Source organism: Centrocercus urophasianus, unplaced genomic scaffold, assembly GCF_019232065.1.
Source record: "Centrocercus urophasianus isolate 14NV4802_14NV808 unplaced genomic scaffold, USGS_Curo_1.0 seq_19, whole genome shotgun sequence".
Classification (NCBI taxonomy): Eukaryota; Metazoa; Chordata; class Aves; order Galliformes; family Phasianidae; genus Centrocercus; species Centrocercus urophasianus.
The window spans coordinates 12342592-12414680 of NW_024884744.1; the positions used below are offsets into that span (position 1 = coordinate 12342592).

Below are 72089 nucleotides of genomic sequence, written 5' to 3' on the forward strand. Positions count from 1 at the left end.
TGGACCAGGCTTCTGAAATCTCAAAAGAAAAGAGAGCTTTAGGGTAACTCTTGGAAAACACATAGTGACCTGCCCTCCCCTACTGGCTGAACACATGGGATGCTCTTCAGTCTGTTTAATACCACAGACTTATTTCAGAGGAACATTTTTTACATTACGATGGTTTGTTGACAGAGACATAAATGCTCACATAGACTCCCAGTTTCAGGCAATTTCATAAGTGCATTTTTCCACCAGTTCCTATTCATCCCACAGTAAATGTTTAAAACTTCTTTGCTTTAAGCCCGTTCTCTTGAATGTCAGCTCCTTTTCAATTATATTTTTTTCTGCATCCCTAAACTTTAACAAATGCAAGCCTTTAAATTACTCATTATGATTAACCGTCCATTTCAACACCACTCATTTGAAGTCCTGCAAAGCATTTTACTGCTTACGGGATCATGGAACTGAAGTTTTTACAAGATCAACCCTGGTCAGCAGGGTTTACAAGATGCACTCTGCAGGGCTTAATTTACAGCTTTTGGTGCCTACATAAATCATGTACAAATTAGTGCAATGAAAGCAAAAAATGGGGATCAGACCTGGCCTTAGGCCAGATGCCTAAGACCTCCCTCAGTGCAGAAAGTCTGGCTTAAGGCCCGGTCAGCAGGATACTTTTCTCTTATGGTGCACACTGACTTCAGTAGTGCAGGATGGGGCCTTGAGGCTGGAGCAAGCATGTCATAAATACCGGAGAATGGACCGCAGACAAAAATCGTAGCATGGGTTTTCATGGGCACTCATGTCTTGCTGCTCAGTCTCAGTGCAGGAATGTAACTCTCCTTGTAATTTCAAAGCCACTCATTCGATCTTTTGAGTAATTATGGGTCGACAGCTGATTATACCCTGGCAATGTTTGCTAGCACTATTAATCTTTTGCTCATTTGGGCTGTTCATGGCTATAATCATGAATGAGCAAAAGCAACAAAGTGATTTCGGATTGGATGGCTTGGAAGAGACATGATGAATATAGCTCGAGTGATTCACGCCGTGCTCAGCAGTGCAAGGTGCTGGACATCCCCTGAAATGAGCGGCTCTGAGCAGTGTGGGGCCTCTCGGCCACCGGCTGGATTGCGCCCATAATAACAAGACTGGGGTGGCAGCTCTGTTCTTATTGGAGCTGAGGATAAATTAAAGAGAGGCAACCAAAGAGAAACTGTTTTCAGAAAGCTAGAGTAGAATTTCAGTAACATTTAGCCTGATTCTTTGAAAATAAAATGGCTATGGAAGATTTCTTATTAGGGTTGAACTACTGAAGAGGCCCTCGTTAAGGAATCACATGCACATACTGGGTCAGGCAATGTGATGCATGTTTAAATGCTATATTATTGCCAGATGGGCCTTTAAGCTCATATTGATGTATTTATTAAAGAAACCAAAAGCACCCATGTATTTCTGTTCATTTCATTCTAGCTTAGCTCTAGTATTTCATAGGCTTGTGGTTGAGTGAAAACAGATGTAATCATTTCAGTGAGATATACCTACAGAACATGTAGGTATATCTATAACTGAAAAGAGATTTTTCAAATTTTACTTTGGAATATTGTTTTTTAGTATTATTTTATAATGAATCCCTGCTATTTTCAGATAATATTTAATTCATGTAAAATACTGATCAGTTGAATTTATCATTCAAAATGGTTAATCATTTATTTGGGAAAATAGGTATAAATTACTAATCTAAACGCAGGGAGAAACAGTCAGGTTATCAAGTATTTATGACATGAAACTAATAACCTCACTTGCATTATGTTTCTTTTTCATTCTTGGAAAAAACATTCATTGCTGCCAGTGAAGGAATTGCTGACAATTCCTTCTGTCCCATGGTTTTTCACAGACTAATCTTGTATTTTTTTTCTTTTTTTCCCTTTTATTACTGCCTAATGATCAACAGTAACATTGTAATATTAGGGAAGGAAGCTCAGTGCTGCCTCATTTCAGCATCTGTTAAGATATGCTAGTGGAGCTCTTGAATAAAGGAGCTTTGGACTCTTAGATGTGCAGAGTTAGATGAGTTCAAGGACAGCAAAACCCAGCAGGAGCACATTCTGTGGTTTTATGTTTTTCTTAGAATATAATAAAAAGTAGCTGGAAGATACGAAAAAGGTCTCTTAGAAGGAGATGTAAGTAATCTCTGGTTTGCCTGGCTTGTTTTACATGTTAGGTTTTACAGCTTGTCTGCAAAAGTCGTTGTGGAAGATGAACCTTGTCTGAGTGCAGGAGGGCTGAAGAAGTGCTTTGGAGAGAAAGGCCTTGCAGTCACTTCATCAGGGAAAGGTGATGTTTCTATCTGAAATGCTGGAGATGGGGAAAGCTCATCTTCCCTTTCTTCTCTTCTTTGGCTCAGTTTGCAGCACATGACAACTTCTTTCATTTCATGGGATGGATGTAATGAACAAAGGGTGAATATTAAAAGAGAGCTGCCCTTCCTTTGTAAATACTGCTAAGGCTTTGCCACCTTGATCGCTGATTTACTATGCCTTTCACTTTTCCTACTCGTTAACTGCACTACCCAGGTGACTGCTGATTGAACACATCTGAAGCAACAAAGCTCTGACTGCTGCTGATTTACATGGGCAGAGTAAGGTCCTTCCTCCCTTGCTGCAATTTCATCTTTATGAAGCATAACTACAACTTTTGTAGTTCAGAAAGCAGCTTCCTGCGATGGAGCCTGCTTCCATCTGGCTGCAATGATAGGCTTGCAGTGCAGTGAACTATGTTTCCATTCCACGTTGCAATAGTTATCCATATGTTGAAACATAACGTTGGTGGTTTAGGCAAGATGGAAGTTGCCAGCTGTATGATGATTTCATGCAGTTAGAAACAGATGGGAGAAGGAGATGGGGATAGAAAGGAGTATCTGGACATCTGAGGAAAGGGGCACTGAAGGAATGGGTATTGCAAACAACTCAGGGAGCTGTTGTCTCCTTCAGAGATCCCCAAGAATTCTGCTCAAATATCTGCCATCTGAATCCTAAATGTTATTGCTGATCCTGTGAAAATGCACCACAATGAAAAAAAAAAAAAAAGAAAAAAAAAATAGTTTGGCAACTGGCTGTAAGTTTACAGAAAATCACTTTTCATGGTAAGTTTCTGTAGGGAGCACTGCTTGCGGCTGCTCACTCCCTTTTCTGGTTTTGCTTCTTGTTTCTGGAGTTTTAGGGTAAGAAAATCCTTTGGGCTCCCATGCTCAGAGCCACGCAGCTAACAGTAATGAGTTCTCTCCCCTCCTCCATGTCTGCTTCACTGAATCTATTTATTTCCTGTGGAGAAATTGCCTTGTTTCACTGAAAAAGGAAGGTTTTATTCTTTATGAAGTTTTGATAAGGTCAAAAGTCAAAGGTGCAGATGGTGACAGTGTAAGATTATGTCTTGGAATACTTGTAGAAATTGTTTCTGCAGTTAACCTCTGTAGCACAACGTGCATACTTGCATGGTACAGAACACACTGCCTACATTATTCTTCAAAACTCTTGATTTGAGGACAAGTTCCTACTTAGTTCAGAGATTTGGGAATGCTGTAACAGCACTAACCTCCAGCTGCCAACTCAGGCCTTGAAGTTAGCATTTCTGGACAAAAGCAGTCCGTCTGACCCTGTGTCTGCAGAGGCAGGGCCAGAGAGAGCTCCTGGGCATTCTGCAGCCAGCTGCGCTCAGCTCTGGCATTTCACAAGCATTTTCCTTTCCATCGGGCAGAGCAAAGCCTCTGGGGATAGGAGATGGCTTCACCACATCTATTGCCTTGCATGCATTGCTTTCAGCTCTGTGTTCTCCTGAGGAAAAAGCTTGAATTTTCTAAGAAAATTCTAAAATAAAATTAGTTTAGAAGAGACCAAGGAAAATAACAAGAAAATGTAGAAGTCTTTAGTCAACTTCTGGGCATGAACTTGCTATGTACATGTATTTTTTTCTATTGCAGTTTTCTCCACCCATTTTTGTCATACATTAGAAATATATCCTTGCCAGCTTCCTCCTTTCCTTTAATTGTTGCATATTACATCCTTCTTTCATTAACAGTTTTCATTCTTTTCTACTGCTGCCTACGTGAACATTTGGTAACAAAATGCTTCCTGGGATTTCTCTAATAACTCCTCCTTTTTTGCAAACCATTGGTGTTCATGTCAGGGTGTAGTTCCAGGATCTGTGTACTGCTGTCTACTGAAGATGTGTTGCTGCCAGGGTTGGGCTGCAGGGAGCAGTTCCCTGGAGCACTGCGTGGACATGACGCTCAGCTGATGGCTTTATCCTTGATCCTGAGGGCTGAACTTTCCTGCTTCCTGTCCGTGGGAGCCATGACCTCAGTTCAATGCTATTCTGAAATGATGCCCAACAGTCTTTCTTTTTCCACTCTGGCTTTATTGAAGAAATCTGTCCTTTCTTTCATGGTGGATGATATTCTACATATCTACTGTGATTTAATTCCTTCCAAATGACTTCTTATTTGCCAGCCTTGTAATTACATGTTCTTTACATCTCTAAGTACAAGTGTTACTGTTACCAGACCTGAGATGAGGTTTGATCTGTTAGGACCTCTTTCTAAAAGTTTCTTACGTGTATTCTACCTTAAGACTATAGCTGTAACTATTTTCTTTCCATCTTCCCCCGGTTTCTTGTCTAACATTTGAACTTGATTCTTGAAATGAGCAAAGAACTGCTCGCAGAGTGCTCAGGTCATGGCATTACTCGCAGCCAGCGCAGCACTCATGCTGTGCAGCAGTGCTGATCTTTGGAGGGCAAGCAGCCATGCAGGGATGTGAACTGAGCAGTGCTCACTGTCTGTACTCAGGTGATGTTTGTTCTCTTTTGAGTCTCTATGAGCCTGATGGAGGTGGCAGGAGAAAGTCGGCCATGAGTAATTGTCCAAGAAGTAAAGGGGCTTTTGTTTTTAATCCTGTAATTATCAACTGCAGCTTCACTGACAGGTTCCTTCATTTTCAGCATTTCCCTGTTTTCCCCTGCCTGGGCTTTCTCTGTCCTCAGAGCTGCTGGGACCCAGGGGTGAACTTCTCCTGTGCTCTCTGCCATGTACTGCCTGATGCAGTTCTCCCAATTAGCCATACAGGCATCTGGGCACGTAACGCTGGGCCTGATTTCTGCTTGAGGTTCCAAACCAAAGGATGCCACAGTCAAGTTTTCCCTTCTTTCACCTTTATTTTTCACTCTGTGGATCCAAAAATCACATCTGGTAGGCCCATAGAAGCATTTAAGATAAAAAATGAGGTGTGTACTTGATTGCTATATAGGTGGATCTTAAATACACAAGTCCTTCTTTCAGCACGAATTTTCAGCTTGGATGATGCCCTCCAGTAATGTTTCCAAGGCGTAAACCCTTACTGATCTCAATAGGCCACCATCTGCTTTTAGGATTATATGTGACTTATTAGCACTTAAGTTATTATTATTTTGAATACATCTTGCATTGCAACAGGAAGAAAAACACGGGAATTATGTATCTCAGGGCATCTTCTTCATTCCCACCGTGTTCCTGGGTGAAAATGACGGTACCAATGAAAAATTAATTTTGTCGGTTTTGTTTGGCGTTTGGATGTGGAAATGCGGACGCTCCTGCGCTGGGGTGTTCGCAGCGATGCCGTTTTCGAGCAGAGCGGGCGCGCAGCGCTGTTACCGCTGCCCCGGGTGGCTTCTGCCGCTGTAACGCCTTCGGACGCCCTCCATCCCCGCGCAACGCCGGGCCGGGGCGCGCCCTTCCCGCTCAGCGCTGCGCTCCCGCGGCGCCCGAGGGCGGAGCTTGGCGGCCCCGCCCCTCCCGCGGCGGTGTGCGCCCGGGCGCGGAGGCCACGAGCGGCTCCTCTTGCGCCGCCGGGCGCCCTCGCCGCCCGGGTCCTCCCACCGCCGTATAAAGCCTGGGGCGGGCGGCAGCGCCCTTTGCTCTGCCCGCCGCGGAGGAGGAGCGGCATCCCGGGCGCGGCACCGGTTGCTCCTGGCGGCGCTTTTCTCCTTTCTCCCACCTCCGCCCTCGGGGCTGGCAGCACGGGGAGCGGCGGCGGTGCGGAGGGGGAAGATGGCGTGGAGCGGCGCCCGGCTCCCGCGGCTCCTCCTGCTGCTGGCCTTAGCGCTGCCAGCGGCGGCGGAGCGGCGCTCCGGGCCCGGCCCCGGCCCCACAGGTGAGGTGCGGGGCGGTGGGAGGTGCGGAGCGCGGCGGGGATGCGCTGCCGGCATGCGCCGCCGGCTCCATTGTGCTTCCCGGCTCGGGTGCGTCTGCCGGGAGGGAACCCCGCTGGTCCGCGGTGCGCGCGTGGGGACTGCCGCTTCTCCCCGGTTATTTCTGTGTTTCTTCTGTAAGTCCGCCGCTCCGCGTTTTTCCTTGCTGCTCGCGGCCCCGGGGAAGGGGTGCGGCCCCCGGTGCTCCCCAGGTTGTCGCCCGGAGGAGCTGAAAGCATTTTAAATCGCCGGAGTGAGTCATGCGGCGGTAGACGCAGGATTCAGCTTCGGAAAAAAGTAAAAATAGATTCCTCAGTGGGAAGGGAGCGCCTCTGACTTTCTCCTTTCCCCCTCCCCCTCCCTCCCCCTCCCCTCTTTCTCTTCCCTGCTCCCGTGACAAAGTGTTGATGGGCAGGGAGGTTTTCCACGGCAGGGAAAAGCACGGTGTCATTCGCTCCTTGTCTGAACTTCGTCAGCTCGGGGTGAAGTTTCCCACTTCGTGAGAAAAGTGAGCTGGAGGCTGCCGTGCTTTTTGCTGGTCCTCGGAGGCCGCCAGATTTCTGTTCCTTGTTTTCTGTAGTCACGTCTGTGAGAAGGTAGAAAGCAATTGTATCTTTATTATGTAGAATACAAGAATGCACGCAGGAAATTCCCTCAGAGAGGTGTCCAAACATATGTGTCAAGCTATATGCCAAAACTGATTTCTTATCCAGTACTGCTTTAGCATCTGTATTTCTGATTTCTGTTCTGGAAATAGAAAGGTATTCCATCCTGCTGAACTATTACCACATGAAATCAAAGTAGTTTTATTTCCTGGCTTGTTTACTCAAGTGTGTAATAAAGTTATTTTTATTACCTAGCTTGATTCTTGCTTTGGTGCACTGAAGGCAGCTCATTTTTCTGAGAGACAAGTTTATTCCAGGAACTTCTGAGTTTGAAAGTTGCTGCTTTAGCTCATAACCAGTGTAAGATAAGTCGGCATTGATGAACACCAGGCTGCTTGCTGTGCTGGTCTCTCCCAGCTTTCTCCTTTTGCTGCTTTTGGACTCTCTGCAGAGTTCCCTGCGGGCTGTGTATGGCTGTTGCTCGCTCTCCAGGCAGTGTGAGCATCGCTGTCCCATGGCTTTGGGGCTGTGTCCTCCTGGAGTGTGTTTTGGGCAAAACACAGAGCTCCTGTGTCTGTGGCAGAGGGGCTGTGAGGATGCTCCTGTGGCAGTTGGTTACTGCAATCAACTGCGTTTTTTCCCCTCTAAAGTATCTATGCTAATAATGTATTTTTTTTAATGCAACTTGATCTAGGTGTGACATCTTGTGCTGATATCAAGTAACGACTGGCCCAGTAATGACTCTTGATTTTAAACCCTGTTGGTGGTCAAAGGCTTGAGAAGTAGAGAGTGCATAGTTCAGTGGTAGATGAAGCACTGTGCTTTATAGCAAACCAGAAATGGACTGGTGTATCTAGATAAATGATAGAAGTGATTCTGTACAAATTGCAACACTGGAAAGCCCTGTTCTATTTTGTATAAGTGATCAAACAAGAAAATCCTATTCTTCTTAATTTAAACAACAGTAGTCTGTATTGGACTGTAGCAAACTGCTGAGTGCAGGCTGCTCTTCGGGTAGCTTCTGGACCGTAGTGCTGTCTGCCGTGTTACTTGATTTTGTACCGGTTTTAACCCTTCGATGTTATCCTCCAGTCTGTGCTGTATTGCTTGGCTAGGGATAGAGCATAGTGTGCCCTTCCTTGTAGAAATCCATACATGTACGTGGGCTCAGTCTTCTGTGGAATAAAGATGCAAAAGTTTTGGTGTTAGAACAACAGCATTAATGTATTCCTGCTGCGCTGCAGTTACTGAGTACCTGTTGCTTATCATGTAACACACTGCAGGAAAAGATATTTGTCGTTATTTTGGGTGTGCCCATGAGAATGTTTTTTCAATCAGTTCTCTGCACAGGAAACTACCCTGCCTTCTCAGAGTCCATTCCTCAGTGGCTGTGGACTTGGCCGCTTGGCTGTGTGGCCACGTAGCCACCATGTGTTGTAAGAGCATTGAGCAGGCCTGCTGTGTTGCTGCTATCCTAGTACACCCAAAACATGAAGAGTGGGCAGGAGTTAGGGCTTGTCACAGGGAGCGGAGGTAGCTTCCAGAGCCGACGTGGCCAGGATGTGTCCTGGAGCTGCAGCAGTACCCGTGGCCAAGCTGCCGGCTGTGCTCCGCCTTAGTGAGCCTTCCCTGCTGGCCGCAAGCGCTGCAAGCAGTGATGGGTATTGGATGTGGCTGCGAGGGCCTGCTTGGAGGGACAGTAGGTGCTTTGTGAATGCTATTGACATTTTTAGGCTCCTCCAAAATGAATGTGGTGATGACAGTGACTGTAAGCCTTTCACTGAGGCAGCGCAGTAAAGGAGCGAGGGATTTTGATCATGTAACCAAGTACGCCATGTACCTGGTGTACTTTCTGAAAGAAATGGAAGGCTCAGCCTGTTTCCCCTTAGAAATGGTGCGATGAAGAACTCAGACCGCTCTCTTGAAGTTGAGAGGCTGTACAATGCAGAGGGAAAAATATAGGAGCTTTTTGGCTAGGTTTTTTCTTTCCTCAAACAGTGAAGGTAAGTCACAGTAGTGGATGTGACATTGCTTTTGTCTGTGATGGGCAGTGTGTTTGTCTAAGGTCATAGGAAATTTGACCAGAAAACAGCTGTTACCTGCTTTGGCAGGGGGGTTGGTCTCGATGATCTCTAGAGGTCCCTTCCAACCCCTACAATTCTGTGATTCTGTGACAGTTCTTATCTCTAATTGATACTCTCAATTGCTGTCTGAGTCAGGATGATTTTGCATGGAACATATTCCTGTTAAGGAACTAACGTTATTTCTGAAAGGTTTCTTTGCACTGACTGCATATTCTGGAGAGTCATGGTTTATGTCCAGATTCCTGACTTTTATATTTTTTCCCCCATCATTACTGCTTACTTAAGGAGAATTGACTCCCTCTTCACAGGGAAACATTTTGTTTTGTCTGTTGAATTACCATTATTACATTGCATGATCAAAAGGAACATCGATCCATTTGTGTAAAGCCACTAATCTGTTTAAAATTGAAATTAGTTGACACTCTGCTCTAGAGAATTCCCTTGGCACAGATGGTAGGTAGGATCACAATACAACACATTTTTGTTTTCATTTGTAACATCTGTTTTTATAGTTCTTGAGGGACCAGTTGCAAGGAGAGCAACTTTGAAAGTGAAGAATCTTTGTTCCTTCTTAATTTCTACGCAGTGTAGTTCCCTTCAGCAGAAAGCACAACATGACAGGAATGTGTCTGTATGTGTAGGAATGTTGTAGCTCTATAGGATAAGTGACAGTCGTAGAGGAATACGTGCTTGCAAGCACAGTCTGACATTGCTGTGGTGTTCAGGCTTCTGGTTCTGTAACAGAACTACTTCTGGAGTATTTCATTAGGATTAATTCACTTCTCAAAGTAAAGTTTATATTGTGCATGAATAGACTAAATATGTAAAATCTCTGGTTCACCCCCAAATTATTTCAAGCAGCTGGAATTCCTATTAAAATTTGCATTAGCTGGGGAAGAATAAGCAGCCCATTAAAGAAACAGAATATCTTTTTTTTTCTTGATGATCATAAGAGTAACATCTTGTTCATATTCTCAGTGTCTGAGTATGTGCATGTATTTTAATTAGTATTTTGATGAAATGTTTGCAGATGTGACTGCAGACACTTAGGTATCTGCTGATCATTAGCTATTATTGGCAAATTATGCAGTTATCATATTCAATCATTTCAGTCTGTTTCTACCAAATATGGTGTAAAGATGCTGTGGATTACTTCGTAATTCCTTTGAAATGCATAGATGTGTTTGTAATGGAGAACAAATTAATTACATATCTGTTTCCTTAATAATTCAAAGTTAAATAGTAGGATCTTGTTTTAGTTTAAAACATCCAAGTTTATTGGACAACTCTGAAGAAAGCCAATCTTGTAGTGGTTGTCCCACCAGCTCTTATAGGCTGCCCTTTGAAAAGTATTCTAAGGGTTCTTCCTGGTACAAGTTGCAATTCTGTCGGTCCACTGTTATTTTCTATATCCCAGTGTCTTTTTCCAGGAAAATCAAATGTCTTTTTGATGGTAGTATTAATTCTTAAAGTATAACTGCAAGTTACCCGATTCTTGTATTAAAAATCCATGCTAACTAGAGAACTGAAGGTTGAAAAACAAAACAAAACAAAACAAAAAAAACCAAATCAACAAACTTTATTTGGACTATCTTCATAAGCAGCTTACCAATTACGTTTTATATCACTGTGAAACAGCTATACACACATCATTAGCATGAGATTACAACCAGGTCCATTAACCTAATAACTGAAGTTGCTAGCCCAGATGTTCCTTGTTAAAAGCACTCCAAAATATACGTCATAACTTGCACGTCTTTAGGTTTTGTGTCAGAAACAGGATGGGTCTTTGGTGCTGCTCCACAGGCTGAAGGGCAGGCTTGCTTGGATCAGGCGCTGCCCTTCTTGCCTAGTGTGGAGTAGCAGTCTGCCCTTGATGCAGAAAAGGGCTCTTGGACAGGTGTGGTTTTTCTCCTCCTGAAGTTTGTTGGACTGCATTTCTGTCCAGTTACTGGAACAGTCAAAGCTGGGCTGTGGAGATCTGGGGCTATGTGTTGCACAACCAGTGCCTGGAAGCAGGGTGGTATGCAGAGTTGTGGGGTGGTGGCCCCTGCTGACAATGTGGGGACAGTTATGTCTCCTTCAGACAGCTCCAGTTTTGCTTCTCCTTTGTTAAACAAAGATTTCTTGAAGGAGATATCTTTATTACAAATCTTAATTGCCAAGTTTCACTGAAGGCTTGATTAGCTGTCTGAAAGCAGGATTTAATGATGCCTGGTGCAGTCTGTGACTGCCTGTTTAAACAGCTGGATATGCTGAATAACAGCTTAAACAGCAGCATGCTCTTCTCTAGACACTCATTTATGAGGGACAGCAAGGGCAAGGCTACTAAAAAGCAGAAGCTGATAAACTTTCTTGCTTGGACAGCTGGGGTTAGCTGTCCTGGTCCCAGCCTACAGCCCTGTGGCAGTGTATGGTTGCGAGCATGCATGGCCGGGCTACTGTCATGGCCCCATCCCCACTGCTTAGGAGACCTCTGAAGCTGAGCTGCCATCTGTGTGCTAATGAACAGCTGTAACTGGACCCTCTCCCACTCACCAGGATCTGGGCAGCTCTCCCTGGAGAGTTTGCTTCATGCATTACAGTGATGTTCTGTGTAAACGTTCATGTCTGGGGACTAAGGAGTACCTCTTATCTGCGCTTTACTATGAAGTAACCAATTCAGTAAACAGAGTCTCACCCAAGTCTACTGCAGATAGTGGGGGAGAAAAAAACTTATGAATGCTGCCGCTAGTGCCTCGTTTTGCTCAGGAAATCTTGCATTGGAAGGAGCACAAGCCTGAGCACAGCCAGCGCTGCAGTGATTGATGAGTGCACACACAGGCCCTAATGAGCCTGTGTTGACTGTCTGTGGTACTGCGAAATTAAAAATAAATATTAAAAAAAAAAAAAAAAAAAAAAAAAAAAGACCTCAGCCAACCAACTTGCAAACAGTTTCTAAAAATGGGAATGGATTAATATTGTGAGTAACTGCTGGCCTTTATCTGGAAGTGTGTACGTGTGTAAAAGAGGTGGTCTATGAGTGGTATTTCACTATTATTAGAACTAGCTATATTCAACAATTGATCGTTTCCATGTAGATGTTTGAAACACTATTAGAGGTGAGATCAGAACTGCTTGGTATAAGACAAGCAGCAAGCTGCAGCACAGCAAGTTTCTTGATGGAGTCGGGATGTCAGAGGAGTAAAATGGCTGTTCACATCCTTTAGGGACTGCAAAAGAAAGGGACAGAATTTAATTATATGAAGAATCTTTAGTATTTGTGTACCATCCTTCAGACTCTGAAATGCACTGTTCAGCACTCTTTGCCTCTTTATAAATGGTTTTGAATTATGGATGATATTTAACAATAATTGGACTCCTGAATGTTAAATCTTTCCTGAAGTTGTATTGAAAATCAATCTGCATTCATTTAGTAGAGGGGAAAGGACTGGTAAAATTTAATACCCTCAGGGGCTTTGTGTTAGCCAAGAACTAATCGAGTATATTTTCTGTATTACAAGAAAATTCAGAGTAAGTTCTGTTTATTTTAATGCATTTCTGCAGGTTCTTTTGAAAACAAGGAAAGAAGTAGAAGATTTAAATGCGACAATGATTGTTGCTGAGGAAGTTGCAACAGTACCAGCTGCTCGAAAGTAAACTGAGAAATTACACCTTCTATATTTCTTTCCTGGGAGAACTGCTGAAAACTTCCTGCCCTTTCTAGTTCTGTTCTGTGGCCAGGAATGGTGTTGGACTTCTGTTACTGATATCTGTTGCTCTGTGATTTTTAGGAACATTTACAAATAACCCTATGACACAAGTTCTACAGTGACTATGCTTGTACCATTATAAAGGCAGAATTATATCTGCTTTAATTTAGTCAATCTGGTTTAAAGTGTAGTTACAAGTCTGACAGCTAGCAAAGTCGAATCTGGCACTGTTTTGCAACTGACATAAATATTTGTTCTGCACTTTGTGTTTTGTAGTAAGATATGGAAGTGCAGAAATGCAGTGATTAACAAGAGGTTTTTAAAAAAGGAAAACAGAACTAACTTTCAGAGAAGTCTGTGCAGAAAGATCTGCTTCTTCTAAATCTGGCACTCAAGTTTAATTTGAAGCATTGACTCTTAGAAATCCCTTTCACATACAGGCATATGTGTGTAGCATGCAGCCTGTGTTTGGCAACCCATGACTGTACTTGCTATCTATTAATTCTAATCTCATCCTTTGTTATAAATTTTTTCACTTTCCTGTTGTTTTTGAGGTTTTTCAGACATATTACCTCTCATCCACAGCAACCTAGCCACGCTATTAAATATTGGAGGATACAGACTTACAAGGCACTTGTGGCTGTAGCTAATGAGACTTTGATATGAGCCTTGTACCTTTGAGTAGCTGTAAGCTGTGGGATGAGTGGTGGCATGCAGGAAAGTGTTCTGTGTGGAACAGAAGTCAACTCTATAATATGTAGATCAGATTTTAAAAACTAACAAAACAAAAACCAAAAGCAACAACAGAACTTCCAAATATGAAATAGTGTTCTCTCTGTACCAATCATCTCTTTCCCTCCTGGAGTGTGATTCAATAGCTCTTTCTCAAGAGGAAAGACTGTGCTTGCTAACTCAGTATGTTTGTTCAGCATCCTAAGGGAAAATAAACAGTTGTCATATGGCTCTATCTTTCGCCTCCTTATGCCAGCAGCTTTTTTTGTCCAGAAACTGTTCTGTTGGCCTACTGCTTTCTTTGACCATAAGTACATCCTATAAACTGACTCTGAGTAGATGTGAAAAACACGAACTTTAAACATATGCATTGTATACTTAAGATCTTGTTTGTTTACTGCTGGATTACGTTAAGCAAGTATATGTATGTAGGTATAACTTATAATCATAGTTATATTGCACATAATGGGTTTCTGCTGTTTCCATTTGTCATCTTTTTAAAGTGTGTGGGTTTTTAAATGTTTGTTTGTTTTAAGACTCCAAGTCTAGGCTCTGACTCTGGAGGAAAAAATAAGAACATTCTTTTCAAGAAGTCAAATACTGTCTTACTGTGCGATAAGTGGAAGCTCATCTTGTTCTAGAAATCTGAACTGTGGAAGTACTCTTCGGTATTCAGATTTTAGATGACTTAACAGTTCTTTGAGCTTTCAGTGTATTGTGTGAGCGATGTATAAACATCAAAAGGGCATGGCTGTTGGCACCACCAGTGACCTCCTATCTACAGAGCTTCAACACGTCTCAGAAGCATACGGAATAATTAGTTTTAGCGAAGTCATCAAAACTGCGTGGGAAGAGAATTGGTTATTTTGACTGTATTGAAACAGCAATGGTGACAGTTTTGCATAGGCCAAGGATCCATTTTAGTTTTTACTTTTCTATTATGGGCTTAAAGAAAATGTAGCACAAGCTTTAAAAGCTCTTTCAGAGCTCATGAATTGATAACTCACTGTTGTATATTGTTTAGCTTTTTTGGCTGCAAAACCAGAAAATAACTTATAAATGATATTTTTAAAAAGACTAAATTAGCCAGTTGTTTGGATTCCCACGTTTTTATCTTGTTTAGAATACATTGTAGAGTATTTTACTTTTTCTAGTGTATCTTCCAAAAATATAGCACATCTGTCAGAGGTATCACAAGAGGTTAGTTGTACAGTTATAGTCTGCTACTAAATACCATTTAATTCTTCCGAAATTTAATGTTTTATCATGAGGTATGGCAAAAATTTACATCTAGAATTCCAGTTGTGGATCATACTTTCACTACGTGTTGGTTGACCTGCACTATGATTCCTTTTTTCAAACTCAGGCTTGTGGTACCATGCTTATCAGGCCAATGATATTAAAGTGACATATCTCCCAAGCAGGGCTAGTAACATGCTGGGACGTATCCATTAGGAGCTGGGAACATCAAGCTCCTGTGCTACGTGCGTGGCTGGGGACGGCAATTTGCAATTCCATTTTCAGTTGACATAAAGACTTTACATGTGAATTTCCCAGTGGAATGTATAGAGTTGCCATCAGATATTCAACTCAAGAATTTGATCACCTCTCTTTACCAGAATTCTATACCATAGAATAATATCATTACTTTTTGGCAGCATGCGCATTTTCGAACGAATGTTTTCAAAGATGAAGTGCAGAAAGAGTAAAACTTCATCAAAAAAATCTTTGACAAACATCTTGAGAACTGCAACCTCTGCCATCAAATTGAACTGATGCATTGGTTTCCCAAAAACAAGGTCAAATATTCTAATGGTTTTATGTTTTTGTTGCTCTTTTAAAAATATTTTGATTAAAAAAAAACAAACAAACAAAAAAACAACAACAACAAAAAAACGTATTTTGTTTTTTTTACATGCCTTAAGTATATTATATTATATATTATTTTGTATGCAGCCCAAGACAATTCCTTTTCACTCTATGTGGCCCAGACAAGCCAAAAGGTTGGACACCCATGGAGTAGGTTGTCTGCCTTGGGAAAAACAGGCAGATAGGAAACTAATCTAAAACTAAACAAACTTTCCCCCCCCCCCCCCCCCACAGCTAATCTGTGGAAAGAGTACATAATCGAAGTTTAGTCAGAAGTTTGAAGTTGCTAGCTAAGGCCGTTTAGTGTCACTCTTGATAGCTAATTCTCAGTTGAGCATAATTTTTAACATTCCTTGTTGCTATGCATTTGAACTGTGACAGAGGAGGAATCCAGACTGAAAATGCTTTTTCAGCTGTGCATTTTAGTGCATCTCTCCAGTGATGGAGAAGCATGCTCCAACGTAGAGTAAAGGCAAGCTAAATCCAGTCTGATTTTTATGGAAAACTGACTTCTTTTTGTCTCCCACGTCTATGGAGGTGTGGAAGACATAACAGACACAACCACAATAGCTTTATTATTGTGCTTGAATGCATTCACATGCCTTCTGCCTTCCCAATAAATGCTCAGTCTATGCCTTAAATTTAGGTCACGCAGATAACTGCCAAGGCTACCTGTGATAGGATCGTAATAGTTCAGCTTTTCTTTGACTTTGTATGTATGCATATAGTTTATTTACTTATAAATCCTATTAGGTTTTCAGTTCCCAAGCCTTTTCCGTAGCCTATAGCAATTTGTTCATTTGTTTGCTGGAAGCCTTTAGAGGATTATTTTGCAATAGGGCTGTGTTTTATAGGCACTAGGACACAGATAAAAAATCAGTCATCGTTTACTATTATAAGCCACTAGTTTTCCAGATAGGCAAAGGTTTTGATGGCATAATGCAGTATTATGCACATATGTCCTTTGATCTTACTGCATGTTCCTATTCCAGAGAAGTCTACGGCAGTTGAGTCCAAGAGCAGAATGTCAGCTCCCATATGGCTGCAAGCAATATCCTCATTTTTGGCTGCTTTAAAGCTACTGTACTAGTGCCCGCAACCCCTGGTAGAAATTATGTAGTAATCTCTGTCAGTGTTCATTCATGATAAATAAGAACCATGTGGGTGTACAAGGAGCAACTGCAGCGCTTTGCGTGTTCCTCTGCCAAGGTATGAGCAGAGAGGTCACTGCAACTGAGTGCAGTCCTGCTGCGGCAGCACTGGCTGAGACCTCCACACAAATCAGTGAAAGCAAAGGCACTGGTTTACTCTTATTTCTGGAAATACGTATTTATGAGGCAGATTCCCGATGGTGGCAGCCCAAAAGATTGAGTGAGGGAGTGAAGTGTTTTGATAAATAGTCATTGAGTTTGCTAATATGTTGCATGAGCTCTTTATGCAGCGTTGTCTTTCACAACTTGAGTACTCAACCGTTTCCTAATTTGCACATAAAAATGAGTTCTGCCTGACACTGGATATACTTCCCGTGGCCAAACATGTGCTCTCAGGCTTGTTTTCAAAACAGAACAGCTGCTTTGTGAACACAACTATCTGAAAGCTGTCTGGAATAATTGCACTGTAATAACATCGGCACCCTCATATCTGGCATGAAGCTCTTCCGAATTTTTTTTTTCCCATGCCTTCCTGTTGAACCTCTGTGTAGGGTTTACGTTTCCTTTTCACACAGACTGATTTCACTTGTGGCAGAGAGTGCCAGGCAGCAATCCTCTGTGTCTGCTATGGTGGCTGCGGGCTGCATGCTGCCGCGCAGCCCAGGCCTGAGAATGGGCAGGGTGCTGGCTGCCTGCTGCGTTCGTGGTTTCATCTGTGTTTGTATTTGGGGGATGCTGTTACTTCTGGAAAACACTACCGAATGTGCCTTCATCCCTGCTGCTAGAGGGATAGTCAATCTGAAGGAACTGGGTAGCTCAAGTGTGGATGTTAGACCACACCGCAGAGCTCCCTGTGGGTAGGCTGCTGTGTGGAGGACAGGGTTTGCTCCCAAACAACATTAAGGCGAGAACTGTACTGCTTCAGCCAGAAGTCATCATGGTGTTTGAGTGAAGCATTTTTTGTCTCTCTCACTGGAAAACAAATACCTGGTCACAGCCATAACTCAGGGTCTGAGAAATTGGAGGCAGCTTTGTACTGCAGCACACATGCTGCCAACACAGGTCAGGTGCTGCTCCTGCCACCAGAATGCTTGCTGTGGCATGGGCTGTGATGGCATCTAAAGCAGGTGTAGCCAAGCATGTGATTAAAGTGGCTTGGATGTAATCAATCCCCCCAGAATCTGTGTTTTACTTGCACATTTGCCTTATTGTGAGTTCTTGAAAGTTGCTTTGCGTATGTTATTGGATGAAAACCGTTAGAACGCTGATCCCATTCATTGCACCTAAATGGGAATGAGGAATAGACTCAAAAATGAATGATGTTAAAGGGTTAAAAAGGAGTAATGGTCAGAAGCATCCTCTTTGCTCACTTCTGCAGAAAGAAACATGCATCTTTTCTGCCAGCAAAACTGATGCAAGTTATCACTTTTAAATCAAGTCAGAGGAGCCTGCAGGAATTTCATTAACATTTTTGCAATATCAAAAAGGAGCTACTTTCCTCATTTGGTTAGTAATCCTCTATATAATGTGCCAAGGTAACTGTCATTTAATGTACTTTTCTTAAGGCATGCTATTAACAGGATAAAATCATACACTGTTTGCTCTTTTATTTAAAGCAGATGCATGCTCACACGTGCACACACAACCAACCAAGCAAGAAAGCAAAATAAACAAAACTCCAAAGACTAAATATTCTGTGAAGAGCCTGTCTAGAATCTGAGATTCCAAATTCTGCATTCTTCTCCATTTAAAAACTGTTTAAATACCAGATGCACACAAAATCCAGTGACACTGAAATAACACCTTTTAAAACTCTTCATCTGTAACTTTAAAAAACTGACCATTGGCAAGTATACTGAAAGCATTTCCAAAGTAAATAGTACCTTTATAAAAATAGCTTCCTGTCTGTTCTGTGACTATTTGCAAAACTGACTTAGGCAGCTTATTTAGACTTACTGGGTATGAGCACAATACAGGTTCCTTTTGTTTTTTGCATGAATTTTGCAGTGAGTCTTGAAATGCATGAACAAGGTATAGGTAGAATTACTGTGAGTTTCATTAAAAAAAAGAGTAACAGTATCCCATAAAGAATAGTAGATTGTTTTACCAAAATGTATTTGTACATTTGTTTAAGACAGTCTTAGTTACACTTAGTGACTGTGAGGGAGAAAATAAGATCAATCCGATGCAGCCCACATTTTATCACTTACACCATGTTCTCAAGTAGTGATGTTGAAATCCTTGCTTTGAGCATTCCTCAGGAAGCTGTAGGTGTGAAAAATGTCTATCCCAAACCAAACTTTGCAGTTACAGTCAGTGCTTGACTGTTCTCCTAGGAAACTGTCAGCAACGGATTCACTTGGCTTGGTGGTGCAGTCTAGTATCATCAGATTTTCCTTAATCTGTTCCATAGAAAAAAATCCTACCCTCTGTCTCCAGCTGTTTTAGCCATAATCTAAGATGGCATGTTCTTCATCCATTCTGTGGTGACTTCTGTAGAATTACTTTAAATTGCATAACCTTTAGAAGAACATATCATACCATTATCGCTGAACTTACGTCCATCTGTGAGTCAGTGTGTCTGTGAGTGCACTGCACTGGAATTCTCTGGGATGGCTCTGCTCTTTTTAGGTGTGCACATGGGATTTTCTTCTGACTCTTGACCACAAAAGGCTGCTAGCACTCAAGCTGAAAAAATGTGGAGTAATATACCTTTTAAAACTGTCTTTCCATAATGTTTGGATGTCCATACCAAGTTGATTGAAGAGTTTCAAATACTCTCAGTTTCTTTGATGCACGGTGCAGGAGCATCAGTGTGGTGTGGCAGAGTCAATAATTAACTTGGGCAGCACCAAGTAACAGCTGTAGAAGGCCTGTTCAAAACAAACAAGTTAGTGTTTTCCTTTGAGTAGGTATTGGTATGCGGGGCTGTCACTGTGTAAGGTTTACATCAATTTGCAGGATGACTGGCTAAGAGTGAGGTTGAAAAACAATCTTGTGTTTGAAAATGTAGAGAAACCATGTCTAGGTTATGGAAAACTGAGCGTGGTAAGAAAGCACTGTATATGATTTCCTTGTCCTTGCTATTCTTTATGGTACTCTGATGGCTTCAGCTGAGAATGGACTACCACATCACTGTCTGACCTGGCTGGAGTGCTTGTGGGAGTGAGCTGGTGACTCATACCCAATCTGTCTTATTTCACTGGGGGAGGAAAAGAAGAAATCAGGGGGTCCTGAGACCAGTCTCCATAGATTTCCTGCTGCAGTTGTATTAGACAGATTTCATTAGAATTTCATTAGAGTGATTTTTTTGTTGTTGTTGTTTTTTGTTGTTGTTGTTGCTCTGCAAGTTATGTCTGTGTTAATACAACTATTATTGCTAGCCTGATTGCTCATTGGTACCCTCTAAAGTATATTCATACCTGTCTGTCAAGCGTTATCATCTCTAGCAAGTGCATTTCTTGTATGAAGAAAAAGGGAAGCAGGCTGCTTCCTTGTGTGTCAGTTGTGTGGGGATCAAACAAAAATAAAATAGCAGGCTGTGACAGATTTGAGTACACTCAGGATGAACTCTTCTTTGCCTGTATTCTGTGCAAACTTCAAAGTTAGCACTAGTGGAAAAGACTAAAGGGTTAATAGGAATGTTTTTTGCAGCAGCCATCTCTAGCAAATGTTACTGTGCTGGTCAGGATAAACCCAGAGGATGTTTTATAGAAAAGTGAGGCAAGAACAGGCGCTGTGTCTGGTATAGCGATTAGAGGTGATTCATTTTACTTTATGTATGGATTGATCTCCTGGGCTCTGTTTAGAGGGCAGCCAGTGCTTGAACTGAGACCAAATGGAGGAACTACAATGTGCTCTGGGATCCAGGCAGACCTGATTAAGTACTCAATGTTGGATAGGTGTCTTATACTTTTGATAGCTTTGAATTGTGTACCATGATTATGGAGCATATTGCTAAGAGTACAGAATGTCGTTCAGTAGTATAATCAGGAAAATATCAAGCTGTTTAGTGGGAATTCTTGGCCCTGCTTGAACTGCGTCAAAAGCCCTGGGATATAAAAAGGAAATTGGTTGCATGGTCATTTGCTTGCGTTCAGTAAGAAGGCAAAATTAGCACTAGTATAATTTGCCGACACCAGATTCTGAATAAAACGAAAACCCATGCTCTTTTGTCACTGTCCAAAGACTTAAAAGCAGTCAGTGCAGCCTGCTGGACTCTGGTGTCCACTGTTTGCTGCTGGGTGAAGCTCTCTGCTACCATTCACTCGTGAGACAAGAGGTGACAGGATTAGCTCAGGCAGAGTAGTAATAAACTATTTTTGTTTCAAAGATTCCTTCCTGTCCAGAGGTCATACTAGCTTTGTTTTTATCTCTTGAGCTAGCTGTTTACAGAGCAGATACTTCTCTGCTTCCTCTTCCTGAAGATAATTTTAAATACAGCATCTTTGTCCATAGGATTTCTTGTCTGGTGATGTCTCATGCCTATAACATGACAGTATATTTGCCTGTCTCTTGGAATCAGATGTGGGCAAATTGTGAAGTGACTTGATACAGTGTGCTTTGGTTGTAACTGTGGCCTGAAAACTTAATATGTGTTCCTTCTTTTTCTCTCACAGATAACCTCCTAGTTTTTACTGTAGCAACTAAAGAAACTGATGGCTTTCATCGCTTCATGCAAACTGCAAAGCACTTCAACTACACAGTGAAGGTACAGTATGTTCTCGTGCCAAGTAGTCATACTACACAGCCTTTAAGGTAGGAACAGTGCAGTAATAACTGAATCTGTTGAAACCTTCCCATGGCAGCGAAGGGAGATTAGTAGATACTGTGGTCAGGACCCTCAGTCATTCTGTCATAATTTATCATTTAGTCTGGCCTTGCAGTGCAACTTGTTTGTTTTGAGCAGCTGTACAACTGCTGCTGGAAGCTGTACTGGCAGCACAGGAGGTGGTGAGTGTTCCCATCCTGTTTAACCAAGGTGGGAGTCCTGCTGTGGAGAAGGAGGGAGGGTCACAACTGCAAGCTGCCTTCTGTTTCCCAAGACTCCGTAACTCTATGAGAGTACAAAACATTTCTAATGATTTTCCTAGCCTCTTGTGTCTTGTTCCCTGTCTCCATATGTCATGTACTGAAGTTGGCCTTTACATGACCTTGGGAAAAAAGCAAAAGCCCTAACTGTCTTGTAACTTTCCACACAATTTTTGTCTGCAAAAGAAAAAATCCAGGAATTCAGATTGTATTATGACATTCTTCTGCTTGCTTACTCACCACAGTGTCTGAACTGTAATTAGGAAATGATTTGGTCTCTGAAGTTTGACTTTTGCTGTTGAACTTGAAAACCTGAGAAAACCTTTCCTAAAGTTAATGTTGTTCTAATGCACTTGAGGAGCCCGGGCTCTGCATACAGCTATTAGCTTTGCAGATTTGTCTAAAACAGCATGCAATTCATTTGTTTCAGGTTTTAGGAGTTCCAAAAATCTTTTATCTTTCAAATGCTCAAAACCCACAAAAATGTTAAGGTAAAATTGGCGCTTGGCTACACAGAAATGTTGTTCAGCTGATTTTAGCACCCAGTTGTAAACTGGGGAATCTATCCTTCATTTGAATAAAAGTGTTCTGGGGGTATTTCAGGAATAGTGGAGCTTGGAATTTGTATTAGTAATATCCTGATTCCTCAAGCTTTTTGATACTTCCTGTTCCTAAAATGATGAAATTGTCTTCTAAATATCTCATTCAGAATGTTCTTCTAATATAAGTTTTGAAACAATTATTCATTTTTTCCTTTTTCTGATGGAAATGTGTTTAAATAAACAGTGGTAGCAGGCAATTACTTGATTCTTATTTGGTTAAGAAATTTGTCTCATGTTTTTGCAGTGATGTCATCGTGCTGAATGCTGCTTCAGACATGGAAAACTTATGATGCTGGAAATGCTGGCTTGCTGTGCTTTAATGCATTGCTTCTGCTTTAACATCTGTTTTCAATAAGGGTCTGCTTTCAAAAGCCTCTTGTTTTTTGTTACCAGCAAAAAAAAAAAAAAAAAAAAAAGACTTTTTACTTATTCCAGGTACTTGGAAAAGGTGAAGAGTGGAAAGGTGGTGAGTTGGCGAACTCCATTGGTGGAGGGCAGAAAGTCCGACTGCTGAAAGAAGGCATACAGGGCTATGCTGACCAAGAGGACTTGATTGTAATGTTTGTTGAATGGTGAGCAAACCTGGCTTGTCATTACATTTAAGCTTGGGTGCGCACACAGAAGTATCTGGTGTGATGTGCTGAAAGTTGCATGCTTCTCTGTTTGTTTGAGAATGTTTGCTCCCATTTTTTTCATTCATAAAAATAGTAGATTCTGCTTGGAGCAATCGCTGCTTTTTTAAAAGGATTTACAGATGTAAGAGTTGCTCATAGTTCTGCTGCCTCGAGGGGGTGAAAAAATGTTGTTGGAGCTGACAAGCTTTCAGGCAATCAGGCAATCGTGCATCCATCCCTCCTTCTGCTGCGGTAGTGTGGGATGTGGCTGAGGGCTGGGAGCTGGAGGACTGGCAAAAGCAGCTCCAGAAATAATATGGCCAGAAGAGACCAGAGTGTGATCTCCGTCCATGAAGTAACAGTGACATGGAGGAAGCTGGAAAACAGGCTCTTGAGGAAAGCACTTAGTGAGAGAACTCCTTTTATGTGCTGGAGAGCTGAAGTGAGGCACTGTGCCATACAGACCCCCAGTGCCTGCTGTGTCTGCAGATGGAAGCATGGAGACAGGGCTGCTGTGGGTGCCAGATTACTGGTCACAGCATGGCTATGCCTAAGCATATGAGCCTATATAATGTGCCTAAGCATATGAGCCTAATATAATGAGCCTCCTCATTGGAGGCCAGATAGCCTTCTTTCTGTTGCAGAAAGCAGGGGATACAAGGGGTTTTGAACACATTTACTTTTTTTTTCTTTTTCTCTTCCTGTGTGTGACAAGAGAATGCTGAGAGCAGGTAAGGGTCCAGCTCATGGCAGCCACTAAGGCCTCTCACACCCGTGCTAGGGTCACTGAAGGATCCTACAAGGAGGATGTGGGGCAGGCCTGGAGCTTGTGCATGGTTCACACTCTGTTACCAGCTCATCTTGAAATGTCTGCTACTAAATTTTCCTTCAGTACTTTGAGCAAGCTTTATATGGGAAATGGATTTTTACACTTCTGTAACTTCAAACTGTATGTAACTTTTAGAGCTACATGTTCTTGTTCGTTCCTTTGTTTTCTTTCTAACTTGATTAACAGTTTTCTGTTCAATAAGTAGAAAAGGTAACTTTGTAAAAATCAATATGTACATGCTCGTAGTGTTCTGGTGATCATGTGAGACCTGGAAGACATTTGAGAGTAATGAGGGAAATTGTTCTGATCTGTATGAGGCTCAGATAAATCATCTGTTTACTTAACGCTCACTGCTTATATTGTCTTATCGTTTTCTAACTTATAATCTCAGTACCTCACTGTTTTTCCCTATATGGTAAAATACTTAAATTGATTTGGATATAGCTCAAATTTCTCCAACATAATTTTTTATATCCAGGATGGGCTGTCTGAGAGGGAGATGGATGAGAGAATACAGCAGACCATGTGTGTTCAAGTACAGATGTCATAATCTTTCTTGCCATGAAAACTTGCCATTTTAAGCCTCCCGGGTTCTTGAAGGCTATAATCCCAAATACATGTTGATTTAAAGCTTTTGGGACAGACTCCAAGTAGGAAAAAAAAATATTTTTCTTTCTGATTCTAGCATTATGTTTTAATTATAATGAGTCTTTACATTTCCAGGAATCCTTGTTATTGATTTAAACACTGAGAAATGTAGCATATCTATAGGAAATTCCTTTCTTTTTCAGGTATTTTTCTTTATATGCTCTGTGAAGCATTTGGGATGTTAATCTTGGTGGGGGGTGGAAGGAATCTCCTGGTTTAGTTACTGTAACTAAGTGAATAATTTACAGTGAACTTTTTGTGCAGCTTCTTGCTATTTTTTGAGTGGTGTTTTTATGTGGCTCTCAACTCTGGAAATAGTTTCAACTTTTTTAGTAGTCAGCTTGTGTCTAGGTGCAGATGGAATACAATTGAAATTAGGTTTGTTTTTGTGAGAGCTAGCTGCTGGTTTATTTTGGACTGTTTCAGACTGAACTGGCTAACGGCCAGCACAGACTGGGCTGAAATGGTTGGTGCTGTGACTGTTCACCCAGAACTCCCACAGAAATCTGCTTGTGTTGTAGAACACTGTTGAAGTCTCGATCATTTTTTAAAACATTTGCCAGGAAATGAGGGATAACCATTTTAAGATATGCAGAAAGTGCCATTGAGGTATGATTCTGGCGGAAATGCATTGTAAACAGCTAAGTGTGCAGCCTAACAGTCCACTTCAATAACATGAAATATGGGACCTGCATTACTAGTTGCAAATCCCCCTTGTTTGTACATGGAGCTCTTTAACTTGCAGCTCAAATAGTAACAGGTCTTTATTGTTATAAAGCTGTAGATGCAAAGTTGCACGTTCCATTCTGGAAGATCTGCACCCCATGATCACTTTCCAGCTGTGACAAGGCACCGGGTGCACAGAGGGTGTGACTTGGGGCCAGAAAAGGAGGAGGGCTGGGTGGATTCCAACCCTGAACATCAACCATCTGGGAAATTCAGGAAATGGAACTGGAGTTGTGGAAACTTTATTTACCCCCTTCACCTCCTAGTTAATCAGAAGGATTTACAAAGAATAAATAAACGTATGTGAGCTTTTCCAGCTTGTCAAAATGACCTGCCTCCTTCTGGATATATCTTTACTTATTCTTCTCTGTCCAATTCTAAAGTCCTATTCAAATCTGGAACATAGCTCATCATCATAATAATTGTTAAAGATAGTCCTGGAACCCATTTTGCGATGGTCTCAGTGGGGTAGACCTCAATTGGATCTTTCTTATGATAGGAATTTGGTACTGTGTCTGACATAATAGGGAAACGAGGCAAATGGATAGGTTTGAGCTTGGCTCAAGAAGTTCTCCATTTGTCAGAGACAAGTAGAACTGTGTAAAGCCACAGATGAGGACTAGCAGTGAGGAGCAGGAGGCTGGTGGAGATCCTGTTTGGGGAGGGGTGTAGGTTACTTCTTGATGAAACAGAGCCACAAAAATTGGTGGAAAATGTACATACATGATAGACTCATGCCCTTGCATAATATCCCTTTGTATGTAAAGTTTACAATAATTGCTAATACAATTTAGCTGTTCTAAGTTGAACTCTGTGCTGTGTTCTGTATTATGAACTGGGCTGCACTAAGTAGCATATCCTTTCCCAAGCAGAGCCTGTGGCTAGCACAGCATGTTGCTCAGCTTTGGCTTTTTTTCCAGAATGACTCTCATTGGGAAGCAACGTTCCAGGGGTGTTTGGTTCCTTCCTGCAGCTGCAAATCATTGCAGCAGCAGCACTAACCTGATCAAAGAGGAGAAGCACAGCCTGCCATAAGCTATTAAGTTAAAGCCTCAGACAAATCTCTGTTTTTGTCTGTCTTCAACTCTTCTCCTGTTTCTTGCTTGTTCTTCAGGCCCATTCTGGCTTTGAATCAGACTACACTAGCTGAATGGAAAAGGGAGGAAAGTACTGTTCTGTATATTTTGGGCAGAAGCAGGCAGTTTTTGCAAAACTGGGGAAGCTCCAAAATGTACAATACATTTTTCTTTCTTTTTTTTTTTTTTTTTCTTCATACATTCTTCTGCCAAAGTTACAGAAAAACAAAACAGTGAAGGTTTGCAGAACCCCACTTACTTTATATAGACTACATAACACACTTCCTCTCCAGGGCTCATGCTTTGCTCTGCAGTGGAGATCCACTGCATTTGTAAGCCAGCTGTTGTTCAGTTTTCTTAGTCCAATTGCATGAAATCCCCTTTGAAGAAAGGACGTTTTAAATAATTCGGAACTGTAACAAAGAAGCACCAGAAGGCAGTAAGAGTTGGTTTCTTGGCACTATTGCTGAGTAACACATTGCAATGCAAAAAATTCTGTTTACTGCTCGTGGGATACTGCTGTCCTATCTCCTAGCCTGACTCAAATACTTAGCAAGAACAAAATCGTGATAAAGATGAGACCTTTGGAGCTGGTAGCTGTACCTTTCCTCTGCCCTATTTCAGGACTGCAGATTTTAGGTACCTAGGGCAGATGCGTGAAATAAGAATATCCCCATAAACAAAACAGCTGAGACACTACCATTAAATTCAGATATTTTGTTTCTTCAGCCAGAGATTAGTCTGTTACGCTGCGATCCCAGTATTTCCTCACTTTATGCCATGTGAAATGAACCTTGAAGTGTTTTGTGCATTAATGCTTTTATATGTTGATCTTGAGCATGAACAAAGGAGCCTTATGCTTTAAATTATTTAATCATTTACATTCATTTCGTGGTTTTTCAGAGGATTTGATTTAGATTTTGTTCTACAGCGAGGAACCGCTGGGTTCACAATACTCCATCACTATATGACCTTTGCCAAAGCTTCACCTTTTCTGCTTTTGGCTAATGCTAGCCTCCTCTTATGGATAACTCCTTGGCTCCTTGGTTTGGATATCAGCCTTTCCAACTTTCGGTCTTTGTGATTGAGAATCAGGAGTTAAATCTGATGAACACATAAAAAATAGGCTACTTTTATAAGTAAATATTATGAAGTTTAGGGTCTTCTGAAGTCTTCAGCACATCAAAAAAGTTAAAGCAGAAATTTAATTATTGTGAAGATGTAACACAGTTTAACAATAGTCTGTGTTGAGAAATGATATATTTTGAGAAATAAATGTATGTGCCTAAGGAGATGTCAGACAGAAGTCTGTGCCAATGTGTTTTGGAACAAGATTGTCCCAAGTTTCCCAGTAAGTAATCAGTAAGTTCTCCTTCATCTACAAATACATATGTTTTCCCTTTTAAATATAGAACTCCTTCTTTTAAAGATGCATACTTACATTTTACTCAAAATACATGAAACTTGAAAATCAGTTTCAGGTAGAAAAATTCTGAATGGAGAAGAAATGTGGAAGGCTCAGAAAAAATAAATGGAAATGGAAGGGGAAACTGTTGGTTAAATAGTATTGATTGAGGACTTATTTTCCCAGAAGATTGTAGGATTTTTACATATGATACAGTTTTCAGAAATATGATGTCACTTTTCAGAAAAGAATGGCTGTCTGATTTTAAACATTTGAATAATCAAACCATTTGTTGCTTTGAACACAGAATCATTAAAATCAAACCAAACAGTGAACATCTTTTCTTCATTTTCAGCTATGATGTAATCTTTGCGGGAGGACCTGAAGAACTGCTAAAGAAATTTCAGGAAACAAATCATAAAGTAGTGTTTGCAGCAGATGGACTAATTTGGCCAGATAAAAGGCTAGCTGACAAGTATCCTGTGGTCCGGAGTGGAAAACGATTCCTGAACTCAGGAGGTAAGTGTGATTTGTGAATATGCTAAATCTTGAACTTGAGCGTGATGCTTTCATTATGTTTTATGTCTTTGTATGTGTAGGTATTCCTGAACTCCCGAGGAACTCACTGAAGATTGCATTTGCTGTTTACCACTCTGTCCCTTGAACGTCTGCTCTTTTGTTCTCAGGAATAGATTTCCTTCGAAATCCCATGGTATTTTTGGCAATGCCGCTGAGTAAAGCATGTAAATCAAGTGAAGCCTGGGACATAAATGCCCTGCAATGAAATGCTATGCAGGGACCACCCAGTTACTGGTCTAGGGGTAGAAGCATAAGGTAGTACATGCTGTTTACAGGGAGAGATCATGAGCTGGGCCACAGAATTTCCTGCCTTGTTGGTACCCTGGTTTCTAAGGTGTCTCTGGACCTTGTGCACAAATGCTGGTGATGACTGCCTGTCCCCTCAGCATGGCTTGGATCATTCAATTTAAGGGAAGTGTGGGTTACTCCCATTAATCTCAATGCAGTGTTAATTCTGAAGTCTCCTTTAGATGCCAACTTTGTTAATTGTTTTGCAGGTGATTAATACATGTGTGCATGACTCTGACATTGTTTATCTGCTACAGAGCACAGTACTTCCCTTTGCCTGGATAAACAGTCTAGGCACTCTGCAGATCTGAGTGTCCCCACACTTTTCTCTCTTTGCCTAGGCTATCAGGCTATCATCCCCTTTTTTTCTTTCTTTTTTTTTTTTTGTAATCTGTCTGGGTTTTTTTTGTTTTGGTTTGATTTGGCTTAAGTGTAATGCATTTCAGGTTCAAATTGAATTCCACTTGTAGTTCTGGCAGGATCAGTTTCGGGCTTCTCTGCCAGTAGGAAGTGATTCCTTCAGATATTCAAAAGCTGTCTGGACACAACCCTGGGTAATGTACTCACAGGGACCCTGCTTGATCAGGGAGGTTGGACTAGATTATCTTCAGTGCTCCCTTCCAATCTCAACCATCTGTGATTCAGTGACTGGTGAAAATTGAGCTTTTTTTTCTACAGTGGGCTTCTTTCTTGGGAACAGTGGTAGCCTGGTCTCATGCTTTGGAGTTTGCTGGACCATCTGAAGCATATCTGTTTCCATCTTGAACATGTCTCTTTGCTATTTTTTACCTTAAAATAGTGTTACAATAAAAATAACCTGTAATTGCAAACTCTTTAGAACAGAACTAATGCATATCACAGAAAACTAGATTTTTAAGCCAAACTGTATGAATTTCATACATTGGCACCAAACACTTTGAATGAAGTCCTTGACTGAGGGACAGCATTGGCAGAGAAGTGCTTTTTATGGAAATAACTTGTGTGCTTAATATTGCAGGATTTATTGGTTATGCTCCGTATATAAATCGTATTGTGCAGCAATGGGATCTGCAGGATAATGACGATGACCAGCTGTTTTACACCAAAATCTATGTTGACCCATTGGCGAGGGTAGGTAGTGGCTGGCTTTCTCATCTCTTTCTGCTTGAAATAACATGCTGCTCCTCATAAAACATCAGGAGATAAAAATAAAAGGAATGCTGTCTCCTTCTTTCCTGAATGCCATATTGACAGTGGTGTTTGTTCTCTGGAGGTTCCTACTGTCAGAGTGATGAACAGTCTTTGGAAGGGTCATGACTTGAAATACAGTTTCAGGCTGCCTGCAGATCTAGGCAGGCTGTGCTTCGTTGTTAGAAATAATAGCTCTGAGGTATATGATTAGGCCCATTCATCTCAATGAGGGTCCCATGTAGTCTGCAGTTTGACAGCCAGAGAATGTGGCATTTTTCCAGGATTTCACTGAACTACTTGCTGATCCAGAGTTTTTAGATTTTGGGTTGCTGCCATTTCAGGTCCTGCCTGGAGCTGCATCCGACTCCTCAGTTTTTTATGCAGATATGTTCAGTAAGTCTGCATCATGAATTGTGGGGGGAGACTTCTCCAAGCCCTAGCTTAACAAAGCTCTGTGCTGATTAGGAGCCTTAAAACATAGTAGATCAGAGGCATGGGCTGGGTACTAGAAAAAGTGGGTTAAAAAGAGTAAACAATGTTTTGATGCAAGAAGACTTCTAGAAGCTGATATTTTAGAATTGCGAGATTGACTTTGGTCACTTGGGTGCAGAAGGCAGGTCTAAAGTCTTTGAAATGTATGTATGTTCTTTTAAGTTCTGTCGAGTTATGCCTGTGATGTAGGGCATATTTAGATACAAGTACAGAAATGTTTGAATTGTCTTTATGAAAGTTAAGTCAGATGCTAGATATGCAATTGAAAGGACAGTGCGTAGAGACGCTTGAGCTGACTCTGCACCAAACTCACAAGTAATGTATTTAGCTGTCTGAACTGATTGTCTTCTAGACAAAAAGTGTGTACCTCTGCAGAGTGCACCACTACACAGTACTGCCTATAAAGTTACTGGCTACATACAGAGATGTGGAGATTCTATAGGATTCTATACGCTTCTTAAGTACTGATCCTCTGTACAGTAGTGCTCAGAACTGTAGAATATGCAAGGAAATCTTGGATGATTCGAAACAAAGTACTCATATCTAAATAACAGCTTTTGAATCTATTTTAAAGGATATGTCTTTTGCTCAATGTGTTAAAAACTTTTGAACATGGTACACTAAATGTGAGTGTAGGTGAGTTTAATAATTTAGTACTAGGAATATGTTTCGAGCGAAGGTATTTTCTGTTCTGACGTGATACTCAGATTTGGCACGCTGTTATTTTGAAACAGTGAAATGCAGTGATTTTGATTTAAGAACTGCTAGTGTGCTTTGTTGGTGTTCTGAGAGCTGTCAATATTTCTAAGGTAAGATATAGATTTTCTTTAGCCTACCCTCCTAAATTGCAGTTTCTTTGAAGAGTTATGGTCTTTATTCTACAAATTTAGATGAGGCTTTTGCATATGTAAAACTAATTGCTATACAACTGCACAAGTCAGGAATCTAGGAAAAACTTAACAGTGTAAAACTAAGAATTCCATTTGAGAATTGAGTGTCAGGTAGCTTGGCCTGTTTAATTTGCTGTTGCTTCTTATAGGACTTCAGCAAAAGCTTTGGCTTTTTAGAATACCTCAATATCTTTGCTACTTTTATTTCAGGAAAGCCTGAACATTACTTTGGACCACAAATGTTCTATTTTCCAGACTTTAAATGGAGCTGTTGGTAAGCATATGCTTTGTATGTTGTGTTTCATTAACCATGTTATTAAAACTGTAATTGCAAAGCCATTGATACAGTTCCTTAAACATACGCTCTTCTGTTGTGATGAAATATTTGGGTGGGTAAACCAGATTTCCAGTTCAGCCACAGGCTGAAGTTTGATTTTAAAATAGCAAAAATAATTTTAAGTAAATGGAGTTATCAATATTTCTGAAATTAGGAACCAAATTTCTATCAGCCTTTTACAAACTTAATTACCATCTTCACTCCTGTAATTAAAATTGCATTTTGGTTGTTATGTGTAATAGTTTGTGAAATAATGACTAATTTCCTTTCTTTAATTGTCTTGAATTAAAATTGGAAGCTACATTTCTGCAAGCTTCCTTCCTTACCTTTAACCTGCAATTATGTAACAACTTTGAATTCAGATAATATCTAAAGTAACTGATTTATTTATAAATTCCTTTGTTCAAGAGTAAGTTTTTAAGCAGATTCTGTTCAAATTTTAAAGGCTGCTGTTGGCAAACTCTGAAGTTTAATGTAACATGCAATTCTTGGTATAAAGCATTTAGAATTGAGGGTCTGTTTAAAAACCAAAAAAAGCTTCCATATAAATATCTTTGACAATGATAACAACAGTAGGATGTACAGTACCAGCAAGAACTCAGAGAACTCTGAAATTTTATCTTTTTATAAACCTGTTTTGGCATGATCCTTGTTAATTTGCAGATGAAGTTCATTTGAATTTTGAAGAAGGGAGAGTAAGAGCAAGGAATTCTGTGTATGAAACATTACCGATTACTGTTCTCGGAAATGGTCCAACTAAAGTGAGTGGCATTTTTCTCATGGTTTTGTGCAAAGACAGCAATTTTAGCTCAGGCAAAAACAATGGAATAGTCTGAAATAGTTATGACCACTACTAACTTCTAATTAATATTAATAAAAATTGCATGGGTAAACAAGCCGTTCTAGCAGCTTTCTACATCATTATTTTGTTGTCACAGTAACTTGATAGCACTGCTGAAACAACTCACTCCACTCCCAAATTCATGATAGCAAGAGATATTAGAAGTGAATAACTTGATGTTAATTTGTTCATTACCAGAAAACAATTTTTAAAGCTAGTGAAGAATCATAGAACTGTAGAATCCTTGGAGTAGAAAGGGACCTCAGAAGGCCATTAGGTCCAACTCCTCTGCAATGAACAGGGATACCACAGCTGATCAGGTTGCCCAGGGTCTGATCCAGCCTTGCTTTGAAAGTCTCGAGGGAGGGGAAATCAATCACATCTCTAGGCAAACTGTTCCAGTGCCTCACCACCCTCACTATAATCGACTTTTTCCTTACATCCTACCCAAATTTACCCTCCCTGATCTTGAAGCCATTTCCCCTTATTCTTTTGCCACAGACTGTGCTAAAGAGTCTTACAGAATCACAGAATGGCCCAGGTTGGAAGGGACCTCCAAGGATCATGAATCTTCAACCCCCCTGCCACAGGCAGGGCCACCAACCTCCCCGTTTAATACTAGACCAGGCTGTCCAGGGCCCCTTCCAGCCTGGCCTTGAACACCTCCAGGGATGGGGCATCCATAACCTCTCTGGGCAGCCTGTTCCAGCACCTCACCACTCTCATAGTAAAGAACTTCCAGGAGGACAGGGCAGCCCAGGCAGTCCATCCTGTACACATTTTGTTCAGCGCCAATTCTGAAAGTGCTAAGAAGGTAGATGCTGCTTTAGAAGCCAGCCAGTAGAATGTGTTTTCAGTCATGGCATAGTATGCCGTTATGCATCATGAAAATATGTCTTTTACAATTTCTAAGTGCTTTTCATGTGGTTGGTCTCTGCATTTTGTTTAAAGTGTTGATTTTAAGATTTAGGAGAATTAACTAGAATCATCTTTTGGCATGAAAACATGCACAGCAGCTTTTGAGAGCTGGATCTGTAGTTTGTTTCTTGTAAGTCTTGCATGCATTTAGTTGGTAGTTTGTCTGCTTACAGTTTTTTTTTTGAACATAGAAATTAAAAGGATATCACCTCTGGCTTGTAAATAATAAGAAAGAAATAGGTATTTTTATGTTACTTTCTTTTTAAGATAGAAATACAGTCATTTGCCTAAGCCTGAATTCTGTAAAGAGTAAAAATCACCAGCTGTATGCACATCTCATTAACCTGAATTGTTCATTTGTTACCAGATTTACTTGAATTACTTGGGAAACTATATCCCCAATGCTTGGACACGGGAAACTGGATGCACTATTTGTGATTTAGACATGCTGGATCTGTCAACAGTAACGGTAAGAAAACTTGTGAAACAAGAGCAAAACCATTGTGAAAGCATTTGATAGGTATGTAGTGATTTCTGATTCAAAAAGGCTTTGGTATGCACTCTTATGTTTAATAGGCACCTGAGGATATTTTGTCTCATATATGAAACTATAAGGAAGGAAGTTTAATTTACTGAAAATGCCAATACTTGTGGAAATAATTTCATGCATGCATTTTAATATAGGTTTCCCCAATATTACTGAAACTAACCCCTTCCCCAAAAGCCCTCAGATCCTCTGTTCACTGTATTTCATTTCTTGTCTGTAGAGAAGACATGAATGAGGACAGAGTTTAGAGGGTCATGAGGGTTTAGGATAGCACAAAAGAAGTGATGGTTTGTTTGGCACTGAAAGTAGTGTGACAATTTCTGGACAATAAGAAGCTTGTAGAATGGGATATAGATTTAAGAAGTTATAGCAGGAATTGTAATCACTTTCACATCCTTTTGATATACATATGTATTTACACATACATCTTTAATTTGAAAGTAGAACGTTCTTCTGATGTTCTGCTGAAAGTTTTTGCACTCTCAGCTATATGTTGAAGTTTACCTGAGGAAAAAAGTTAAGTTTTGTCTGAGGGTGTTGCCTAAGGGGTAGTTTAAACTTAAAGCCATTAATGGAGAGTACCTTGCAATGATTGACTGGATAGCTTTTTGTATAGTTTAAGTACATCTACTTGGAATGGATCTTCCTTACTGTAGCTCATTCTTTGGACATCATACCTCACTCACTCTGCCAGCAGAAATAGTGAGACTTTTCCTTGGCCTCTGTGGAAGTGTTTACCTCTGGCATTTCTTAGTACAAGCAGTATTTCATTTTCTGAATGCGCTTTCTGTTCTGGCCTGGCTGGTTGCTACTTAACAAGAAATCTTTAGAATAAAAAGCAATCATATAATCACAGACTGTTTGGGGTTGGAAGGGACCTTAAAGATCATCCAGTTTTAAGCTTCCTGCTGTGGGCAGGTTTGCCACCCACTAGATCAGGCTGCTGAGAGCCCCATCTAACTGGCACTGGGGTTGCTTTATTTGATTTTATGTACTGGTGCGCTCATATCTCCTGAAGACTTTTTCATTGTTGCTCTTTTCACAAGAAAGTCAAGATCAGTTTTCTTGATGCCAAGTTGTTATGAGCTTTGAGTTCCTTCAGATGAATTCCGACATATGTTCTTGTCTTGATGAACTTAGCTGCTGCTGTTCAAACATCTTGGGCTGAGTCTGACATGCAGACCTTGATTTGACATCAGAGGAAGATGCAGTGGCCAGACACTTGGTTTTCAGCCCATCACATGAGTTTAGTAATGTTATTTTCTGAGGACTTCCCACCGTGAAGGGCAGGGTGGTTTATGCAAGGTGGAGGGGATAGAAGCATCACCTTGGGCCCTGCTGGTTGAGCAGTAGCATCCAAGGTGCTCCCTGGGGACAGTTTGAGTAGTAATACAGTTCTAATAGCCTAAATTAAACTGAACAACAAATTTAATGTTCCTTTGGCTAATGCTTAAATCCTGAGGCTTTTTACTAGTGTAGAAAATTTTGCATGTGAGCAGCAAGGATGACTTCACTGCTCCTTGTGTTGCATTGGCAGCTCCTGGACTCTTCTGCAGTATGGCTTCAGAGTGCTGCCCCGTGTTTCTTCGAAAATTATCACACACTTTCTTACTGCTAGTGAAAAAATAAGCTTTAAAATGTGGAACGTATGTCTTTTAGTAAAAGAATGAAAATCTGTTAGAGAAAATGCAATATCACCTAGAGCAGCCTGGGTGCTCCTGAAGTGTTTTTCCCAGGGCATAACTGGGAAGAAGCAAAGTTCAGACTTGATAAATTCACATACTGGGGATTAAACTTGTTCATTCAGACATAGATTCAGATAGTGCAGTCACACCTCCTTATAAGTATGGGGAACGATGCTCTAGATCAATTAATTCTGCTTTATGGAGATACAATGGCAGTGCAATTTGCAGGAATGTCAAACTCTAGTCCTTTAAACCTGCTTTTGTTACACTCGACTTTTAGTGTAGACATTGGAGCCAATCAGTTCATGCTCCTGTATTTTGGAGGATTATTAGTAATTCGTGTTTGTCCCTATAGTCTTTGCAGATCCAAATGTAACCTGCTTCTCTTTCCTCAGGAAAACATAGTGAAATGGCTTTGAATTAGAAAAATATGCAGAATAAATTGTGATAGCAGCACTGTTATGGTTAGCACATTCATTCAGTAAACCCAGTGGCACAGGCTGCTTTCCTCATCACTTGTGATCAGTGATATCAGTATCAGTCCAGCTCCAGTCACAACAGGGTAGTCTCCACGAAATGCTGCGGCTGCTGCTTTCAGGACGTGTGGGTGCGCATACCTTCATCAGCTGTTCTGAAGCTGTTGGGCTGTCTGTGTGACTGTCTGCTGGGTTTGCAGATGAAGTCATAAATAAGAGGCATTCTGGGTAAACACTTGGTGTTGTAATGTTTCCTAGCACACTTGCCAATTTGTTTCTGGACTTCCAGTGCAGACGGTGATACTGTGGAAACTCAACATGCGCTGATTGTTTATCCAGATGCTTTTCAAGCAAGTATGGGCTTGCTCAAGGAAAACTAACTTGCAGTCTTCTATAGGCATATAAGGTTTCTCTCAGAGCCTCTGGCAGGCTTAGATATTTGTATGGATTGTCTACTTTGGAAGGGGAAAGAAGCTCTGTTGAGTCACTGCATTTGTGTAGGTTTAAAGACCTTTGAATGTTGAATTTCTTTGTCTCAAATAATGCAATAATGTATTTTAGGAACACACGAGTTCTGTCTAGTTTATTTTAGCAGCCATGATCTCTGCATCAAACACATGCAAAACAGGAATTTTAAAAGGTGTGAATTGATATGAGATGGTGGCTTCCTTAGGTGTAAGGGGAGATGCTCTGGTTAGAGTTTATGGCAGCTCTTAATAAAATCAATAAGCAGGGAAGTAATGCAGAACTCATTTATGATAGCTATGGGGTATAGTGCATATAAAAGGATGTGCAAGGCTTTTGCAGTCTTTGTCTTAATGACTGAAATATTTTGATAATTCTTTATCATTTAATTACTTTTAAAAAAATAGTTCCCCATACTTTCCTGTAAATCTCTCATGTATATACAAATTATTCAAAAACAAAACAAAACACTACAATTTTTGCTATGCATTTCTTGCATTTAGTTCTGTACTTTTTGCTGTTAAAACATATTTAATAGAGAGAAAATTACAAATCTTTTTACATTAGTTTTGGACTTCGATTTCTCAGTTTCTGTTACTGGAATTCAAAAAGTTTTCCAGTGATACTGGATCCATTATCTTTGCTTTATCAGATAATTCACAAAAACATGCGTAGCAGCACATCAGAGCTAGTTGGCTTAGACCATTTCAAAACTGTGCAGTCAAGTTTATTACAGCATGACATTAGTTGCTTTTTAATAAAACTAGTCTTAGAAACAAGGCAAGTCAAGTTACTGGTTGTGTCAAAATATCATTATTTTTTTTTAGGAATATCCCAGGGTAAAAATTGGTGTTTTCATTGAACAACCCACTCCTTTCCTACCTAAATTTTTAGACAGACTGTTGACTCTGGATTACCCTAAGGAGGCTCTCAGTGTCTTCATTCATAATAATGTAAGTATGTTACTATTCTGAAAAGCTTCATTTCATAGAAGTCATGGTATGAATAAAAATGCAGGTGAAAAGTATGTAGATTTTCTGTATACATATTTCTTAACTGCATAGGAGGAGGTAATGTTTCATAATTTATTTTACAGAAGTGGAAAAAATACAGTAGTGAAATGAAGTTCAGTCAGTGCTTGCTGAAATCTACTGAAACAAACTACTTAGAAATTGAATTTTAAGCTGTATGCTTCTGAGAGAAGTACTGATTGGTGCAATAACAATACTTGTCACTGGATTTGCTTTTCATTTTGTTGTTGATATCCCATTTATGTTTCTTTTGATGCTGTTGCTGGGTGCCAGGGGAAAGACCATTGTGGACAGATAGATCTTGAATGGCAGCATAGATTAGTTGCTTTCTGAAATAGATTTAATGGTTTCTGCTAATTATCTAATGATCTGGTAATACTAATACTTCACTAGTGACATGCATCAGTATTACTATTTGCATAAGTGAGGTGACATGTATGTGCAAGTCTCATGGACAAACAGCGTTGCAAGATGAATGTCAGGAAAAAATTAGAATTTTGGTTTTCTGATTGGGCAGACATCACTGTTAACATAGCACAGCAATCCTGAGTAACAGAGCAGAGCAGAAGCAGAGCTAAGTTTTAAAGTTCTCAATGCCTTTTGGAAAGGAGTTCTTGAAGACATAAATATGATCTGCAGATAGGAATTGTAGACTAGGCTGGGGTTCATTGCTTCAGCCATAAGTTGAAAGATGTTCAGAATGAATTTAAGACTGAACAGCTTTTCAGTTATAGGCAGGAAAAAACCATCACCTTTAGTTACTGTGAAGTTATCTGTTTATAGCAAAGCCTAACAATGAGGATAGTGGTCTGGAAGGATTGTATACTACTGAGATCCCTTACATTAGGGGTAGGGTAATGAGAAATTAAAGAGACAACCACTGGGACTACTTTTCTGAGAGGATGGATGTGCAGCATTTTTAGTTGATTGAAAAAATAAGATTTGGTTTTATCACGTTAGAGCAAGATAATAGACGAGTACCCCTGAACTCTAATCTCAACCTCTTCTGCCACCATCAGTGCTTCTAGAAATGATACCACCAAGCTGTTTTGCCTACTTTGTTAGCCAAGGCTGATGACATTCTAAATTTCCTTATTGCAAGCACTCTTGAGTGTGATTTCATTCCCAGCCACCTTGGTAGCAGCGAATGATTTCTTCCAACTGGCTGCTCTCTTCTTAGGGAGAATAGAGTAGGAGTTGTGGTCTGGAGCTGGGGCACGTGGTGCACAGCTGTTCTTCTCTGGCTGGGCACCACCAGTGGCAACTCTCCTCTCTCTAAAGCCCTTCTGGTGTGACATAAAAATCCCTCTGTGCCAGTGAGGTTGAGGATGGAGTTTGATGTTTGTAAAACAAGTATTGTGATAAAATGCTGCATATACAGTTTGTGAATTGCATCACTGGTTTGGATGTACAGGTTTGATTCATACTGCTGATGTGTTGGCTTTTCTTGCTAAAACTTTGGACTGAACCACTTGATTTTTTTGATGATAGCTGTACTGGATTATCTTCAAATACTGCTTGCCATCTGTTTGCTTAGGATAGAATACAATTTGTTCTTGGACACTGTGTTTATGATTTCACAGCAATTTGTACCTTTCATTCATTATAAACAATGTTAACATGATTACAGGAGGTTTACCATGAAAAGCACATCAAGAAATTCTGGGAAAAAGCCAAGAACATTATCAGAAATATAAAAATTGTTGGACCTGAAGAAAATCTGAGTCAAGCAGAAGCCCGGAACATGGGAATGTAATTTCTGATTTTTAAATCCTTTATAATGGTGCATCCACTAACACTTTTTTTTTTTCTTTAATGTATATTACTTTGCATATTAAATACTAACGGTCTCACATCTTAAAGTACAGAAGTGAAAGGTTTTGTCTAGAACAAGCCCTGGATATATAATATTTACTATTGAGTATTTTATGGCTTCTGTTTAATAGAAAAGCTATTGGTTACTTGTAGGAAAATGTCTCCTTGTTGGGCTACTCTATTTCAGTAGTCTACAGCCCTGACTTCTGATGAAGGCACAGACAAGAACAGACTGAAGAAATAACTGATGACTATTTTTACACTATACTCAGCATAAACATGAATATATATTAAAATATCTGACATTTTTTGTTATATTCAGAGTTTAAGAGTATAGCATGGCATCAATTGAGAGAAGGGACTTGTCTTGGTGTTCTTGGAATTTTGTTTGTACAACGTTTTGTTGCTCGAAGCCACTGGGAAACTGAAATTTGGCTGGGCTCCAGGCTGGCCTCTCCCATAGCCTTTCTAGGAAATATTATCCATGCCCACAGTGGCAGAAGCAGCCATTCACATAAGAAAAAAACATTATTTTTAGTAAACTCTAAGCAGTTAGCTACACCATTCACAAATTGTTTGAACTAGAAATAAGTGTAATATGTATGAGATGAGATCATCCCAAAATTATTTATTTAGAAAGCTAAGTATGATCTTATATGTGAACAATGTAGATGTCACCAACAGTTGCTCCTTTCCTTTTGGCTGGGACAGGACAAAATCAGGTTATCTGCAACTTCCTTTCACTCTTGCTCTTCTTGGCCAGCCTTCTGATTGTCATCAGCTTCTCTGGAATGATTACTTTTTTCCTCAGAAAATCTAGCTCAAAATTTAGATGTTCATGACAATGACAGTTCCAGTAAAGCAAATTATTAGCCCTCAATTCAGATAGCTTCCAATGCAACCTCTCTTGTTTCTCACTAATATTACAACAGAAGTTGCTTTGTAACAGAGATTCTTCAAATCTTTTTTAATGGTTTGGTTTGCAGACACTGATATATTTTTATTTCTCCTGCATCTCTCCACACATTAATTGATAATTTTGTTTTATTTGCTTCAGACGTGTATTCACTATTTCTCCAAATTAACTGGTTTTACTTTATTTCTAGTAGGTTTGGAGTGAATTTGGTATTCTTACTTGCACATTTCACTCTAAAACGTGTTTATCTGATGCAGCTAACATTTATTACTATTTTTTTTTTTAATGCAGCTAACAGTTAATGCAATTCAGTGCCTGGAGTTGAAATTAACAAAAGAGAAGTTGGGCATTGAAGGTGCAGTTTGTTTTCAGGAGAATACTTTTGAGTATATAATGTAGCTACTCAGTTTTCTTCTTACATCATTTTTCCCCATTTTGTCTTAGTAAAAACTGGTGATAAGTCATGATGAGGTTCTTAGTGAGTGAGACTTTCACATTTAATATACATGTGAGTAGAATAACTTTTTTTCCCCCCACCCATATCCATGCAGCAAACTTCTGCCTGCTTTTCTCGTTCATTTAATAAGTAATAGCAAGGGATTTACTTTCCAGATGTCTATTAATATGGAAAAGCCCTCTCTTGAGCTTTGGATAGTTGTATACATTTTGGAAAATGCTCCACATTGCAAACCATCAAAGAGTTGTTACGATTCATCAATATAGACAAAAAAAGTGCATAGCTTAAACAGGCAGAAACAGAAGGAAGGGGATTAGGGAAAGAAGAAAAATAAAAGAGAATATAAAGAAAAAAGCATAGTTGCAAATTGAGTTTTTTGTCTTTGCATGTATATTCCTTCAAAATGCTACCTTAGTGGTTAATGCTGGTTGGATTTTGAGATGTACTTTTTCTCTCCTATATGATTCTTGAAAATTAGAGGACATTACATCAATGTCTCAGAGCTCCCATTTGGTATTGATAAATGATGGCTGGGATAGCCTGTGAGTAGGGCAAATACCTTGGATGTGGTTTAAAGGAAAACTGAGGATTAAATCTCTCAAATGTCAAGTATTGGAGACTTGTATTTTCCTCTTCTGCTGAGCTGCTTCTTTTGAACTCTTCGGCAGTTTTGGGTTTCAGTCTCAGTATTTTGAACTTCCAGTGTTGCGAAAGAGATACAACTTTCCCACCCGTATCTAATTACAATAGCTTTCAGTTGTAGTAATTGTGGTGATGTTACCTAAGCCTGAAATGCAAAACTAAAGGTTAGTGCTTTATCTATTCCATGGCTACATTTATTTGTTTGTAGTGATAGTGATAGGAGCTCTGCTGGGAGGAGCAATGGCTGTGGCTGGGATAGTGAGCAGTGCAAAATGAGATCCTAAATGGTAGCAACGTCTGTCCATGTCACCCAGGCACCTTTTCTGTCAAGAGTTCTTTCTGATGGCCTGAATGCTCTCCCGTTGACTCACAGTCCACGTCTGGAGTTGTACTACCAAACTGAGAGGGATATGAAAATGATAAATTGCTAATTCAAATTGTATCTAAACAGCTACAAATGACTTAATGCTAAAGAAATTGGATAGACGATGCGTTCCCCCTATGAAGAAGTAAGGAGATCTCAGGGGAAGGTATAATGTGCAGAACAGTGATTTTGATCCTTCTTAGATGAAGTCAGAGTTCTGGATGGGCTGGTGTTTGTCAGTAAAGTTAATCATCTTTCTGACTGCAAAATACTGTAAGCTAATCTGCTGAGCTTCAGACTTCCAACAAAATAGCTTCGTGTTCTGTTAAATTTACTAAATCTACTGAATAGCCTCCTTGTCAAAAATAATATGTATATTTGTATTTATACCTATAATATATTTAATATTCTTGTTTATAAAAGTTGAAGTTAAAGCTTTCACACTGATTTGCACGGTAGCTATGTTTTCAGACTATTTACGATAGTAATGCTTTTAATGACTTCTCAGTGGATTTTTGAATTACCAAGTACAACTACTTAGACTGAAACTTTTGATTTAGGGTTTTGTTTGTTTATTTGCTTGTTTTTTTAATTAAGATGTGAGTAAAGAGCAGAAGTTTTGTCAACAGTAAGCACATTGAAAGGGATTTTATAAAACTCTGGTTATTTAAAAAAGGGCAGAAGCTGAAGGAAGGACCATACACTTTGAAATAATGTGAACAATGGAACAATTTTTCAGTTTTATTTGCTTACAAGAAAATACAAATATTTTCTGTTTGTTTGTTCTCATTATTGATAATTAAAAACATCAATTCTATTCATATATTTGTAGCAGCAGATGGTACTGCAGCTTTTGGAAAGGTTTGTCAGTGTTGTGGCTGAAACTCTGGACCAGCGCAGAGCTGTCACTCTCAAATTTAGGTTCCTCATTAGTGGAATGGGGATAAGGATGCTGGATATTTCTGGAATGAATTTAACAACTAATGTCAAGTGCAATATGAATGGCTACTACTACTAATTGTAATTATGCTAATATAAAATACAGGTGAATTGCATTCAGTAGTTGTAAAATTTTGAATGGAATTGGAAAATGCCATGAAGACTTAATTGTTGGGCTGTGTTATGGCAGGAATAAAACCTGCCAGTTTCAATTGGGACAATTATGTGAGAAAGTGCTGATTAAGAAATTGTGGTCATATAAGCATGTATTCATAAGACAGGAAACTTTCAGCAAATATTAGTTAAGGCAAAGCCAGACACTGAGCAAAGATTTACGCAATGTATCTGTGTCCAAACACTGGCTTTCCTAGCAATGAGAACGCCACTTCTGTCACTTCAGTATTTTAAAAATTTGATTCAAATCATTATTACATCTTGAGTGACTGAGTTTGAAGAGAAGAGATTGCTGAAATTTGTGGAGTAAAAAAGTCCTACCTTCTACCATAATTTCTGGAAAGCCATAAATCCAAAATCCTTTAAGCATAAGAGTATTTGATTATCAAGAAGTCTTTTGTTTAATAAACCACAGAGGAGATGTACTAAGTGCTGACCTGCTAGGTTAGGCAGTGGAAGAGAATGAAGGAGATGCAAACAGGGAGCCATGCCAGCGGTCACTGACTTGTATGTAGTCTGTCACATCCACCATTTGTCACTACCCCTGAAGTGACAGAGTTCTTTTCTGTTGCAGAAAACCAATCAGAAATGATCAAATCAAATAGAACTTGAACTAAAATTATGTTTGTAGGCATTTCACAGCATGAAAGTAAAACAATGGGAACACTTAACGCTATGATGGAATTAATGCAAGTTCAGTGAATTATACTGGGGAGAACAGACAAAATCAGTAATTCCATTTGCATGTAAGAAAGCTACTGCTTTAGTATGACTTGAGGAGTCATTCCACTTTCTCAAAAGTCTGTTTGATCTACCATTCTGCTGGTGTAGGGAGGCTGAATTCATTCTACTCTGCTGTTGCCTAACAAGTGTACCCTGACAAATGCATAGATGTGTGCTCCATGTATCTTACATTATGGTGTCTTTCTTTGACCGTTGTAGCATATGTACTAAAGGGCTGTTTATGAAATTTACAGCTATGGTATTTGTGCATTTGGCATTTGTGAACCTCTTCTGGAAACATGTGAGGTAACCAATTTTTTTTGTCTTTTTAGGGACCTTTGTCGCCAGGATGAAGCATGCGAATACTACTTCAGCATAGATGCAGATGTTGTACTGACAAACCCAAAGACTTTAAAGATACTGATAGAACAGAACAGGTGTAGTGTATCTCCTGGTTCTACAGAAATTCTTCGGACTCTTGGGACCCTTCCAGAGAAAATAAAATCCTGTCTGTTCTTGCAGATTTAGATCCTCTTTGTTTACTTGTGATATTTGATTGCCATGGCCCAACAATTCATTAAGTGTTTTGTTCCTGTCAAGCAGCAATTTCTCATAAGAATTTTAGATGCTTCAAAGTTGCTATGGCAAAAATGGTACAGTCTCAATAGGTTTTATGACATGAGTTAGGGTCTCAGTAACTAGTGATTTCAAAGTTATACACACAGTTACAAAAAAAACCTACCACCACCAACAAAACCCTTGCAAAATATACCTGCTAGTAGATACCCCCTGAAACAAGGAGCTTTTTTATTCTTTGTGTTCTTTTGGACTTCCCTGTTTTGACACTAAATTTTGGGTAGCTAATTTTCAGACTGAAGTAACTTTTGTACCTGCAGTTTCACCATTTTCATTTTAATATTCTTTTCCTTGTCTCTGGCATTGTGATTCTTTTTATGCTACCATGCTGTGGGGAGTATTTCTTGGCTGACAGAAATACAAGCTGCTTCTGCTTTATAGGAATCATTGCTTCTGTTACGGTGATGTTATTTCTGGGCTGTAGGAGCTTGAATAGTTTTTCTTTTTTTGCAGTTGAAATTCAGAATAGCTGCTCCCAGGTTTGATAGTCACTGGGGTTTGGACTACACTCAGCAAGTCAGAAAAGCTGGTATTTCTTGACATATCTTCATATCACAATTCATATCTTTTTACTGAATATTCTTACTTCACAGAAAGATAATTGCTCCGCTTGTAACTCGTCATGGGAAGCTTTGGTCCAATTTCTGGGGTGCTTTGAGCCCAGATGGCTACTATGCTCGTTCAGAAGATTACATTGATATTGTCCAAGGGAACAGAGTGTAAGTTACCTAAAGCTGATTCTTAAAGTCAAGGGATTAATGTATGGTTATTCAGAACGTTTTCTTACGTTTTCATACAGTCTTGTGTTTTTTCTGAGAAGTCTAAAGTTAGTTGCACTGTTCAACTTCTAGTATTCCATTGAAGCAATATGTTTTACATGACAAGCTATCACTAATGGACATAGTGATGACTAGTACCTATCTGAGTGTTTGAATATTCTACTCTGCAAGTATACAGTGCAGAAAATGGCAAAGCAGAGAAATAGGTAGAAAAGAAAAACTGTACCCCAGGAACTTTAGTCAAAATACATGATTCTTGTATTCATCAAATCTTTTTGAGGCAATTATTTAATCAGTGCAAAACTGAATGACTGTAATTTCTTTGTTCTTGCCTTGTTTCTTGTATGCTATCTCAGGTATATTTATATATTCTCTTGACAAACACTTTCATTGCATTTTTAGATTTGTCCTTCCCTAAGCTTTTCTTTCCCATAAATGATATGTTTTCATTGCCTTGAAAGAACAAAAAGATCTGAAACAGACAGACTGCTTGAAAAGGAATGGATTGTTCTCAACAGCACTGAAGGATGTGTTCATGGCACAGGAGGCTTGGCTCTGGGAGGGAGGGGACGTGTAAAGCACGCATTATAGCAGCACTGCTTTGTTGTTAATATTGGCCCAACTCACATAAACATATGACCTGCGGGTGGTCAGCGGGTGTTTGTGTGAGAAGGTCAACACAGCTATGCTTAAGCTCATTAAAAAATCTGTTTTAGAATTATTTTATCCATCTGGCAGTGTAGAATAATATTATAATATAAAAGACTTTGCCTTAAATCTGGAAACACAAAGTACATTTGTAGTTAAAAACTCACTTTAGGGAATTTGACTTTTTTGTTTTTTTATGACAATACTTTGTAAAAATTGAATTGCTGCCCATGCCTATTTTTGAGATTTGATTTCTTGCTGTCCAGCTGCAGTTTTTCAGATGTCTTGGGAACATTTCAAGTTTGTTGCTTTGAAACTTGCTTTGTCTTGTCAGCAAATACATAGATGCTGAGTTAGTGGAATGGAGAACAAAATAGTTTTTGCAGCTTTAAATTATTTCTTTTCTGTTACAGAGGAGTATGGAATATACCTTATATGGCTAATATATACTTGATTAAGGGCCAAACTCTCCGGTCAGAGATGAAAGAGAAGAACTACTTCATGCGTGATAAGCTGGATCCTGACATGGCTCTCTGCAGGAATGCCAGGGAAATGGTAAGGTGTATCTATAACGACTTGCTTTTTAAATGCACACAGACTACTTTGTGTCTTGCTACACTTGGTTGCTTTGCTTGATTGGTCTTAGATTTTATATTTTACTTCTAATTCAAAGTACTGGCCAATTTTTGTGATGTGAAACCTTTTAAATGTATTTGTTCAAATTGTTGAGTGGAAGTTTTTCTAATGTCGGTACACTGGTTATATAGTGATTTTTATTTAAACTGAAATGTCCTGTTGAGGTTAAAATACCTTCCTAGTTGGAGCAACCTCATGTACAATTTTCAATTTATCATTGCATGTAGAATGTCTTTATTTTGTACACTTTCACAGAATAAAAACTTCTAGCAGATTAAAATGGAGCATTCTGCAATGTAATGTATAAGCTTTAAAATAATAATGGACAGTGTTGGTATAAAAAACCTGAGTGATTTATGAAATGGTAGGAATCTTCTTGGAGTACAGAAGTTACTCCTTAATTCTTCCAGGTTAGATTAAAACTGTACCAGAAATTTGTTACTTTGAGCTGTAAGTAATGAGAGAAAGTTTACTTGTACTGTAAAAATATGAATATGTAAACCCACATTTCTACTGATATTTACACTAGTTTCAGCACAGAAACAAATAAGAGCTAAACCAGACCTATTTCCAGACACTATAACATTGAAAAATAATTTTGCTGAATTGAACAAGAAAAGTTGGCAAGTATTAATTTTTTATTTATTCCCTCATAACAAGGCATGATTTCTTTTGTTTGTACTGATTCCTCAGAATGTTCCCATCCAATTCTCTTGTATTCAAGCCTTCTCAGCGTCAGTTATTGCAAACCTGTGCTTCCCATCCGCTCGTTCAACTAATCTGACTGTGGCTCATCAGAAAACAGCTTTCTCCTTTTTTTTTTCTTTTTTTTTTTTCCCTCTCAATCTGTGCTGTAAGATGGTTTGGTACGTGCTTGTTTTTGTATTGCAGCAGATAAGAAGGGGCTGGTGGAAACAGCTTTGACATGTACATTGTGAGCTTTGCTTGGAGATGCATGTTGTCTGTAAAGGCGTATCAGCTTTTGTCAGAGGCTGCTATTTCCCTATTGTAACTGTGGAAATCTAGTAGATCTTGGACAAACAGAGAAACTATGTATCAGAAAACTGATGTGATGATTCTCCTTCATTTTAGACTTTACAAAGGGAAAAAGACTCCCCTTCTTCGGAAACATTCCATATGCTCAGACCCCCAAAGGTGTTGCTTTATTTTTTGTTTTAAATCGTTAGTTCTTATTACATACAGTGTTATTTTACCACAGGAAGATCCTTCTCCTCTGTCCTTACTCCTCGCAAAATGTCACTCCATCTTTCTCTTCAGTCTTGTCGGGTTCAAATTAGCACCAGGAACAGTTTCTTTACAACCAGCTCCAAGTGACATAGGCTGCTTATTTCCCCGGGGAGGATTCTCATTGCTAAGGTTAAGGTGTTCTAAAGCTGTGTTCCAGCGGATAAAATTGATTCAGCAGCCCTAGTAAAGCTCAAATGGCAAGCAGGTCAGCCAGGGCCCCTTGGTAAACATAGAGCTTTTGTGCAATTGGTGTCATTTAGACTGTTTTTCCTGAGCCAGACCCTCCTTATTCTCCCTGCTGCAGCTACTTTATGATTTGATTGGTGCCCAAAACAAGGCACGTCTTTAACAATCATTATCATTCTAACAAACTTGACTCTCTTTCAGACAAAAGATAGATTAAAAATAAGAAAATATCCAAGGGAAGATGCCTTATTGCCACAAATCTTGATTGCAAATGCTTCTGAAATAACATTTGAATCTGAAAAGTGGTGAATAAAATAAATGTTCAAGTTCTTAAGAAAAAAAAAGTAAAAAAAACACCAACAAATTACAAAACCACCCTATTTCCTGCCGTCAGTTCTAATCAAATGAGTCTTGTTAGTAGCTTAATAGTTTGATAATGAAACTGTCTTACCACACTTTACATCCTGCATATAATTTTCCAGTATTTGCTAAGGGGAACATACTTCAAAGTGCTCACTTATTTTGCACCCTGATCTGAAAATTCTCATATTCTGTATTCGCCAAAACTTTTTTTATTTCAGGCACCTGAAGAATCATGTAGTGAATACTCTGAAATATGTTTCTTGTTCTGCTTTCTCTTACTTTTTCTGTTAGCTTGTTTTTTCAGTGTTTAAGCAGAAACTATACTTTTGTTCATCAGTTTGAGAATAGATACTGCCAGTGTGTCTGCTTAGGTTTTCTGGAAAACAAGCAATTGCTTCACTTCTGTTTTCTCTTTTCTTTGTTTTTGCATTATGAAGAATATATGCTTTGGTTTAACTTGCTTAATGAGTATATTCAATCAATGCTTATAAACAAGAAATCATGAACTCTAGTTTGTGACTGCTGTGAACCATTTGAAGAGTTAAGACACTCAATGAACAATACTTGTATAATATTTTTGTATGGATGTGATATATTTTATTGAAGAATTGCAGGCATAGAGACTTACAGAACATTGATTTTGCTGTGATGGACAGTTTTGCTAATGATGTTTTCTCTGTTTGGTGTAGGGTGTTTTCATGTACATTACGAACAGACATGAATTTGGAAGACTTATCTCCACAGCCAATTATAACACCTCCCACTACAACAATGACCTCTGGCAGATATTTGAGAATCCTGTGGTATGTTCCTTACTACTGATTAGAAAGTTATTAAAAAACAACCGAAGAACAACCTTATATCATTAGCTATTTTGGACTTAAAGACTTTACATGGAAAATATTTAAACAGCGCGCAGCATACATCTAGTGCAATAAATGGTGTTCTGCACCACCCATTTAATATCAATTAATCAATTACCAATTACAACAGTAATGAGAAATGGCCCTGATGCAACAGTTTTCACAGTTTAGGTACGATGAGATCCAGTTCTTCTATGATAATAAGAAATAGTTTAATTGTTTCTTGTGCTTTCAGTAGGGCACCTGAACAGAATAAAAATGATTTTCTTCTTTCATTTGAATGAATTCTGAATATTTTAAAATCATTCTTTTCAGGACTGGAAGGAAACCTACATAAATCCCAACTATTCAAAGATCTTCACTGATAATATAGTAGAGCAGGTAGGTATAGATTCTCTTTGAAAGAGGCAAGTAGTAGGAGTCTTATTTGTGAGACTGACGTAATAAATTTTCATACAGCAATTGTTTCCATGCTATTGCTATTTTGGTTTGTGGCTGAGCAGTTTAAAGTTTTGGACCTCTAGTGAATTTGTCACTAGAGAAAAAACTGAGATGAGAGAAGTCCAAAAAATAATTGCTATATTGCTCAGAGTAATGGAATTGTCCAAGTAATTGCTTTCTTCAAAGTAAAATTGTAATTAATTCATTAGAAAAAGCAAGTACAACTAGCAGAAAATTTAAATTTTTGTTAAGACTGTTGCAAAGCAAATGTAAGGCAAGCTCTTAAATATGCTTTTCTTGCAGGGTTGTTTTTCTGCTTTGAATTCTGCAAGGTCTGTGGCTGTGAAGGCTTTTGCCGGATATTTAAGTCTTTTTCTGTCTGGCTGGCTGCTTTCACATAACTTGTCTGTGAATAGCACTTGCACCAGTCTTAGACACTTACTTCTATGTCAATTATCCACAGTCATTTAATGAATTTTGTTTAATTAAGAAGCCAGGATAAATTGCTTTTGTATTTAAAAGCATACTAATTTTGGAAGTATTTTTCTTAATGAGTCTTGTGTGAATGACTGGAGTCATCACACAATGCACGGAATATTTGGGTATACTGGCAGAGCTGATAATGCTGGATTATGACTTACAAGGTAGCTCTTAGTTTCTGCTTCATTCTGTCAGAGTACACTTGTGGACCAAGTAAAAATTTAATTATTTAAATGTGTCCAAATTATGACACAGAAAAGAATTGCTGATTTTTTTTATTTTCTTTTTAAGTGACACAAAAGTGAAAAAGTGAGATGTTTAGCAATTGAGAATAACTGTTCTAACAACTTCACTAAAAGAGATTAATGTAGATTTCATTTCATCTTTCCATAGCCATGTCCAGATGTTTTTTGGTTTCCCATATTTTCTGACACAGCTTGTGATGAATTGGTAGAAGAAATGGAACATTTTGGACAATGGTCTGGTGGAAAACACCAAGTAAGTGTCAGCCTTTATAAACACATCCTTACTAAGACAGTACATTTATAACAAGCCACAGCATGCTGCAATAAACAAAGTGTCCAAGAAATGCTAATAACCTAAGACATCTGCTGTGTGGAGTAAAATACTGAATTTTGTCTGCCATGCAGTTTGATGTTCAGTAGATTTAGAGACATCCTCGGTTAACATTGAACTAGAAAATTCAGACACTATCAGCAACAGCTGCTGTAGTAGTTATCCAAGTTATCCAGCAGTGGCTGGTCTTTGATAATTCTTCTGACTTCCTTAAGGTCTTGATTTATCAGACTTGTCCCTCAAAGCACACATCCACAGACATTATGAAGTACTGTGTTAGTACTTGCACCAAGGTTGAAGTATTAACTACTGCTTAAACCAAAGTTTTGAGAACAGGAACGTTTGTCGTTTTCACAAATATTTGGAAGGAGATGAATTACAGTCAGGGTTTTACTGCAGGTTGGAGCCCCCAGAGAAACTTTTTTTTTAGCATACTTTTAAGATAAAAGTATTTTAACATGTTTGTTATCATGACGAGTTGATGCCTGTACTCTCATCTAACTTCTGTTGCATCTACATCTCAATAATTAAAAATGGTATCCTAGTGAAATCCTTATTTACAGGCAGTATGTCCAAATATTGACTTACCTTCTAAGAACTGCCCAGTTCCTGCCCACTGATATCTCAGCAATTTATATCATGGCAGTTGGCTGTGAGATTATTGTGCATCAAGCTCAGATACGCCCACTAAAGCATTACTCTGCAGTTTTGTGATTCTGCAGATTCTACATATTTGTAGAAGTGCCAGAAGCATTCCATGCTCATATTTCAAAGCTATTTATGGTGTTTTCGTTAGGACAGCCGTATTTCTGGTGGCTATGAAAATGTCCCAACTGATGATATCCATATGAAGCAAATTGGACTGGATAACGAATGGCTGCACTTCATAAGAGAGTTCATTGCACCAGTAACGTTAAAAGTGTTTGCTGGTTATTATACCAAGGTACGTGTTTAAAAGTTGCAGATAATCTCTGAATAGAATAAATAATTCTAAGTATTTTATTGAACTGTATGCTGTGTTTGATGAGTTAACAAGTGATGTAGCAGTATTACAGATGTGTGTTGTGTTCTTAACTGAGTTTTGAATGAGCAAAGAAAACTCATAGCCCTTTGTGTGACAATGAAGTTCACATGTTGAAGTCTGATTGTATATTTTGTTTCAGGGATATGCTTTATTGAATTTTGTTGTAAAATATAGCCCTGACAGACAACGATCGCTCAGACCTCATCACGACTCCTCTACATTCACAATCAACATTGCACTCAACAAAGTAGGAGAGGATTTTCAAGTAAGTTGGCAAGTTATTTATTGAGCTAAAAAACATCATCCTTTTAAGTGTGTAATATTGTTTCCAAACAAGAACCCAAACTGACATGCTTAAATACAGTGTTGAAAGGGAAAATATGTGCAACACAAATTGAGATATAAGATTGAGTGGTGTTTTGGAGTACTAAACTTTCTCAGTTGCAGGATCCATACCTGCTGATGCAGTCAGGTTGAATTAGTCAAAATGGCTTCAGATGGTGCTGAGAAGAGGTTTAAGAAAAACTTCAGAGATGTTCATTTTTAACATTTTTGAAGTGCTTTGTCTTTTTGCAGTAGAAAGCAATTGTTTCAAATATTTAAAATATTACCAGGTTGAATAAGCTTCTCTTCACAGCATCCTTTTTTTAAGTATGTTTCCCAGATTTCTTCCTTTAGAAAACACTGCTTCAGTTTGAAACTGACAGTTGGAATAATTTATTTAAAATTTATTTAAGTACTGTCTTGGGTGAAGGTGGATGTTGATTTGCTCCATTCTTGTATTGCCTACCATACTGTTATTGATGAACTGTTCCTCAGAGATGCTGGTTGAAAGAGTTGATATCCAGGGGACGTTAAAGAAAATCAAAAGGAAACTTTTTTTTTGTTGCTTGTTACTTATTGTTCTGAAGGCGATGTTATTTTAACAGTATTGCTGTGGTGTTTTCTTTTTTCTTTGCTTTTTGATTAAAAAGGACGAATCTTAAAAAGTCTATTATTAATAACTGTGTATAAGTATAAAGAACCTAGTCATATAAAAACACAGGTAAATGAGTGCAGTGATGGGATTCTTTTTGATTTTATTTTTGCTACAGGGAGGTGGATGTAAATTTCTTAGGTACAACTGCTCCATTGAATCACCAAGGAAAGGATGGAGTTTTATGCACCCAGGAAGACTTACTCATTTACATGAAGGACTTCCTATCTTGAATGGCACAAGATACATTGCAGTATCATTTATTGACCCTTAATTTTATTGTTTTGCCCTCTTCAACATCAGTGTTTGGTTCCTTACATAAACATTTATTTATAGTTTTCTTCTGGAAGATGGTGATACACAAAGTTACTGTTCTCAGACAGCAAGGTTACTTTGGGCTAAAAGAATGAAAAAACAAACCGTTTTTAAATTGTTGAAGGTTTCTCAATATGTGCTCTGAGCCTTGAGTTACAAAATAAACGTGTCCTGCTTATTTTTCCATTCTGCTGTCTTGAAGAATAGGTGAGGAGAGAAAATGGAAAAATATTTTACAATTAATTCTTTCTTTGTTGGGAAAAAAAACATCCTAGATGCAAAATTACCTGAAAAAATTATTGTGGTTTCCATTCTGTAAGTGACACACCTGAAGTTGTGTGGTATATGTATTTGGTACCAATCGATTAAAAAACACAGCATAAGAACAGTATGGAGTGAATGTCATATACAGTCATTGGGAGTTAAGCAATAATTCCATCAGCTGGTATATACTGAAGGGAAAGCAGTTTGGTAACGTCTTCTTAATTCATTTTCATCCTTAGAGGAGAAAAAAAAATTGCAAAGAAGGAGCAACAAATAATTTAGTTAAGAAAAAATGTTTTCATCATTTGTTTTAAGAACTCATCCTCTTGGAAATTTGTTTTTCTTCACCAAGTGACCTTCCTTTGAAATGAGTTATTTTTCTAAATGTGTAATTGCACCCAATTGATGCTGGAAATTTGATGTTTATTTTCACAGTGCTGATAAATTCTAATAGTGGGATATTTTGTAAAGACAATTTTCTATTATTTAAAATTACTTGAATTTTCTATCAGGAAAATGAAATTGCGGAAACCTCTTTTGAACCGAAGGATCTTAACTTGCCATTTGTTTTAAAGAAATCCGTTTAAAATAATCCTACTGTATCTACTGTTTGTAATTTAAAGAAACTTGAAGCAAACTATCTCAAAGTCTACCGTGCCAAAATGCACAATGTGTTGGAAAAACTTGTGAAAAATAAAAGGTAATTTTAAATGTAACAGCTTGTTACTTGACTGTATTAAGTAGTTCTTGCATGTTGCCATTGTTCTTACTCTAATTATATTTATTGCTAAATATTTTCAAAGGAAATGTAGATATATTTGGGTTGCTAGGAGCTTCTTGAAGCGTTGACAGGCTTCAGCCATTTGCTGTGTTATTAAGTTGCTTCTGTTAGCTGATACAAGTGCACCAAAGTCCAACAGGTTATATCATATCACAACTGGAATTGTGTTGAACTTTGAGAAGAACCCCAGCAGAATGGATGTTTCTCATCTTTTTTCTTTCTTTAAGTAGAGAAGTTTTTGATAATCTGAACAAATCACTTTTACGTGCTGATATTTTATGACACTTCATATCAGGTTTCCTAAACAAAAGTTCTGTTTGGAGTTGATAGAGGAGTGAGATTATTCTACTACCCCAAAGTAGCCTGTCTGCTTATTTCCCTGTTCCATTGCTCTTAGGGGAGTAGGTCGTAATGTGACTTGAAGTTACACTGAAGCAATCACTGCAAAATGTAGTGATTTCTACAGAACACTCAAGTGAGCTTGTTAAGAATGGTTTCTCACAGGAAATTCTTTGCTTTCTTTTCATTTCTCTTACACTGACAACCCTTCTCAGTTTCAGGCTCGCATTTGGAGATCGATAAATGTATTCCCAACTCTGTTTCCATACACGAAACAGCTCTGTCTTAGTGAGTGTCTGTGGACGTTTATGTAGCCTGTGCTTAGGCTAATGTTGCAGAGCATAAAGTATTCAAGACTTCAGAATGAAAGCAGCTTTTGTTAATTGCCTCTTTCTGAGCATTTGCTTGCAGTCTGTGAAACTGACTCAGAACAGGGAATATTTTTACCACTGGAACAGCTAAAGGTAGTTTAGTATTATGAGGTTCTGTCTTGAAAAATGAGAGCAACAAAAGAACAACCAATCCTTTAATGAAAAATATGGGAAGTTTTTAAAGAGTGAGATCTTTTTTTCATGAGTTCTTAGATGCATTATTTTTACTCCTCAGTTGTATTAGATGTTGCTTATTTTTCCTTATCTTTTTTTCCTCTCAGTGTATTAGGACTTGCTTATTGCTATCTACTTGCACCTACTAATCAACTGTCAGATGAAGCACTACATTTAATACACACTGGTTGGAAGGGTAAATGTTTACCGTGCTCACACTTCTAATTTTTTTTTCTTTTAGAAGAAGTTTTTGCCAAGGTTATCAACTCTCAGGTGGATGGCAGTGCATACGGAGCTGCCTGAATTTACTTCTTGGTAGTAACAAACACCAGAAAAAGATCTTTAGTAGCCTAATAGGAATGGGAGGGTGGTTGGACTAAATGATCTTGCAGGTCGTTTACCAACCTTGCGATTCTGTGTGATTCTGTGTGTGATCTTAACTGTTCACCAAAATTAGTTCTGAAAGCTTTGCTGCATTTTCTGAATGTCACTAAGCTATCAGAATTAGGAAATTATTGTTAATTTTCATTAATTTTAAAAGCACTTTAAAAAATTTGAGTTTTCTAACAGTTTGTTTTGGGACATTTGTATGTGCATCGGAAGGAAAGCAGCAGCTTTCCCAGCAGTGTATGTGAGACTTTGGGAGTGCAGGGACATGAAGGTGCTCTGCAACAAAAGAGACATTTGTGAAGTATCTGGCTTGTTTTGCTTTCACCTAATTTATTTTATTTATTTTTTTGCTGCTAAGTACTTGAATTTGAGATTGTGATGGGGATAAGGAGCAGCAGATCATCGTATAGATGCAATGATCTCTCAGCTTTTAGCTGATAATAATATAGCTTGTCTTTTATTTTATATTCATGAACTATACTGACTCTTTGATACTCCTAAGAAGTGCTTGGGATGTTCACACCTTTAATATTCTTTAATATCACTGTTTAACAAGGAATTTCAATGTTTACTTGTAGCTTAATATTTTATTTTATTTTTCCTGAGTATTACTACTCCACTCTTATTGTGATCTGATAGGAATGAGACTGATAGGCCCCAAAAGAAGACAGATTTCCAGATTTGTTCAGATTTTTCTGTTTGGCTGCTGCAATGAACTTTTAAAGGAACACATGCATTTCAGTTACCTTTTGTTTCTGCTGTGGTCTTCCATGGGTTCACTTCTGAACGGAGTAAGTACTGGTGAAACTTTATTTTCTTTTACTCACTTACTTGCATGGCAGGGTAGAGTGCTCTGCTGTTTTTCTGAGTGCAAGGGAGCAGAATTCTGTCTTAGGAACCCCTTGTGATTGAAGTGTCAGGTAAAGCACTTTTTTTTTTTTTTTTTTTTTTTTTTTTTAAATGGGATTGTTTGATTTTATGGTGGAGTATAGATTGGTGGGCAAAGCCTTTGTTAAATGCATTTTGAGAACCAATATTGAGTTTTTAGAGCTACTGGTTGCACTGCTGGAGCTGTTTGACGGCAGAGCTGCAGGGAAGAGTAACTCCACTTCAGACACTCAGCCCCAGTGGTTCTCTTCCTTCAGCTGCTGCCAAAAACTTAGCAAAACAAATAATTTGGGAACTAATGAAGCTTACCATCCTTCCCAACAGTACCAGAGAACCTCGCAGACACATTATTGATTTTTCAAAATTCCATTCTCACATCCAAAAATAACATTAAACACAACTAGAAAAGAATGCTTCTACCATTTTCACTGAAACGTATTATTTGATAGCTGTGTACTTCTTTCCTGCAATTATGCATCTGTTTGACATAGCCTTTTGAGATCTGCTTCAGTACATCCCACTTATGGATTTATGGGTATCTTTCAGTGCTTTTCTGGAAGTGGGGAATGAAGGAGGATGAGTCAGTGTTCGGTAACCTCAAAATCCATCCCAGCAACCTGCAGCTGTTGGCACAACCACTCAGCACGTTTCTTGACTGTGGAGGAGGTCTGAGAAAGCAGTTGATTTTCTGACTTGGTGGTAAGGCAGCTACACATACAGAAATGATCATCGTTTTCTTTATCCCTAAGTAATTTATTGCTTTTGGAAAGTAAGTTTTCTTTCTGGAGTGAGCTTCACTTCAGAAAAGCAACTTTGGCTGTGCTTATAGCATTGCCACTTGGGAACTATTTTGCTCAAGAAAGAAATGTGAGATAAACTATCTGATAAAAGTGCTTTCATCTTAAGTAATTTATTAGAGTAAGGCAGGAATCGAAAGGCGGTGTTTCACTCAGTGTGCTTACAGCCCATACTGGCATCAGCACAACTTCAGAAGTAGCAGAGCTGGGACCCAGCCGGTGTTGGGGGGTTAGATGGATTGCCTCGCAGGCAGTGCTTTTCGGTGGTGCTGTGCTCACTGGACCTGCACGATTTCTTGTGTCTGTGTCCTGCACGTACCCGGTGTGCGTGCTTGCTCTGCTTATTACTGGTCTGTGTCTGCTGAACATCCCTAGTGCCAGCGTTGGCAAAGCAGCTGCGTAGTCACATAGCGAGAGGGTTACTCAGGGACTGGACTTCTGGCTTGAAACCAAAATTCTTCCATTTGCAAAAATTTTGCTTAGTTGTGAAAGGAGTTGCTTAGCCACTAATGGCTTTATACCCTTTTGATTCCTTCCTTTTTGGAGTAGGGAGCAGAGAGAGGAGGAAGGTAGCAGAGTATATTTTGTATAAGCTGCTTCCTTACCATGAAGTCATTATTACAGACAAAGCATGAAAATATTGCATTTTCACAGATTCGGCTGCAATGGCAATTAACGTGAGCAATACTTTAAGCCTATGAGATGTTTTACAGTTCTTAATACCTTAAGACAGCAGGGCTTACTCTCTCCAAAGTGGGCTTGAAGGCTTTAGGCTTTAAGCTTTCTCAGGCTTGGGTCGCTAATCTCTCACAAAGTGCACTCACACACAGGTGGTGTATCAAAATGAGGTATGTAACTCTGTATTTAAAAAACAAACAAACAAAAATATACCAATAAACCCCCTTTATTTTTGGAGTAGTAATTTTAGTATTCTTCATTCTTAAATTAAAGGATATTGTTCCCTGTACATTAAGAAAATTGGCAACTTCACGTAGTACAGCAGCAGAACCTGAAGCGCTACTGACAGAGAAAAGGTGCATGCAGCTGCTGCTGTTTGTGCTTGAGCGATAAGTCTGTCTCCATCTTCCCATGGTAGTAAGATGGAGAGATGGAGCTGGTGAGGGTACCTGAGGCACATAAAGTGCTTGTAGAAAATATATCGGGCTTTTAAAGAATAAACTTTTCTGGTATTTTAGCTCATGACTTACAACAAGCCTCTGTATATAAGGGACAGTAAGGATTTGTGGAAAGGTAAATGCATTTAATTTTTTCTTTTTCCCAGACACTTCTAACTGGGCACAGTGCCAACTGGAAGGCATTTCTGTAAAATGTCCCTTTCCGAGTTTAAAGTTCCAAAAGCATGAAAGCATGGAAAGTAAGATCACCAGCATGAAGTAGGCATAATGTGTGAGAAGCTGAGGCAGAAAGTATTAAGTATAAGCTGCTGAACGCTAAATTCTATGTTTGGAAGCAGTGGGTGTTGAGTGGGCAAGTGCACAATGCTGAATACTGGCACAGCCAAATTTGGAGACTTGTCATCTCTGAATCACTTCTGCAAGCTGTGATTCATCAGAGATCACAAGCAACGTCAAACAGTTGATCGTTCTTTAAAACATGTACCACGTAAATTAGGGCAGACAGTCATGGCCCTAATACCTAAAACATTTTGCCTTAATTTCCAGACTTGCATAATCTCAGACTTCTTTGCTGTGCTGTCATGAATTACAGATCTTAATAGTATTATTTGCAAGAAGAGAAAGTTCTCAGTTCTTGCACTTCAGCCATAGGCTTTAATCTCTGTGAGAGTGCTTTGGCCACACAAGTTATGAGCTCTTCATTCTCTGACTCTTGATCATCACTCATCTGTACACGCTGCTTTCCACCTGAACTGTGCAAAGTTGTCTCATACGTTTGTTAGATGCCAGCATTCTGGCTCAGTCAAAAAAAAAACAACAACACAGGTTTGGCATGTGGAGGTTAGGAGCAAGGGAGGCAGAGACAAGGGATCTTTGTTTTAAAGTGCCCTTGAAGTGTAAAATTTAACTGCTGCTTCTGTGGCAATGAAAGATGCCTTAGTAGCAGAACTGGTGAGCTATTGTATACCTGGAGTATAGCTGTGATGTGATTCTCTATGGAGCATAAAAGATATTTCTCAGTGACCTTGTAAGAGCAGAAACCCATGTTTGCTCTTTTCCATAGCCTGGTCTTGTTCAGCAGAAGAGATGTTTTTTTATTGCACTCCTCAGATTTGGAAAAATGGGAAGCAAAGGAAAGTACAAGCCAAGGCTTGATTTTATCTAAATATCACTGAAATAGAAACTTTCCAGGAACTGGCCATTTCATGTTAGAAGAAATTCAAATGGTAGAAGTAGAAAAACGAGATATCTTTAGCTGAATGTGAAGGTATGGGATATGCTGTGCGTTTGTCATCGTTAAGCAGGCATAACGTACCTGAAGGTGGATAACAGACGTGGAAGGCTGAATGGAGATACCAGCATGTTTCCAAAATAGCTATGCAGGTGTTCTTGAAATGTTGCTTGAGCAAATAAATGGTTTTATTCTAGCCAAGTTGGTCCCGTTCTTATTTACTTTTAGTCTGAAAGGAACAAAAACACACTATGAAGCTATAATGCCACTCAAATGCCGGAAGACAGAAGCTTATTTTAAAAAATAAATAAATTGAGATTATATTGCAAAGGAAAGGAAAATTTTGGAACTATTAAGACATCAGAACTGCTGTCTGCATGGAGTATTTTATGAGCAGAGGCCTGAGGAGACACTTGAGGAATGTCGTCAAAATACCGCAGTCTGAAGGTCTATTTTTTATTTTTTACAAACTGAACTTTATTTTAAAAATAATTCTTAAAATAAAATAAAAGAAAAAATGAGAAAGCACTCCTAGCTGCAGGCTTTCTTTGTAAACGCTCTTCTCTTCGAGGACAACAAAAATGCGCGAGGTGAAAACATCAGAATTCAAATGCAGGTCTGGATTTCCAATCTTGGTGCGGGTGCCTAATGGTGCTCATGCCTAGCATTAAAACTCCACAGTCAGGAAGTTATTCTATCCTGATAGTTAAACAAAAGATGAATGTTAGAAATACTGTTTTCAACAGATTTAATGTATGTTTTCTATAAATATAAAATTGAAACTTCCTATTCTCAGATATGGGCAGTGAAGCTAAAATGCAGGACAGCTTTCAATGCGTAGTAGTGTTCAAAGTATTGATTAAAATTTAATTTACTTTTTAAAGAAGGCAGAGCCAGGAAATGAAAAAAATTACTGAGGTTTGTGTTGCTTTTTATACTTTGTGTGTTAACTATATTGTATCATTGTCTATTAATATTTTAGAAATACTTCACATTAGACATTTTTCAAAGTTCATTTATTTTTCATGGGCTATTCCAGTTCCTCTTCAGATACAGAAGAAACTAAAGACTTTCCCTTAGAATTTAAATAGTTAGATGTAATTAAAATGTTTGTTTTTCAAATTTGAAGGTGGAAATATTTCATAATTTATTTATGAAGTTTAGCTTCCAGTAAAGTGAGAGAATTTGGGTAAACTTGATAAGAAAAAAAATTCTTAAATGAAGGAAAGTTCAGACAAGGTAAGAAATCTTGTTTTCACTGCATCGTTGTAGAGTGTTTTACTACATTGTGAGTTTTGCACTGTTTGTTTTTTTTTTTGTGTGTGTGTATTTAATGAGGGGACGAAGCAAGGAAGCACATATAGTTCTTGAGCAATATAAGCCACTGGAATATAGAAATGTCTTAACACACGAGAAGTAATAAATAGATAAAATACATAACTTAAATGTGCAGACAGAAAGAAACTCCTGTAGACAAAGTATATCCAGTGCCCTGCTGAGGTTGAAGGAGGTCTGCAATGAGTGAAGCTCACGTTTTGTGCTGGAGATGTTCTCAGAATTGTTTGATTTCTGTACCTAATGGGAGATAAATGCTATATGAGAAAGAAAACTGCAGCTCTTTGCACACACAAAAGGAGTTGGTCTCATAATGAAGAAAACATTTCCTTTGTTCACACAGAAACCCTTCTACATATTATAACTCATACATAAATACTAGTACAGTACAGTTACTTTTACTTTACAAATGTAGGTGGAATTTTCTTTCCTATAATAGAAGTACAAAATACCACTTCTGTTGTTTCTTTTCTGATGTTTGTCTTTGTACGGAACTGTTGACTCATGGCCTGAACCTCTGATTGATCACCTGTGGCAAGCACTGAGTCAGCTGCAGGAGCACAGGTGAAGGCGATTCAGCTGTGTGACTGGAAGGCGTGGAGCCTGGCTGCACCTCTCCTAGACCCCATTTAAGGGCTGACTGCTGCTAGGGAACTGTCTCATCCTGGAGGTTGTTCCCTTTGGAGTTTTTCTGTGAGCCTGGGACATGGGTGAGCATTTTCATTTATTTTTTGTTATCTCATTCTGCTGTGATAATCCTTCTAGTTATACAACATGTAAAATACCAGTCTAACCACACCACTCTACTAACTGTGTATTTGTTTACTGTACAGTCTTCAAGCTGAAAATTTTATGTACAACATGCTATATGGTAGTGCTGCTTCTTTTACTTAAAACCAAGCTAAAGAAGCTTTTCTGGATTGAATGTCTCCCACTGAGTATTTGCCTATGAAAAATCTTTATAGTCAACTTTACTGTTTTTTTGTATTTTTTTTTAATCTTTTTTAAAATATCTGAGAAAAGATAAAAGCATTTATTCCTAATCATGGAAATGATTTCTGTTCACTAACGAAAGTGGCAGATTCAAAATAATTGCTGAGGAAAATTGGAATGTTTTTTAGTTTTCTTTTTTTGAAGAGGAAGAAAGGGAGGGGGGGGAACAAAAACCCGAAACGTTTTAATTCAGTGGAGCCAATCAAGTTGTTGTGTACGAAGCAAAGATGTAAATCTTCATGCATAAGAATGGAGTCCCATAGTAGTTTAATTAAAAAAAAAAAGTTGAAGGCAGTAGGGCTGAGTAAGCTACTGACCAACACTGCATATCATAAACAGCATTAAGTATAGCATCCTTGTTTGTATCCAGTTGCTAGACTGTAAGGAATGGTGCAATGGGTTGCTACTGTCAGAATTAGATCCTTAACTGTCTTTCATTCTGCGTAGAGGCTGATTTCTCAGTGAACGTCTCTGCTGCTATTTGCCACATTTGGTCAGTGAGAGCGCTGAGGATTATCTGTAAGACAATAGGAAACCCTAGAAGTTGTTTTGCTTTTTCTTTTCTCCTCCTTTCCTCAGCTACTTAATCAGTTTGGTATATTAATATTGTTGTTACTTTTAACTTTACTGTGCTGATTTCTCTGTGTGTTGCATGGTGAAATGTTTCGTGATATGAGTACTAAGGCATGGCATTTCTTCACACTTTGTGCCAACTTCTTTCCTGAATCCAGAGCTTTCATAAATGCTTGTGGTCCACTGGTAAAGTGATTACAGACATGCCTGCAGTCCTTTCTTACTGCTTTATTAAACATTTCACTTTTTTCAAATTCCTGGAAACTGGTTGTAGATACAGAGCTTCTTTCTGCATTTGCACCTGGCCTTAGCTCAGAATGTTGGTAGCCCTCCACGTAAAGAGAACTTTGATAAAGAGATTATTCATCCTTTTCAGCCAGCTTTCCAACCTCCTAAGCATTGAATTATGAATGTTTTTCTCTGTAGTAAAATGCTGTGGGAAAGGAGCAAACACTCCAAGCCAGCCAATAGCATTGGCAATATAAATGATACTTAAATGGGAAGTATGGTTTCTGTGTGGAATGCTCCTCCAAGATCTAGTTCCTTTCTTTGCCTCTGTATGGTAACTGTGTAATGGCTGTGTTGAGTCACAGCCTGAATCACTGGTTGATCACCTGAAGCAAGGACTGGGTCAGCCTGGGAGCACAGGTGAAGGCAATTATCTGTGTGACTGGAAGGGGTGGGACTTGGTTTGTCCCCTCCTAGACCCCATTTAAGGGCTAACACTGGGGAATGATCTCTTTCTGGAGATCCCTCCTTTGTGGAGCTTTTCATTGTGAGCCCAAATCTTTGGATACAAGTGAGCATTCCTTCTCTATTTGTTCCTTTGCCATCTCACTACAATACTCTTTCCAACTGTACATTTGTTGACTGTACAGTCTCCATCCCTTCTTCAGTTCAGACGTACATGTTGCCTAACCAAAAGCTGAAGAAAAAGTTTCCTTACCTTTCTAGACAGGGAATATCTTCAAGACAGCAGAGAGACTTGCATAGATACAGGGTGAAGTCCTTAGTGCAGCCACAGGCTTTTATTTATCTCCCAGGAAGTAGTTTGAAGAAGCTTTACAAGTGTCTGAACTGAGCTGCTGCCCTCTGTGAGCTGGAATGTATTACGCTTTGGCAAAAGAGGAATGCAGAGTTCTCAGAGAAATCCCTCTGGAGCGTTTGGTTGTGCTTAAGTGCTTGGTTTTTTTAGGGGTTGGTGCTGAAGGCTATCAAAAATCTCAAATTCACTAAGTTAGAGTCAAGAATAAAAGCAGCAAAGAAATATGCTTTTAACTGTTGAATAACTTCTGAGGATTTTCATAATATTCTGGCTGCTGAGCTTCTTGTTATTTCTTATGCTTGCTTGGCTATGTACAGAATAAATATACTACAACAGCATCACTTAATTTGGTAGTTACTTAAGGCAGCTTGCGAGAATAGAGAATAGTGAGACTTCCTGTGTCTGAAAACTAAAATTAGTATTTTTGAACAGTAAAATAAGGAGATCTCTTTTGAGGATCATGTCCCACATGGCTGAATTTCAGCATGTCTGACCTGACCTTTGTCAATTCGATTCCATTTTGTATTTATTCTATAAATTCTGTTCTGCATTTGCTGTGTAGGTCAAAGTAATTAGTCTAATTAATAAAAGCATGAGCAGATAGGGACAGTGGAAAGAAGAACTACTTTGCCATGTGTACATACTTTTCCCCGGTGAAAAGTTGGAGATAAAATAGTGTCTTTATACTCTGTCTGCCATCCTGTGGCTGAACAGAATTTTACAGTTGCTTATTAAAAACAGGAAAGGCACATGATATTAGAGTAGGCATAATAACTGTGAAAATGTTTAATAGTGAAGATATGATTTTGAATTTCAAGTCTAGTAATGTTCATTTGTGGACAGTGTGCATTTAGATGCATGTGCCTTCAAAAAAGGAAAAAAAATTCTTGTACCCATTTTTTAGGTAGCAGTTGCAAACTATTCACTGAGACGGAATGAAGTAGTGTGCTCATAGAGCAGTACTTCTATAGCCTTTCATCAAAGTATTTCATAAGTAGAAGGGAGAACTGAAGATCAGAAAAAATGATTTGGTCATCATGTTTGGCTCCAGGTCTGGGAAGAGACAGCAGCGTCTGTTTGCAGCCTTGGCTCTGAGCTGCAGCTCAGTGACTCAGTAGCCAGGCGAGCATCTGCAGCCTTGCCCTGCTCCAGCCTGGGGGGACAGGAGGGGGCTGCGGGACGGGACGTGCCTTAAATACCAGACACAGCTCTCAGCCAGCTCGATGCACAAAGCAGGAAGTGAGAGAAACTCTCCCAACGTGCTGCTGTCTAGAGCAGGCCATCTTCCCTGGTCCTATTCTGCTCCTTTCTAAAAATGTCTCTTGGTATGGAACCAAAATCTCTGGCCTACTGGAGCTGGCCAATGCAGTGGGAGCATCTCTTTCCTTCCCCATCCTATCTGTGGGTGGCACTGCGCTGCCCTGTGCAGCACCAGATCTCCAGCGCTCTGGTATTTATGCACTCATTGGGCATGCAAGTGAAATGTCACCACTTCTGACACATCTGTTTGAATATTTATTTTATACAGGGCCTGTGTTAATACATGATGGAGTAAATAACTTGTTTATTGTTTTCCTGATGTTGGATTTGTCTTTTTGGATGGTGCGTGTGGTAGAAAGGTAGGACCCCTTTCATGGGTCTCTAGCTATGTGTTCAAGAGAAAATAATTCATCTCTGTAAAACTTCATCTTGTTACTTACTCAATCAAAGCCCTGTTTAGTTTTCTTTGGATATTTGAGTCCTCTATCAATAAAATAGAATCAAATATTTTAAGTGACTGTTGATACATATGTTTGTTGCTTCCTTCTCAAAGCCAGGTTTAAAATAAATAAATGTGTACTTAAAAAAAAAAAAAATCTATACTTAAAAATAAATTCCACAGAAAAATTTCTTAAAGTCTTTGACAAGAAAAGTTCTAGGGAGAGCAAGCCTTTAAGATCAGCTCTAGGCAGTTGTTTTCCTACTCGTTTTAGAGAAAAAAATCAAAGGGAGACTTTTTTTACCTCTTGGTGAGCAGGTTAACTGTTTGTGTGGAGAGAAAGACAAAATGGCAAAATGCTGTGTACCAAAACCTATAAACTTCTTGGACTATTCTGTTTGATAAAAGTTCATAGTTAATAAATAACTTTATTTCCCTTCTGCTCTGGGCTAGATCATGAGCCACTGACTCTGATAGCGCCAAGATGACTTTCTATCTCATACATTTTTCCCTTGGCTGAGTTCAGTTGTTTCAGTGTAATTTATTTGTCAGAGGAAGTCATTACTGGGATAAGAGGCAATTTCTTGGTAACTAAAACCAGTCTGAATTTTTTGGATTGGAAGTTGAATTCACTAGTTCAGCAGATCAGAGTACACAAGTGTACAATCTTATTAGGGATTAACTCCCTCTTCATAATGACCTGGTTTTGGGCCACATGGAACCATTGCATGCTGCAGAATATCCTTTTCAGTTGTGGCGAGTGAGAGAGAATAGCGTTTTAAAGGTAGTAGCTGGAAAATCCTGAACTAGCCTCAGGGGCTTGTTTGCTGGTTTCATCTTCATTTTGCTTGCTGGTTATGTAAGATTCCGCTCATGAAGAGTTAAGAACTTGCTTTTTGTTAAGAATGCAAAATATAGTAATTCTCTGTTAAGTTAACCAGCTGTGGTTGCTTGTACTGACTCAGGTTAAAATGGAGAAAGAACAGATTTCTTTAAAAAGAAAGCAGGTTGCTGCATGTGTTAACATACGCTGAGCAGCTTTGTGCCACATGACAGCACTTTCATACAAACGTCATCCCCTCTGTCCCACTGGGGTCATGGTCGCTGCCAGAGTGATTTAGGTACTCTGAAAATACAAAGCAGTTCTTTAGCAATGAGAATTTCATTGCATTGTTGGCAAGTCCAGAGTTTCCAAGCAGAGCTGTCACGCACCCAGGGCTGGCAGGCTGGTAAGGCAGGTGTCCGTTCTCATAGCCCCTCAGAGTGATCTGCAGCACAGAAGTGGGAGCTCACAGCTGCTGCATTTCTAGAGGATCTGTTGGCATTTTGCTGTGCTGGGCCCAGGCAACAACGGTGGGCAGCAACAGAAATGTCCTACTGCTGTCTTTGGGCCCTGCCAACATTTACAGCAGTAGGCTCATGAGATGTTCTTCAGCTCAGAGTGAATGAAACCTGTAAATCAAGAGTTCTATGTCTTCTAATAAAGCAGCTGCTTACTCTTCAGATCTCACTTCCTTTCAAAAATCTCTAAGGTTTCATTTCCAAAATGTGTGGAAAGTATGTACCCATCAAGGCAGTGCTATTAAGGACAAATAAATGTCTGCGTGTAGTATATTTTATTTAAACTGTAGTTTGGATGAAGGTACTTCCAGCAATGGCTTTTTAACTGGAGGACTGAGATAGAGATGAAATGAATGATTGAGAGAAGGAATAAAACCTGTGGAGCAGGGCTGTGAAGAGGGAGTAATTTGTTCCCTGTTCTGTTACACAACCTGACAGTAGATTAAAGCACCTTCAGCTGTGCAACCAGCTCCTCAAAAAGCCGTTCCTGGGGAGAACAGGCACTGTATTTTTGTGAGAGGTGCTGGCTCCTGTGTGCTGCATCTGCAGCCAGCAGGACCTCAGCAGGAAGATGCAGACAGGGCTTGTCTCAGGGTATGGACTACAAGTTTCCCCCAAAGGGGATAGGGAGAGAAGCAGCACCCGTCACCATGTGGAGCCCCAGTCACCCAGAGCTGGGCAGTGAGCAATGAGAAGCAGGCAGTGGTTGTTTTTACAGGCAAACCAGGCTTTTACAAACAAGCAGTAGCAGAGTTACACGTTCTGAAAGTTGTGTGGATCTGCTTTAAATATTTGCCTCTGCTTCAGCATATTTTTCTTGCCTGCCAGCCTCCAGCATTTGTTTTAATTTGTTCTATCCACCACATTCGTATATATTACGGAAAAAGTTTCCAGTGATTTTTTGCACTAATTTGACTCTGCGTTATCCTGATGCTTAATCAACAGATTGGTTGTTACTTACCAGGTAGAGCTTAACTGTTCAAACAGCTGCCTTCTCTAGATCTTGCAGAGTTGTTTTTTTTTTCTAGCACTTATTCCTTTTTCATTCCCCTAGCCATGTATGTACTCTTTCTGTGAGTCTTATTCTGTACGGATGTCCCAGTGGTGACCTTTGAATGCAGACAGGGAAAAGCCCCTTGTCATTAATACTTCTTTCCCCCTCTTTGTCAGAAAAGCACTTGACGAAGTCTCTGTTCTTTTCTGACAAGAATTGCTTCCAGATGTTTTCTTGGTGCTCCTTTGTTGGTTGTGTTTGGATTGTCACTTGATCATTAGCACTCTGTTTTTGAGCCGGGAGTCTTTGACTTGGTAGCAACAAGACACAGACCCAAACCTCAGTTGTCTGACCTCAGCTTCCTCAGCCTGAGGTTATGTTTGGCTTTGAGATTTTGGTTTGGCCTATAGAATCAGCAGGGCTCCGCCACAGAGTTCAATTCTGAATTCGGATGTGGCATTTACCAATAACATGACTACACAAGTCACTGCTTCATGTTGATTATCTTAAAAATCTTAAAGGCACAAGAACAGGCTGTCCCTGAGTGCTGTAAGGTGAGCCGCAGGGGAAGACGACCGGTGTGGATGAGCCGGGAATTACTGTTGAGACTCAAGGAGAAAAAGAGAGTCTACATCCTCTGGAAGAAGAGACAGGCTGCTTGGGGAGATTACAAAGAATTAGCTAAGGTATGCAGGGAAGAAGTTAGGAAGGCAAAAGCCCAACTTGAGCTCAGGTTGGCCTCTGCAGTAAAAGACAATAGGAAATATTTTTATAAATGTATCAACGGGGAAAGAAGAACCAAAGGTAATTCTCATCCTCTACTTGATGCAGCAGGGAATGTGGTCACTGAAGACAAGGAGAGGGCTGAGGTCCTCAATGCCTTCTTTACCTCTGCCTTTAGCAGCCAGATCAGTTATCCTCTGGGCTTTTTTATGCCCCGATCCGGAAGTCTGGGACACTGCACAGAATATGCCCTCAGCAATTCCGGTGGAGACAGTCAGAGAGCTCCTCCTCTGTCTGGACTGTCACAAGTCCATGGGACTGGATGGGCTGCACCCTCAGGTGCTGAGGGAGCTGGCAGGGGTGATTGCTGAGCCCCTCTCGGCCATCTATCAACGCTCCTGGCTAACTGGTGAGGTCCTAGAGGATTGGAGGCTTGCTGATGTGACTCCCATCTTCAAGAAGGGCCGTAAGGAGGATCCGGGGAACTATGGGCCTGTTAGCCTGACCTCAGTACCAGGGAAGGTTATGGAGCAAATCGTCTTGGATGAGATTGCACAGCATGTACGCAGTGTCCAGGGGATCAGGCCCAGCCAGCACGGGTTTGTGAAAGGCAGGTTGTGCTTGACCAACCTCATCTCTTTCTATGACTGGGTGACCAGTCTGGTAGATGAGGGAAGGGCTGTTGATGTAGTCTTCCTAGACTTCAGCAAAGCCTTTGACGTGGTCCCTCACAGGCTTCTTCTGGGGAAACCGGCTGCCCGTGGTCTGAACAGATATATTGATTGCTGAACTGCTTCCTGTCATCTTTGAGAGGTCTTGGAGGACAGGGGAGGTGCCTGAAGACTGGAGGATAGCCAATGTCACTCCGGTCTTCAAAAAGGGCAAGAAGGAAGATCCAGGCAATTATAGGCCAGTCAGCCTCACCTCTGTCCCTGGAAAGGTGATGGAACAGCTGGTGCTGGATGTCATCTCCAGACAACTGGAAGAAAAGGAGGTTATCAGGAGTAGTCAGCACGGGTTCACCAGGGGTAGGTCGTGCTTGACCAACCTGGTAGCCTTCTATGATGTTGTCTCTGGCTGGGTGGATGGGGGGAGAGCAGTGGATGTAGTCTACCTTGATTTCAGCAAGGCATTTGATACTGTCCTCCACGACATCCTTATAACAAAGCTGAGGAAGTGTGGGATAGATGAGTGGACAGTGAGGTGGGTTGAGAACTGGCTGACTGGCAGAGCGCAGAAGGTCGTTGTTGGCGGTGCAGAGTCTGGCTGGAGACCTGTAACAAGTGGTGTCCCCCAGGGGTCTGTGCTGGGCCCAGTCTTGTTCAACATCTTCATCAATGACCTTGATGAGGGGATAGTGGCCACCCTCAGCAAGTTTGCTGATGATACAAAGTTGGGAGGATTGGCTGACACGCCTGAAGGCCTTGCTGCCATTCAGCGAGACCTGGACAGGCTGGAGAGTTGGGCAGAAAAAAAACGGATGAGGTTTAACAAAAGCAAGTGTAGAGTCTTGCATCTGGGGAGGAGTAATTGCATGCACCGGTACAGGTTTGGGGATGACCTGCTGGAGGGGAGCTCTGCAGAGAGGGACCTGGGTGTCCTGGTGGACGACAGGTTGGCCATGAGCCAGCAGTGTGCCCTTGTGGCCAAGAGGGCCAATGGCATCCTGGGATGCATTAAAAAGAGCGTGGCCAGCAGGTCGAGGGAGGTGATCCTCCCCCTCTACTCCGCCCTGGTGAGGCCTCATCTGGAGTACTGTGTCCAGTTCTGGGCTCCCCAGTACAAAAAGGACAGGGATCTCTTGGAAAGAGTCCAGCGGAGGGCCACAAAAATGGCAAAGGGCCTGGAGCATCTCTCCTATGAAGAAAGGCTGAGTGAACTGGGTCTGTTCAGCCTTGAGAAAAGAAGACTGAGAGGGGACCTGATCCAGGTCTATAAATATCTAAGGTGTGGGGGGCAGAATGGCGAGGATGGACTCTTTTCAGTGGTGAATGGAGACAGGACAAGGGGAAACGGCCAGAAACTGCAGCATAGGAAGTTCCACACAAATGTGCGCAAGAACTTCTTTACAGTGAGGTGACGGAGCACTGGAACAGGCTGCCCAGGGAGGTGGTGGAGTCTCCTTCTCTGGAGATGATCAAGACCTGCCTGGATGCCTACCTGTGCGACCTGCTGTAGGGAACCTGCTTTGGCAGGGGAGTTGGTCTTGATGATCTCTGGAGGTCCCTTCCAAACCCTACAATTCTGTGATCCTGTGATATGCTTTTTTGGGTAAGGAACTGGCTACAGGGCTGTGCCCAGCGGGTTATGGTGAATGGAGTGAAGTCCAGCTGGCGACCTGTTTCAAGTGTTTCCCCCATGAGTCAGTACTGGGGCCCATCCGGTTTAATATCTTTATTGATAACCTAGATGAGGGTATTGAGTGCACCCTCAGTAAGTTTGCAGATGACACCAACCGGTGGTGTCGATCTGCCTGAGGGTAGGGTGGCCCTTCAGAGGGACTTAGACTTGATTGATGCTCGGCTGAACACGAGCCGACAGTGTGCCCAGGTGGCCAAGAGGGCCAATGGCATCCTGGCTGCATTAGAAGTAGTGTGGCCATCAGGAGCAGGGAGGTGATCATCCCCCTCTACTCAGCACTGGTGAGGCCGCACCTTGAGTACCGTGTTCAGTTTTGGGCTCCTCACTACAGGAAAGATGTTGAGGTCCTGGAGTGTGTCCAGAGAAGGGCAACAAAACTGGTGAGGGGTCTGGAGCACAAACCTTATGAGGAGCGGCTGAGGGAGCTGGGATTGTTCAGTCTGGAGAAAAGGAGGCTCAGGGGAGACCTCATTGCACTGTACAACCTCCTGAAGGGAGGTTGTGGTGAAGAGGGATTTGGCCTCTTCTCTCAGGCAACGAGCAGGACACGGGGCAATGGCCGCAAGTTGTAATAGAGGAGGTTTAGGTTAGACATAAGGAAGAACTTTTTCTCTCAGAGAGTGGTCAGGCACTGGAATGGCTGCACAGAGAGGTGGTGGAGTCGCTGTACCTGGCAGTGTTCAAGAGGCGTCTGGATGACGTGCTGTGTGATATGGTTTAGTGCTAGTGGTGGCAATGGTGATGAGGAGATGGTTGGACTGGATGATCTTGTAGGTCGTTTCCAACCTTGTGATTCTATGATTCTATGACTATGGGTAGAGAGTCAAACTTAATTCCCGAATTTTCAACTCCTATTTTTTTCTTGAGGACAATGCTATGGGCAACTTCCATATTCTGTGAAAATAAGGGACCTAGAGGTCTGAGCCCTCTCGTTTTGCACCAGAAGCCCACGGATACCACCTCGGAGAGGAGGAGAGTATCTGGGTAGGCTGGAAGTGGCACCATCTCTCTCGGAGGCCTGCAGCAGCAGTAACACAGAGCTGAACACAGCGATGGTCCCACTTGGGGCTCTGGGATCAGTGTGCTGCTGTCACTGAGATGTTCTGGAAGGAAAGTATAGCCAGTGGTGTTCCCTGGTGGTTTTGATGTGGGAAGAAGGACGGAAAGATCAAATGACAAAACAAACTTCAGGTATCCTGTGTTACTCACAACTCTCAGCATTCATGCGTCGTGCAGAAGAAGAGGAGCATGTGCCTTTCTTCTCTACACCAGGAACTCCCATCCCATCTCTTGACTGGGGCTTTGAGTATGCAGAACTTGCTTATTAGCTTCCTGGTCCTTAAGGGCCATTCTTGATTCGCAAATCACTGGGTTTGGAGCATTTCCTACTTCCTGCTGGTGGGAATTTTGCCCCTCTATGTTTTTTTTGGGAAGCGGAAGGCTAGCTAGAGGCTGACCTAGCTGTGTGGCATCCCCTGAACAATTTAGTGGTAGGTAGGGGAGAGGCCTTCATAAAATTAAGGGGAAAAAGAAAGTTTTATACAGGGGCATCATCATGATTGAAGACACCATTGTTGGGCACCTGTACCAGCAGGAGGCAAAGGATGACGCAAATTCACTCCGCCAGTCAAATATGCTGAAAATGCTGAGAAGAGTGGATCATTGTTCCAGAAAACAGAAAGCATCACCTTGCTTCCCTCAGTTGGAAGAAAGTCTGCATGAAAATACCATATTGTAAGCTGTGATTACTTTGGCAAGATGCAGTGCTTATTCCTATGGCTGAACTGGAGCAGATTTGTGCTGAGAGGAACCCAGAAGTGACTAAATCTGGGGAAAGATATTGGGTTTACTTAATTGACAGGGAATTGAATCCTTTGTTGCAATTTGGGAAGGAGATGTCCACGCACAGGTGACACATTTGCCTTCTTTTGGCCCACAGGAGGGCAACGTTGAGCTGCAGCTGAAAAAAACAGCACTTGCCAAAACAGGTGTGCAGTTTAATGGTTTTAAGAATTAATGATGTAAAGCAAACTAGCTAATTTAGAGTTGTTACAGACCATGGCTATTTTTTTTTTTTTTTTTTTGGTCTGCATCTACTCCGAGTTTGTGTTTTGATGACTTGTGGTTAATCTTTAATTGCCCTAAATCACTTTGTCATCACTGACCAAAGAGAATATATTATGAAGAATGAGGCATAGTTGTGTGCTAGATTGTGGCGCTTTTTTTTTTTTTTTTTTTTTTTTTTTTTTTTTAAGTTACTGTCATCCTGAGTTGTGCAAAACAGTTAAGTGTTACATTGAGGGGGAGGAGAACAGGGGAAGGATTATGGTTTTGAATTATGGAATTACCTGAGAGTGCCTGTGTGTTAAGGAAAGTGTTATAAGGATTGCAGGTGGAAAAACACAAACTGTATGGTACTGACAATATGAAACTAATATTTGGAGAGCAACATATCAACTAGAGTATTAT

At 39.9% G+C, this 72089-nt stretch overlaps 1 protein-coding gene across 1 annotated transcript; it reads left to right on the forward strand.

Moving 5' to 3' along the window:
* The first annotated feature begins 6046 nt into the window (after positions 1–6046).
* PLOD2 (procollagen-lysine,2-oxoglutarate 5-dioxygenase 2) lies at positions 6047–53161 on the forward strand. The gene is made up of 19 exons (XM_042820853.1): positions 6047–6164; positions 20954–21045; positions 22403–22539; positions 27621–27784; positions 29130–29242; positions 30895–30958; positions 31685–31782; positions 33148–33249; positions 36781–36906; positions 38615–38736; positions 43347–43451; positions 44244–44369; positions 45491–45632; positions 48200–48313; positions 48689–48754; positions 49688–49792; positions 50667–50813; positions 51034–51159; positions 51989–53161. Exons 1-19 carry the CDS (start codon positions 6062–6064, stop codon positions 52142–52144), a joined length of 2208 nt encoding a protein of 735 aa, XP_042676787.1. The 5' UTR covers positions 6047–6061; the 3' UTR covers positions 52145–53161.
* Positions 53162–72089: the final 18928 nt, after the last annotated feature.

Coding starts and splice junctions, on each gene's coding strand:
- PLOD2 (XM_042820853.1), top strand. CDS start 6,062: ATGGCGTGGAGCGGCGCCCGGCTCCCGCGGCTCCTCCTGCTGCTGGCC. Junction 29,243..30,894: donor ATGTTGACCCATTGGCGAGG/GTAGGTAGTGGC, acceptor CTTTTATTTCAG/GAAAGCCTGAACATTACTTT. Junction 31,783..33,147: donor TCGGAAATGGTCCAACTAAA/GTGAGTGGCATT, acceptor ATTTGTTACCAG/ATTTACTTGAATTACTTGGG.